Source organism: Rana temporaria, chromosome 13, assembly GCF_905171775.1.
Source record: "Rana temporaria chromosome 13, aRanTem1.1, whole genome shotgun sequence".
Lineage (NCBI taxonomy): Eukaryota > Metazoa > Chordata > Amphibia > Anura > Ranidae > Rana > Rana temporaria.
This window is the reverse complement of record NC_053501.1, coordinates 119,136,960-119,207,476: the sequence shown is the minus strand read 5'-3', so window position 1 is coordinate 119,207,476 and position 70,517 is coordinate 119,136,960. Positions and strand designations below refer to the sequence as shown.

Here is a 70,517-nt window from a genome sequence, read left to right as displayed (position 1 = left end):
CCTCCCCTCTATATATACACCCCTCCCCCACCTACCTCTGTATACCCCTCCCCTTGTCTGTGATGTGTAATCTCTGATCTCCCCCTCCCCCCTAGGAACCCCATGGTGACGGGAACCTCAGTGTTGGGGGTGAAGTATGACGGGGGGGTGATGATCGCGGCGGACATGTTGGGCTCCTACGGCTCTCTGGCGCGATTCCGGAACATCTCCAGGATCATGAAGGTGAATTCCTGCACCATGCTGGGGGCGTCCGGGGATTACGCCGACTACCAACACCTCAAACAGATCATGGAGCAGATGGTGTAAGTCTAACCCCTCCCCCTCCACACTGCCCTGTTCAGCTAAGGACCCTCCCCCTGACCCCCCCATGTGACGGCCCAAGGGCCCTCCCCCTGACACCCCCCATGTGTGACGGCCTAAGGGCCCTCCCCCTGACACCCCCCCATGTGTGACGGCCTAAGGGCCCTCCCCCTGACACCCCCCATGTGTGACGGCCTAAGGGCCCTCCCCCTGACACCCCCCCCCCCATGTGACGGCCTAAGGGCCCTCCCCCTGACACCCCCCCCCCATGTGTGACGGCCTAAGGGCCCTCCCCCTGACACCCCCCATGTGTGACGGCCTAAGGGCCCTCCCCCTGACACCCCCCATGTGTGACGGCCTAAGGGCCCTCCCCCTGACACCCCCCATGTGTGACGGCCTAAGGGCCCTCCCCCTGACCCCCCCATGTGTGACGGCCTAAGGGCCCTCCCCCTGACCCCCCCCATGTGTGACGGCCTAAGGGCCCTCCCCCTGACCCCCCCATGTGTGACGGCCTAAGGGCCCTCCCCCTGACCCCTCCATGTGTGACGGCCTAAGGGCCCTCCCCCTGACCCCCCCATGTGTGACGGCCTAAGGGCCCTCCCCCTGACCCCTCCATGTGTGACGGCCTAAGGGCCCTCCCCCTGACCCCTCCATGTGTGACGGCCTAAGGGCCCTCCCCCTGACCCCTCCATGTGTGACGGCCTAAGGGCCCTCCCCCTGACCCCTCCATGTGTGACGGCCTAAGGGCCCTCCCCCTGACCCCTCCATATGTGACAGCCTAAGGGCCCTCCCCCTGACCCCTCCCATATGTGACGGCCTAAGGGCCCTCCCCCTGACCCCCCCCCCCCATGTGTGACGGCCTAAGGGCCCTCCCCCTGACCCCCCCCCCATGTGTGACGGCCTAAGGGCCCTCCCCCTGACCCCCCCCATGTGTGACGGCCTAAGGGCCCTCCCCCTGACCCCCCCCCCATGTGTGACGGCCTAAGGGCCCTCCCCCTGACCCCCCCCCCCATGTGTGACGGCCTAAGGGCCCTCCCCCTGACCCCACCCCCCATGTGACGGCCTAAGGGCCCTCCCCCTGACCCCACCCCCCATGTGACGGCCTAAGGGCCCTCCCCCTGACCCCACCCCCCATGTGACGGCCTAAGGGCCCTCCCCCTGACCCCACCCCCCATGTGTGACGGCCTAAGGGCCCTCCCCCTGACCCCCCCATGTGTGACGGCCTAAGGGCCCTCCCCCTGACCCCCCCATGTGACGGCCTAAGGGCCCTCCCCCTGACCCCCCCATGTGTGACGGCCTAAGGACCCTCCCCCTGACCCCCCCATGTGTGACGGCCTAAGGACCCTCCCCCCTGACATCCCCCCCATATGTGACGGTCTAAGGATCTGACCCCCCATGTGATATTCTAAGGGCCCTCCCCCTGACCCCCCCATATGTGACGGTCCAAGGGCCCTCCCCCTGACCCCCCGCCCCATGTGACGGCCTAAGGATCTGACCCCCCATGTGATAGTCTAAGGACCGTCCCCCCTGACAACCCCCCCCCCCCCCATATTTGACGGTCTAAGGATCCCTCCCATTCCCCCCCCCCCCCAATATGTGACGGTCTAAGGATCTGATCCCCCCCCCCCCATATGTGACGGTCTAAGGATCTGACCCCCCATGTGATGGTCTAAGGGACCCTCCCCCGCTGACAACCCCCCCCCATATGTGACAGCCTAAGGATCCTGACCCGCCCCATATGTGACGGCCTAAGGATCCTGACCCCCCCCCATATGTGACGGCCTAAGGATCATGACCCCCCCCATATGTGACAGACTAAGGACCCTCCCCCTGACCCCCCATGTGACAGTGTCCACCCAATGAGTGATGTCTCCCCCCCCCCCCCCCAGGATTGATGAAGAGCTGGTTGGGGACGGACACAACTACAGCCCCAAAGCCCTCCACTCCTGGCTCACCCGCGTCATGTACAACCGCCGCAGCAAGATGAACCCGCTATGGAACACCGTGGTGCTGGCCGGATTCTACAACGGGGAAAGGTGAGTCTGCGGGGCCCCGCCCCCACCATTGGCTCCGCCCCCACCATTGGCTCCGCCCCCACCATTGGCTCCGCCCCCACCATTGGCTCCTTTACCTGGGAGACACTTTTCCTTGCTGCTCCGTATTTCCTCGCCTGCAAATCACAGGAAGGCCGAGAGATCCGCCCTCCAGGGGAACGGCAACCTGCTGAGAGAAAATCAGAGGAGACCAATCAGCATTGAGAGAGGGCGGGGCATGTAAATAACAAGGAAGCGGATGCTGCATATGATTGGCTGCCTGTAGATGTAATCACACATCAAAGATGTATAAGCCCCTCCCACCTGCCTCTGAGATTTATTGTTTTATCTATGAGACCGCCCTGTCGCTGGCCCCTCCCTCTATTAACATGTGGGAGCCAATCAGCGCAGTACATAATAAACTGTATAATTAATGATTGCGGATTTAAAGGGGGTTTCCCGCTGCTGACAATCTGAAGCCCCTCCCCCTCTGCTCTGTATGACCCCCCACATCTTCTCTTGCAGTTTCCTGGGCTATGTAGACAAACTGGGCGTGGCTTATGAGGCACCAACGATAGCCACCGGCTTTGGAGCGTACCTGGCACAGGTGAGTGTACCGGGACGGGGGATGGGATACAAATTCAAGGAGATTCCACCAATGTCCTTCCAACCGAGGTCTGATCTCGTATCTCTAACAAAATAGACCCCCCTATCAGAGGCCGAGTGGGCCCCCTCCTTAGATCGGGCGTCCCGAGTGCCCCCCCCTTTTAGTTCGGGCGTCCCGAGTGCCCCCCCCTTTTAGTTCGGGCGTCCCGAGTGCCCCCCCCTTAGATCGGGCGTCCCGAGTGCCCCCCCCTTAGATCGGGCGTCCCGAGTGCCCCCCCCTTAGATCGGGCGTCCCGAGTGCCCCCCCCTTAGATCGGGCGTCCCGAGTGCCCCCCCCTTAGATCGGGCGTCCCGAGTGCCCCCCCCTTAGATCGGGCGTCCCGAGTGCCCCCCCCTTAGATCGGGCGTCCCGAGTGCCCCCCCCCTTAGATCGGGCGTCCCGAGTGCCCCCCCCTTAGATCGGGCGTCCCGAGTGCCCCCCCTTAGATCGGGCGTCCCGAGTGCCCCCCCCCCTTAGATCGGGCGTCCCGAGTGCCCCCCCCCCCTTAGATCGGGCGTCCCGAGTGCCCCCCCCCCCTTAGATCGGGCGTCCCGAGTGCCCCCCCCCTTAGATCGGGCGTCCCGAGTGCCCCCCCCCCCTTAGATCGGGCGTCCCGAGTGCCCCCCCCCCTTAGATCGGGCGTCCCGAGTGCCCCCCCCCCTTAGATCGGGCGTCCCGAGTGCCCCCCCCCCCCTTAGATCGGGCGTCCCGAGTGCCCCCCCCTTAGATCGGGCGTCCCGAGTGCCCCCCCCTTAGATCGGGCGTCCCGAGTGCCCCCCCCTTAGATCGGGCGTCCCGAGTGCCCCCCCCCCCCTTAGATCGGGCGTCCCGAGTGCCCCCCCCCCCTTAGATCGGGCGTCCCGAGTGCCCCCCCCCCCTTAGATCGGGCGTCCCGAGTGCCCCCCCCCCCTTAGATCGGGCGTCCCGAGTGCCCCCCCCCCCTTAGATCGGGCGTCCCGAGTGCCCCCCCCCTTAGATCGGGCGTCCCGAGTGCCCCCCCCCCTTAGATCGGGCGTCCCGAGTGCCCCCGCCCCTTAGATCGGGCGTCCCGAGTGCCCCCCCTTTAGATCGGGCGTCCCGAGTGGCCCTCCCCCCCCCCCTTAGATCGGTGCGTCCCGAGTGGCCCTCCCCCCCTTACATCGGTGCGTCCCGAGTGGTCCCCCCCCCCCCCCTTTAGATCGGTGCGTCCCGAGTGGCCCTCCCCCCCCCCCCCCCCTTAGATTGGGCGTCCAGAGTCGCCCTCCCCCCCCTTAGATTGGGCGTCCAGAGTGGCCCCCCCTCAGATTGGGCGTCCCGAGTGGCCTTCCCCCCTTAGACCACATCGGAGTGGCCCCTTACATGATCGGGGGGGGGGGTTGGAAAGCGATCAATTGGCCCCTCCTTTATATAGGGATCAGACTTGTCTCGGGGGGGAGGGGGAGGAGTCAGTATGAGGGCGGCAGCCGTGGAACTTATAAGTCCGCTTGGCTCTTTCCGGAGTGAGAGGGGAGTGGCTACATATAAAGTGGGAGGGGCCTTTAATTTTTTATTCTTTTCCTGTCTGCAGCCGATGATGCGAGACGTCGTCGACAACAAACCCAACCTGACGCAGGAAGAGGCTCGGCGGCTGATCGAACGTTGTATGAAGGTCCTGTACTACAGAGATGCCCGATCCTACAACAGAGTAAGTCCTCGCCCGATAGGCCGGAGGTCATGTGATTCCCCCCTATGACTCCGCCCAGTTCTAACGTCTCTTCCCCCTTTCCTCCCTCAGTACGAAATCGCCACGGTCACCGCCAGCGGAGTGGAGATCGAGGGGCCGCTGTCCTCCGAGACCAACTGGGAGATCGCTCACCTCATCAAGTAAGGGGACCGCCAGACCGAGGACTGGAACTCCCCCCCCGGGGGCCCCGCTGGGGAGATTTCCATCCCACTTCCTGTCTGTGTGAGATATTTATACAAGGGTGTCACCAGGACAGGAAGTGAGGACATGACTACCAATAAAAACCTGACAGAGCCTCTGAATTATCCCCCCCCCCCCCCCCCCATTACATACAAAACTGGCTGCAGTTGGGCGCTTATTTTAATAAGACCTCCCCAGTACCGACCTTCAGCGGAGGTCACATGACCAGGCAGCAGGGTGACCACAGAGGGGGGGAAAAAACACAAATACCCCCCCCCCCAGGTGGAGTTCGGGTTTCTGGTAAAGCTGAATCATACAAATGTGTTGGGGGGGGGGCAACCTTGGTAATGGCCTTGGGGGGGCAATTTAATATAGGGGACTAACTCTGTATTAATGAGGGGGGGGCCTAACTCTGTATTAATGAGTGAGTGGGGGACAACAATATTAATGGGGGGGTGAACTTCATATTAATGGGGGGGGGGGGGGGGGCAACTCAATATTAATGGCAGGTTGTCTTTGATGATGTCACTTCCTGTACTCATCATTTTCTTTTTTCTCTTTCAGGGGCTTTGAATAAATACAGAAGACTCAGGCTCTGCCCCCCAAACATTCTCCTCCTCCTGTTGCTGATTTTTCTTTTTTTATATATGAAATAAATCTAATAAGTGATTTGTTGGAATTCCGCCTCTTTTATTTCTCATCGGTTTATCTCTGGAAATTAATATTACAGGCGGGGCTAATGATTTGGTGGGGGGGTACTCCTAAGCCACGCCCCCTTGTGTGAGCTGTAGGAGTCAGTTCTGTTCCAATGGTGGAAGGAGGAGGCGGGGGTCTGGAGTGTGTGGGTGGGGAGTGTTGGGGGTCTGGAGTGTGTGTGGGGGCTGTGGAGGAGGCGGGGGTCTGGAGTGGGGAAGTGGGGGTGGGTATGTCGTGTGGGGAGGAGGCAGGGTGTCTGGAGTAGGGAGGTGTAAGGGCTGGGGAGGAGGCGGAGTGTGGGGGCTGGGGAGGAGGTGGGGTGTCTGGCGTGTGGGGGGCTGGGGAGGAGGCGGAGTGGGGGGCTGGGGAGGAGGCGGAGTGGGGTGTCTGGCGTGTGCGGGGCTGGGGAGGAGGCGGAGTGGGGGGTCTGGCGTGTTGGGGCTGGGGAGGAGGCGGCGTGTCTGGCGTGTGGGGGCTGGGAAGGAGGCGGGGTGTGTGGAGTCTGGCTGGGGAGGAGGCGGAGTGGGGGGGTCTGGCGTGTGGGGAGGAGGCGGAGTGGGGGGGTCTGGCGTGTGGGGAGGAGGCGTGGTGTCTGGAGTGGGGAGGGTGTGGGGGCTGGGGGTGTCTGGAGTGGGGAGGAGGCCATAGAGACCGGTTATATGTGTGCCCTGGAGCGTATAGCTCACCGGCTACCCCTGGAGCAACGGGGCATGTCGTGGACGGCCCACCGCGTAGCTAAAGGCCGGCACACGCTCGATGGGGGGACTACAAGGATTGAGGATCCAGCCTGTCACCCAGTCGGCAGTTGATTGTAGATCCCAGGATCCAAAAATGCAGGAAAAAATAAAACAAAAGCGAAAAAAAATCCTCTAGAGCAGTGGTCTCCAAACTGCGGCCCAAGGGCCTGATGTGGCCCTTTGCTTGCCTTTATGCGGCCCTTGGAGCACTATCCCTCCCAATGATACGAGATGCTATTCTGCCATCTGACACCGACAATGGAGCACCATTTCTCTCACTGACGCCACTAATGGGGCACTATTCCTCCCTATGATTCCAGCAATGGGGCACTATTCCTCCCCCAATACCAGATTGTTTACTCCCACTGATGCCAGGAAAATTTTCACTCCCACTGGCCAAAGTGCGGCCCTCCAAGAGTCTGAAGGACAATAAACCGGCCCTTTGTTTAGAATGTTTGGAGACCCCTGCTCTAGAGCACATGGGACCAGAAGAGCCATGTCATCTCCTGTCACTAGGCAGAAAAAACTGGGGCTGCATGAGGCGGAGAGAGGGATGTACCCGGGGGATCCGCCCCCTGGGAGGTACTGTGCTGTGTGGAGGGTTTTAACACTTAAAAGTGCTGATTTCTGCCTAGTCAATCTCCTGAAAGGAAGGACGATACCCTAAAGTCAATTGCTGCTGTGTCCGTCCATGAACGGAAGAGAAAACAATCTCGCAGTTTTTGTATTAGAGATAGGAAGAACAAAACTCATTGGGATGGCTGGAGGCCAATTTTCCTGCTGGCGGGGGAGGGGGTGTGGAAAATATTACAAGCAATATGAATTTGTCCAAGGTTAAATTATAAGGGCCAGATTCTCGTAGAATCCGCGGCGGCGTAGCTTAAGCCATGTACACTACGCCGCCGCAAATTACTGGAGAAAGTGCCGTATTCTCCAAGCACTTGCTCCGTAATTTGCGGCGGCGTAGTGTAAATGGCCCAGCGTAAGGACGCGTAATTCAAAGGGGGCGGCTTGTATTTAAATTAAGCGTGCCCCCGCGCCGATCGAACTGCGCATGCGCCAGGCGGAAAAATAGCCCAGTGCACATGCTCCAGCTCACGACGGAAAACGTCAATGACGCCGACGTGAGCGTCATTGACGCAAAGTCGTATTCGCGGACGACTTAGGAAAACGACGGAAAAAGATGAGGCTGACCCGACGCCATACTTATCATGGCATATGACGGACCTTCGTAAACTTACCCCTCATATAGCAGGGGTAAGTTTACGCTTACGTAAATGTCGTAAATTCACTGCGTCGACCGCGCGTACGTTCGGGAATCTCGTATAAATAGCTAATTTGCATAGACGACGGGGAAAACGACGAGGTGACACCTAGCGGCGGGAAAAAAAAAATTGCATTTAAGATCTGACAGCGTAAGAGCCTTACGCCTGTCCGATCTAAGGGATATCTATGCGTAACTGATTCTAAGAATCAGTCGCATAGATACGACGGCCCAGATTAGGACTTACGACGGCGCAAATGGCGTTGCGCCGTCGTAAGCCCTTTGAGAATCTGGGCCACAGTCTTTAATAATTGTCCCTTTCCCGGTAAATGGGAGTTACGCTAGTAGCGTTTATTCCGGAGAAGAATAGAAAAGTTTTGCTTAACAGTGGTCAGCCAGCCTGGTCAGGGTCTTCAATTAGATGTTCCACTAACTTTCCTCAGAGATCCTAGTAAAGACATCTCCTCCCTTTTTTGGCTTTTGTACTTCAATACCCAGGCCAACTGCTTCCATGGAGAAGACTTCCCTCCTATTAGTTATCTGTGAGAGAAATTTGGATGAGAAATGGCTTAAGCTAGCCTTTGCGCCCAATTCCCAGGCCAACTCTTTCTATGGGGAAGACTACCCTATACCTTCCATTGTAATGTTCATCTTTGCGGGAACGTCTATGAGAAATGGCTTCACCTCGACTGCGTGTCCAATTCCTGGGCAACTCTTTCTATGGAGAAGACTACCTTATACCTTTCATCCTAACATTCATCTTTGGGTGGAAGTTATAAAGGTCAGCTCTTTCTACGAGGAAGACTACTTTATACCTTCCATTCATCTTTGGGTGGAATGTATATGAAAAATGGCTCAACCTAGACTTTGTGCCCATTTCCCAGGTCAACTTTTATCCTAATAGTCATCTTTGGAAAAAATGGATGAGAAACATCTCGACTTCGACCGAGTGCCAAATTCCCAGGTCATCTACAAGATATGGCTTAATCTCGACTGTGTCCCCATTTTCTTACGCCAACTCTTTCCCTGGAGGAGACTACCTTCTATCCTAATAGTAAAAAACAGTTGGCCTGCGAATTGGGCGCACAGTCTATGGTTAAGTCCCTTCTCCTATACATTTCGCCCCCCCCAAATGTGCGCCCAATTCGCAGGCCAACTGTTTTTATGGAGAAGACTACATTGTATCTATCATTGTAATGGTCATCTTTGCGGGAAAGTCCATGAGAAACGGCTTAACCTCGACTGCGAGTCCAATTCCCGGGAAACTCTTTCTATGGAGAAGACTACCTTATACCTTCCATCCTAACATTCATCTTTGGGTGGAAGGTATAAAGGTCAACTCTTTCTACGAGGAAGACTACCTTATACCTTCCGATTATCTTTGGGTGGAATGTATATGAAAAATAGCTTAACCTAGACTTTGTGCCCATTTGCCAGGTCAACTTTTATCCTAATAGTCATCTTTGGAAAAAATGGATGAGAAACATCTCGACTTCGACCGAGTGCCCAATTCCAAGGTCATCTACAAGATATGGCTTAATCTCGACTGTGTCCCCATTTTCTTACGTCAACTCTTTCCCTGGAGGAGACTACCTTATAGTCATATTTTTTGGGGAGGGGAACGTATAGGAGAAGGGACTTGACCTTAGACTGTGCGCCCAATTCGCAGGCCAACTGATCTTATGGAGACTACATTGTACCTTCCATTCTAATGGTCATCTTTGCGGGAACGTCTATGAGAAATGGCTTAACCTCCACTGTGTGTCTAATTCCTGCTCACCTCTTTCTATGGAGAAGACTACCTTATACCTTCCCTCCTAACATTCATCTTTGGGTGGAAGGTATAAAGGTCAACTCTTTCTACGAGGAAGACTACTTTATACCTTCCATCCGAATAGCCATCTTTTTGGGGAATGTTAATGAATAATGGCTTAACAAATTTTGGGTTGTCCCCAGAAAAGTAATAGAGGGAAAATCTTCCAATGGAGACACTAGTGCTGGTGACTCGGGGGCCCCTAAGGAATTCCCTTAATTTTTAGGGATTTCTCCCATTTCCTGTTTGGAGGGACAGGAATCAAAGGTAAATCTCCGCAACGGAACAGATGGTGATTTTTTTTTTTGACAGGGGTAATAACCCTCCCAACTCTATCCAAAATTAACAAAAAAAGTTCCGCCCATAGTTCTACTTTAACCTCAACTGTGAACCCAATTCCCGGGTCAACTGCTTCTATGGAGACTACCTTTTACCGTCCATCTAAATAATCATCTTTGAGGGAAATGTACTGTATGTGAGAAATATCTTAACCTCAACTGTGCACTTAATTCCCAGTCCAACACTATGGAGAGGACTACCTTGTACCTCCCATCCTAAGAAGTTATTTTTGGGGGAATTGTAGGAGAAACAGCATAGTCTAAACTCTGCTTCCAATTCCCAGACCAACTCTTTAATGAAGACTACCTCATACCTTCCGTCTAAATAGTAATTGGGAGAACTGTATATGAGAAGCAGCTTAAAGTGAGGGTACTAAGGGTACTGCAAAACTGACTGGCTATCTTTGATGTAGCCGAAAGTCCACGATCGTGTGGTCATTTTTTTTTCTGTTCCACAATTAACCCGACAGTTACGCTGTTGGAGAGTGGCCCCATAATGCGAGCCCAGCCAAAGCACTGAATGTAAGTATTGAACTCTTATTCGATAGGACATGTAGCTTAGTTATGATAAAGTTACTTCATTCTTCTTGGAGTTGAGAGGAAAGAGAACTCCATGAAATATCTCCAGACATGACTGGCTTGCACCCGTACTTATGAGCGTTCTGCTACCTGTCCCAGGAAAAGAGACTCAGGCACAAAGTGGGAGAGTGCAGAGAATAGACTGGTATAGGGTTGGACAGAGTGGGTTAGGGGTGTAGGAGTGTAGATGATATCTACAGAGGTGATGTGGTGTGGGCTTTCAGAAAAGTGGTGAGGGGGAAGCTGAGCAAGATTGGTTGCAGATCTGTTCTAAGTTACATCATTGGCTGGGAAAAGTAGCTTTCAGAAGATTATTTATTTATTACCAGTTTGGTTAAAGTTGGTAAATGTATACCATTTTCAGGGAAATCTCGTAGAGTAGCCATAGACTGTCGTCGACGTATCTAAAGTGAAGCCATCTGTTCTATTTTCAAATGAATCTTTCTCTTGTGTTCCCGCTGTACGCCAGGCAGGACCAAAAAGATCAACTACAACGTTCCTGCTTAACACCAACAAAAGGTATGGTGGTGGGGCCGATTTCAGAGAGGAACCAGGGCGACAAGAGGGCCGAATAAAACTGCAAAAATGTTCCTGAGTCCAAAAGAATTTTTGGATTCCACAAGCAACCAAAAAAGGCAGCCAATTTAATTCTGGGCCTAAAACAATCCCGTCATCTAGGTAAAAACTGAAGAGACCAAGGATGAAGGGGCATGGGACTCACACATGCACATCATACCCTCTTGGTATATGTGCTGGGGTGAAGGAAGTTCACTTTAGTCCCCCAAGAATTCTCTGGCTTGACAAGTGAGCATCACGCACTGGTTGTCATCCTCTGAACCCAAGCTGCCTAATGACACCACCTCTTGGTAACGACAACCCAATGTGTGGACAACACTGGATTGAAAGTGAGTGTTGCAGCAAAAGCTTCACTCTTTTCTAACTACTAATACGATTTGTTTTTAGAACTGCTACCCTCCCACCCTGCTGAGTGACTTACCCAGGGGCCCACAAGGAACTCTCTCCCAGCTGCCTCACCAGCCAATTACATCGCACCAGAGCTGTCCCATGTTCCTCCATGCCTTGAAGAACAAGTATACCATACAACGCCTCATCCAGGACATATTGGGGTGGGGGGGGGGGTGTCGAAGGGCAAAGCCTTTATTAAATCATAAAAGCTTGTTGTAGAGTCTAAAGCCCCCACCTTCCCTTAATCACGGCTTAAAACACCATACAGAAAAGTAGAAATAAATAAAAGTATCTACTAGTGAATGGAAAACTTGGTTCATGAGAACGTTTGTATCACTATTGCATTCAAGTAAACGTTTCTGTGTTCTATACCAGGGGGTCTCCAAACTGTGGCCCTTTGCTAGCCTTTATGGGGCCCTTGGGGCACTATTCCTTTCACTGACACCAACAAGGGGGCACTATTTCTTCTACTGATATCAATGATGGGATACTATTCCCCCTACTGATAGGAGCCCGACTCCTCCTCCTACTGACCACCAACCCTAAGGCCACATTTATTCTCACCGCTGCTGGACCCGGGACATTTTCTGCCCCCGCTGGCCACAATCCGGCCCTCCTAAAGTCTGAAGAACAATAAAGTGGCCCATTGTTTGAAAAAGTTTGGAGACCCCTGTTCTATACAATGTATAAAGCCGAGTTCCACCCAAAAATGGAACCTCTGCTTTTCAGAATCCCCCCCCCCACTGTCACCTTTAAGGGGGGTGAGGAGCAGATACCTGTCTAATACAGGTATTTTGCGCCCACTTCCGAGCATAGATCGCCACAGTATACGCGGATATCTATGCCACGTCCGGCGCCTCCTTTCCCCCCCCCCCCCGTCTTCTGGGAAACACACAGGTCCAGAAGACAGCAGTGACCATTCAGATCACGCAGCGTGACTCGCACATGCGCAGTAGGGAACCAGGAAGTGATGCCGCAATGCTCCACTTTGATCCCCTTACCGAAGATGGCGGTGGCAGAACCCGAGAGCCGAGGGACAGATCAGCTTTGGGTGCCGACGTCACGGCGCCCTAAAATAAATAAAAAAATTGAACCATTGGGTGGTGCTCTTATTTTCTGGACTCTGCTGCAGTTTGGAGACCAAGGATCCTCAAACTACAGCCCGCCATCTGTTGCGGAACCACACATCCCATGAGGCATTGTAAAACTGACATTCACAGACATGACTGGGCATGAGAGGAATTGTAGTTCCTGAACAAGTGGAGAGCCGTAGTTTGAAGACCCATGACTTAGACAGTTGATTACAAGATCATGGAAGAAGGTTTCCTTCTGGTGAACTGGAGAAATAGAAGAAGAACAAAACCCCGGTTGAGGTGAAAGGCAAGAAGAAAGTCCTGGGCCTCAACATCCCTATGCTAAACCAGGAAGGGTTCCATGTAGGATAAGACCATCAAGTTCATAAACTCGACTTGAAGCACTGTGACCTCATCTGTGTCCAGAACCATACCCAGATACTCCTACACCAAATCACAGTTGCAGTGATGGTTTCTGAAGGCTCAGGGTCCATCTGAATTGCTGGAATGTAAAGACCAGTGGTCTCCAAACTGCTGCCCAGATGTGGTCTTTTGCTTGCCCCTTATCTGGTCCTTTATGGGCCCCATTTTATTCATCCACCAATGATGGGGGACACTATTCCTCCCACCGAGGCCAACGGAGGGGGGGGGACACTATTCCTCCCACCAACGCGAGGGGGACACTATTCCTCCCACCAACGCGAGGGGGACACTATTCCTCCCACCAACGCGAGGGGGACACTATTCCTCCCACCAAGGCCAACGGAGGGGGGGGGGGGGGGGACACTATTCCTCCCACCGAGGCCAACGGAGGGGGGGGGGACACTATTCCTCCCACCGACACCAACGGGAGGGGGGGACACTATTCCTCCCACCGACACCAACGGAGGGGGACGGGACACTATTCCTCCCACCGACACCAACGGGAGGGGGGGGGGGGGACACTATTCCTCCCACCGACACCAACGGGAGGGGGGGGGGGGACACTATTCCTCCCACCGACACCAACGGGAGGGGGGGACACTATTCCTCCCACCGACACCAACGGAGGGGGACGGGACACTATTCCTCCCACCGACACCAACGGAGGGGGACGGGACACACTATTCCTCCCACCGACACGAGGGGGGGGGGGGGACACTATTCCTCCCACCGACACCAACGGAGGGGGACGGGACACTGTTCCTCCCACCGACACCAACGGAGGGGGGCGGGACACTATTCCTCCCACCGACACCAACGGACGGGACACTATTGCTCCCACCAAGAGGGGGACGACGACGGGGGACCATAATCCTTCTACCGACACCAACGGAGGGGGGACACTATTCCTCACACCAACGGAGAGGGACACTATTCCTCACACCAACGAGGAGGGACACTATTCCTCCCACCAACACCAACGGAGGGGGACGGGACACTATTCCTCCCACCGACACCAACGGAGGGACGGGTCACTATTCCTCCCACCGACACGAGGGGGAGGGGGGACGACACTATTCCTCCCACCGACACCAACGGAGGGGGACGGGACACTATTCCTCCCACCGACACGAGGGGGGGGGGACACTATTCCTCCCACCGACACCAACGGAGGGGGACGGGACACTGTTCCTCCCACCGACACCAACGGAGGGGGGCGGGACACTATTCCTCCCACCGACACCAACGGACGGGACACTATTGCTCCCACCAAGAGGGGGACGACGACAGGGGACCATAATCCTTCTACCGACACCAACGGAGGGGGACACTATTCCTCCCTTGAATACCAACGAGGGGGGACACTATTCCTCACACCAACGGAGAGGGACACTATTCCTCACACCGACACCAACAGGGGGGGGGGGGGAGGCGGTACACTATTCCTCCCACCAACACCAACGGGGGGACAATGACACTATTCCTCCCTTGAATACCAACAAGGGGGACACTATTCCTTCCACAGTTAGCCCCCCCCCCTTAAAGAGAGTAAACAGGACCTTTTAGAATTTATATTTTTTACGTTTCGATAATATTTCGTTTATATAATAAAAAGCCTGGTGGTGATAAATACCACTAAAAGAAAGCTCTTTTTGTGTGAATTTTTATTTTGGGTACACAGTGTTGGATGACCACACAATTGCCAGTTAAAGCAGCGCAGTGCCCTGGTCCTGAAGGTGTGTAAGGGACGGGGGGGGTAAAATCTTCCAGAGCTCATGTGGTTAAAAGGGCAATACAAAGGTTCTGTTTCGGCGATGGAGGTGCAACAAGTGAGGCAACACAAGAGACGTAATTTTATACTATTTTATTGGAAATAAAACGCATTTAAAAATCTAGATGTCCCATGCTTTTCTCCAATCAGTCTCACATTGTGGTGTCTAATTCTCTGTATTTTACATCATTACTCATCTTACATCAACTCTGTGCAGAATCCCCCCCCCCCCCCCCCAAAAACGAAGGCAGGCACGTCCGGGATCTCTCGCTGCTTCAGGGGGAACGAAGAGTCCCGGCACGAGGCACCAACGTTTCGTGGCAGCGGCAGAACCTGCTTCTAAAAATACAAAGTCCTTCAAAAATTGTTAAAAGGAAGGAGCCGCAGCCGGCTCTCGTGGGGGTCACAGTGCCACCTCTTGGGGGGAACGACAAGCCGTCAACTTGAGGATAGAGTCACGGTCCGATCTTAAAAACTGCACAAAACTGGGAGGGAGGAGGGAAAAAAAAATCTATTTTACAAAAAAATATCTTTTGTGAGGGCGACACATGATCAGGCAAGTGGGACAGGAACCTAAAAAAACAAAAATACAAAACAAAAAAACAACTAAAAATCCAAATTCATAGGTGTCCACATCTGTACAGGGCGCCATCACATGATCAATTAAAATGCATTTTTTTTTCTTTTTTTAAATCTCAGTACCTGACACTGTAAAAAGTGAAAAAACAAAATACAGTAGAGGGCAAATTGTAACAGAACACTTTATATAGATCGGAAAAAAAAAAAAAAAAAAAATTCACATCTTATTTCTAATAAAAACACAGACTCGCCTCGTGCCCGTCTTTATTCCGCAATTTCATTATTATGTACACGCTATATAACTTCATAAATTTACAGACTACGCCCTAGTAAAGTTCATGGGGTCACCAGGCCGCAACATACCATCTCTCAAGACAAAAAAAGGAGGATGAAGGAAGGAGAAAAAGAGAAAAAAAAAAAAAAAAAAAAAAAAAAAAAAAAAAAAGCTAAAAAAGGAAAAAAACCAAAAATAAATTGTTTTTTTTTGCAATATGTAGTGACAGAGCCGGCAGTGTCGGAAGCACTGTGGTCCTTTTTCTGAGCACGGGACACCCCCCCCAGCTATAAACAAGGCTCTCAAAAACAGAACCGTCAATGAAAACTGGATTGCACTATTGCCTGTATATTTTTTATTTTCCTTTGTAACCAAAATGTAAACCTTTCATTTTTTTTAGGTACTACAGTCAGTCAGTTAGCGTAACCCGTAGGCCACCCCCCCTTCACCAAAGTCTAAGTCCATCACAATCCAATCTGCAATCCAGGGTGAAGACTGGATGAGGAAATTTGGTTGGTTTTATTAAAACTAAATCCAGTTGATCTCGCTGTACAGGGGGTGGGGTGGGGGGAGGGGGAGGTAGCGGTTTTCTGTACAGGTCAAGGTTAAAACCTAAAAATTGTTGGGGTGGGGGGGGTGCTACGACAACAGTATCCCGAGTTCCTGAACCTCATCACAAGGTAGAATTGAGTTCCTGAACCTCATCGGAAGGTGGAATGTTAAGCCCGATACAAACCTTTGTGGTGGAGGGTTAGGGGGGGGAGGGGGGATGGGGAGAACAGCTGTGCGGTTCTATAGGTCTGTATCATCGAAGCCGTAGAAGGACTCAGTGTCGGTCTCTTCCGCGAACAGATGCTGGAGGGCCTCGGGGTCGGGGAACTCATCGGGCTGGCTGTCGTTGCAGCTGTCGGTGTCTTCGTCCTCGTTCAGCCTCAGCTCGCCCTCCAGAAGGTTGATGAGCTCCTCCTGCATCTTGGCGTTGCGTTTGCTGGAGTAGGTGGCCCCGTCGTGGCCGGGAAGGACGCTGGCCACCAAGAAGGACTGCTGGACCAGTTCTGGATTGTCGCTGATGACGCCCAGGACCTCCATCATCCAGCTGATGACCAGTCGTAGCACCGTCTCCGGGCTGCAGCTGGTTTTGGCTCGAGCCCGTTCCGCCCACTTCTTGTGAAGGAAGCTGGTGACGGCGCTCTTGATGCACACATGGAGTGGTTGGATCTTGGTGCTGCAACCGGCTGGGACCACCGCGGGTAGCGTGCAGGTGGAGCTCAGGAGGGCCAGGACTTCGTCAGACATGTGCGACCTGTGACAGTCTATCACCGCCATGCCTTTGTTGGGCAATTCTACGTGTTTCTGCCAAACCCGAGAGGACCAGAGTTCCATCACCTCATCTTCGCTCAGGCCATCTTCTCTAGCTTCATATATGATTGTTTCTGGAACGTCTACAGAGCACGTCGAGTTGCCCCGAAGGCACACCAACGTTGGCAGCAGGCTGCCGTCGGCCAAGATAGTAAGCACGATGTCGCACCAAGGCTCGCCAGCGCCCACAGTCTGCAGCGCGCACTCTCTAAGCTCTTCGCCCCTGAGGAGCTCCAGGTCAAGAAAGAGCGAGATTTCGTCAACGGCGGCGATCATGGACAACGGGAGGTCCTGGTTGTGGATCTGCTTTTGTACAAAGCTGATGAAAGTCTGGGCACTGTCCTCCAGTTCCCTGGGCAGGTGGTTTACTACGGCAGCCTTGGAGTGCGTGCTTAGCTTGTGCCGCAGCATGAACCCCACCGCCCATTCGTAGGAGATTTTAAAGCCTCCTTCGAGCGAGCGTCCGATCTTGGTGGCCTTCTGGAAGAGCGTCTCCTCGTTGACCGGCTGCTGTTGCTCTCGCTGGAGCAGGACCCATTCCGCAAGTCTGTCCTCGGCCTCAGTGCTCAAATACTTCTCTTCGGACGAGGCGTCCGGCTTCTCCTTCTGAAATTTCTGCAGCCACCACCGGATGCGACTCGGCGAGTTGTGGAAATGCTCGGCCGCCAGTTGGATGCCGCTACACAGAGCGTACAGCATCACTCGCAGCTTCTTGACGCTGATCTGCTCCTCCTTGCCGCTGTCCAGGTTTTCGTTTTCCGGCTCCTCTACTTCCTCTGGCTCCTCAGTCTCCATCTCCTCTAGCTCCTCCACATCCACAAACTCAGAGTTCTCAGAGGCCGGCAACACCACCTTGGGGTCCGGTTCCCGTTTATCTTCAGCCGGAGGATTGGCAGCGGTGGCTTTGTCCCGGACCCTGCGGGGGGAAAACACAGAACGTGTAAGTGCACCATATTGCACCCCTGGCAAGTCAGACCAGTGCCGGGACAACGACCTTAACCGGCCAAGGCTAAAAAGTGTGCCCTCCCCCTTTATGAGCTGTGAACTACCCTCAGCAGCATAGAACCCCCCCCAACTGCTGAAGTGCTCATGGCAGCCAACCCCTCAGCCTACCCACCTTACCTGGCGCCCCCCCCCCCCAACTGCTGAAGTGCTCATGGCAGCAGACTCTTGAACCTTGCCCCCCCAACTGAAGTGCTCATGGCAGCAGACTCCTGAACCTTGCCCCCCCCAACTGAAGTGCTCATGGCAGCCAACTCCTCAGTCTACCTACCTTACCTGGTGCCCCCCCCCCCCCAACTGCTGAAGTGCTCATGGCAGCAGACTCCTCTGCCTCCATCTGGTGCCCCCCCAGTTGCTGAAGTGCGCATGGCAGCCGACTTCTCAGCCTTCCCCCTCATCTGGTGTCCCCCCAGTTGCTAAAGTGCTCATGGCAGCCGACCCACCTTACCTGGCACCCCCCCCAACTGCTGAAGTGCTCATGGCAGCAGACTCCTCAACCTTGCCCCCTCAACTGAAGTGCTCATGGTAGCAGAATCCTCCGCCTCCATCTGGTTCCCCCCAGTTGCTGAAGTGCTCATGGCAGCCGACTCCTCATCCGCCCCCCTCATCTGCTGAAGTGCTCACGCCAGCTGACTCCTCAGTCTCCGACCCCCCAACTGCTAATGACAGCCAACTCCCCAGCTTTTTCTGGCACTCCCCCCCCCCCCCCCAAAGTGCTCTTGGCAGCTGACTCCCCAGCCTCCCCTCAGTTGCTGAAGTGTTCATGGCAGAAGACTCCTCAGCCTCCGCCCCCCCCCCCCATCTGGGACCCCCAACTGCTGAAGTGCCAACTCCCCAGCCTACCCCCCCTTGGCGGGTCCCTGCTGCAGGGGTTATGAAAAGGTCATTAAAGCTAATAAAATGTTAAGTAAAACTAACTACCAACACAAACTCTACAGAGAGGAGAAAGAATATAATTTACCATGAGATGTCTGGTGAGGTATCTGCAGAGAAAAACAGAAAAATCAACTCATTATAAATTTATATGGCTCCGACATATACCGCAGCGCTGTAGAGATCACCGAGTCAAATCACATCAGTCTCTGTACAGAGGAGCTTACACTCCAATGTCCCCCCCCCCCCACAGTCGCCCGGCACTCACTTGTAGGCATGACGGTGATGTAGCCGTGCAACGGGTTGAAGACCAGATGTTTCGCCATGGCGTCACCGATTCGCGTCACGAAGGGGCAGGTTGCGCACGCCATCACCAGCTCATCACTGGGAAAGGGAAGACATTTACCATTAGCGGCCCCCGTAGGTGACAGCAGTGGAGCGGCGGGTCGGCTGTAAAAGGTTTTACATACCTGGTTTTGAAACTTTTAAACAGTGAACGATACTTCGGACTTTTCCGGGGAACGTGGTTGCTGGAAAACAGGAGGAAGAGGCGGGTAAATATCTCCTAAACCAGTGAGGGTGGTACGTCTGCCCCTCTTCAAATAGAGCAAGAGATGAGATGGATTGCCCCCCTCGCCCACCACTTACTTGATCATGTGATTGGCGTAGGCGCGGGAGCAGCAGGTGGAGTAGCGGCAGAGAGAACAGTGTACGTAGGTGGGGAAGTGGTTGTGGAAATCGGGGACATCGAAGTTGCACTCCAGACAGGTTTGCTTCTCCTCCAAAACCCTGGAATAGGAATTGTACCCCAAAACATTAGTAACCCCCCCACCATTCAAATATCAAGCCAATACCTGCCCCCTCCCTCCTTACATGGCTCGCCACCCCTCTCCTGGGAAAGAGCTCACTGCCCCCCCCCCCACCCCCATCCTGGGAAAAGGCCAACTGCCCCCCCCCCCCATCCTGGAAAAAAGCAAACTGCCCCCTCCTGGGAAATGGCTTAATGGGCCCCCCCCCCCTCCTGGGAAAAGGCCAACTGCCCCCCCCATCCTGGGAAAAGGCCAACTGCCCCCCCCCCCCATCCTGGAAAACAAGCCAACTGCCCCCCCATCCTGGAAAAAAGCCAACTGCCCCCTCCTGGGAAAAGGCCAACTGCCCCCCCCCTTCCTGGGAAAAGGCCAACTGCCCCCCCCTTCCTGGGAAAAGGCCAACTGCCCCCCCCTTCCTGGGAAAAGGCCAACTGCCCCCCCATCCTGGAAAAAAAAGCCAACTGCCCACCCATCCTGGAAAAAAGCCAACTGCCCCCTCCTGGGAAAAGGCCAACTGCCCCCTCCTGGGAAAAGGCCAACTGCCCCCTCCTGGGAAAAGGCCAACTGCCCCCCACTCTTCCTGGGAAAAGGCCAACTGCCCCGCCATAAAAAAAAAAAAAAAAAAAAACTTACTGCCCCCATCCTGGCAAAGGGTTTACTGCCCCCCCTCCATTCAAGAATGTACCCCCCCCCCCACCAGAAAATTTCTCAATGCCCCCCCCATCCTGGAAAATGTCTCACTGCCCCCCTCCATTCAAAAATGTCTCACTGCCCCCTCATCCTGGAAAACGGCCCATGGATCACCCCAGAGCATTTTATTCTCGCGGAAAAGGGGCGAATGTCCGTTTTTATATTTTTTTGCGATCATTTTTTCCACAAGACAAATTCCTATACTGCAGAGGAGAACATTCACCGGTTTCTAGACACCGCAAGAGGCGTTTTGCTAGAGAGCGAACCAATAGCACGCGCCCGTTACAATCTAGGAGGAGGACGGGGAAATGGATCAGCCAGCAACTAACCGGTTGGGGAACGCTAAAGTTGGCAAGGTGTCCACAGGATGACGAATAGGCTGAGGCGACAATTCTGGCGGTGGCATCAGAATCGGGGGGTCTGGGGTGGTCATAGTATTCCTGGGGGGTCCTCGAGAGGCTCGGATGGTCACCTGCGGGAAAAATAGGGAGGGGAGCGATCAGCGCACGTTACATACCGCGAGGGACAAACGCCCGCCTGACGTCACCACGCCGCTCACCTTCGTCCCGGGCTTCAGCCCCTCCAGCTGACGCGGCTTGCGGAAGGTTTTGTGATGCTGCAGCTTATGTTCAATCTTGTCCTTCGCAAACAGGAACTGAAGGCGGCATTTGTTACAGTGATAGACGTTCTTCTGCTTGTGCCGTGTACAAGAAGGGAAGAGAAAAAATAAAGACACCCCAAAAAAGACATTAAAATCAATGCACAGGAAGACAGATGATGCAAGTGCTACACAAACTAGGGTTGTCCCGATACTTTTTTTTTTTTTTTTAAATGTGTCCCCAAATGCAGCCATGTTCCCCCATATATCCAGCCATGTTCCCCCATATATCCAGCCATGTCCCTCCACATATATCCAGCCATGTCCCCCCCCATATATCCAGCCATGTCCCCCCACATGTATCCAGCCATGTCCCCCCACATGTATCCAGCCATGTCCCCCCACATATATCCAGCCATGTCCCCCCACATGTATCCAGCCATGTCCCCCCACATATATGCAGCCATGCCATGTCCCCCATATATGCAGCCATGTCCCCCATACCTTGATGATGCCGCTGCCGCGTTAATCTGCGTGCGGGGAACATTACAGCTTTCGTTTGAATAGCTGTGTTCCCCGCCGCGCATAGACACTCCCCCTAGCTCAGGATTGGACAGATCACCCGTCCAATCCCGAGCAAGGGGGAGTGTCTATACGCGGCGGGGAACACAGCTATTCAAACGAAAGCTGTAATGTTCCCCGCACGCAGATTAACGCGGCGGAGGTGGCTTTGCAGTATGCAGCGGCGCGGGGGACAAGTATTCGGCCAGGCATCGGGGGCATTTGCGGTATCGGGACAACCCTAACACAAACCTTTCTTTCTCGCACCTCCGCTTTCCAGTCCTAACCCCCCCCCCCTCCCTTGTAATAGGGTCAGTGCCTTTTCCACAAGCTGTGTGTCCTGCTGCAGGGAAGCGGGCCACGTCCTTTCCTTGCATCTCCACTTTCCAGTCCTAATCCCTCCCCATGCTCTTGTAATAGGGTCAGTGCCCCTTTCACAAGGTTTATTGAAGCTTAGACTCAGCTGCGTGTCCTGCTGCAGGGAAGCTGGCCCGCGTCCTGCTGCAGGGAAGTGGGGTTGTGTCCTTTGCTTGCACCTCAACTTTCCAGCCCTAAAACCCCCATTGCTCTTGTAATAAGGTCAGTGCCTCTTCCACAAGATTTATTGAAGCTTAGACTCAGCTGTGTGTCCTGCTGCAGGGAAGCTGGCCCGTGTCCTGCTGCAGGGAAGCCGGCCCGCGTCCTGCTGCAGGGAAGCCGGCCCGCGTCCTGCTGCAGGGAAGCCGGCCCGCGTCCTGCTGCAGGGAAGCCGGCCCGCGTCCTGCTGCAGGGAAGCCGGCCCGTGTCCTTTGCTTGCACCTCCGCTTTCCAGTCCTAAAACCCCCCATTGCTCCTGCCATGGGGTCAGTGCCTCTTCCAGAAGATGTATTGAAGCTTAGACGCAACTGTGGCCATTTACTGCTGCAGGGAAGCGGCTTTTTCAGCATTAGAAGTGTAAATTTATAAAAAGCACCTTGGACATGATCAGCGTTGCATTTCCTAGTATGGCCGGGCCGAGTGGGAGGTCACTCTACAGCACCACACATTATTTCCTCTTCTTCCACGAGCAACAAAAGGAACTACACAACCCATCATGCTGGTGGTGGTCGTGAAAATTGTGGGCATTCATTGGGCAGGTCCACAAGTGAAATCAGATAATGCAGGGGGGGGGGGGGGGGGGGGGGATTTCTTAGCAACAAGCTCCGGCTTTATTGGAATAGTACCGCCCACTGTTCAATTTCAGTACAGACTGAAACATATGACGCTACGGGAGTGGGCGGAGCTTAGCAACGACAGGCGGGAAGTTCCTGTTCCAATAGTACCGCCCGCTGTTCCCTCCAAGTCGGAAATGGATTCTATGGCGCAAGGGGGTGGGCGGAGATTATAACAAGTTCCTGCTGTATTATAGTACCGCCCACTGTTCTGACAGCAGCTTGCCTGCAGCAGGAGACGGCCACTTCCCTGCAGAGACAGCCACGCCCCCTCATTTCTAGATTTTTTCCCTGAAGTGAGGCTTTAAATTAAAGATAGGTTGACAGTCTGGGAACAGATAAACGAGGAAAAGGAAGAAAGAAGAAGGGAGAAGGAAGAGGAAAGAAGAAGAAGGGAGAAGGAAGAGGAAAGAAGAAGAAGAAGGGAGAAGGAAGAGGAAAGAAGAAGGGAGAAGGGAAGAAGAAGGGAGAAGGGAGAAGGGAAGAAGAAGAAGGGAGAAGGAAGAGGAAAGAAGAAGAAGGGAGAAGGAAGAGGAAAGAAGAAGAAGGGAGAAGGAAGAGGAAAGAAGAAGAAGGGAGAAGGAAGAGGAAAGAAGAAGAAGGGAGAAGGAAGAGGAAAGAAGAAGAAGGGAGAAGGGAAGAAGAATGGAGAAGGAAGAAGGGAAGAAGAAGGGAGAAGGAAGAGGAAAGAAGAAGAAGAAGAAGGGAGAAGGAAGAGGAAAGAAGAAGAAGGGAGAAGGAAGAGGAAAGAAGAAGAAGGGAGAAGGAAGAGGAAAGAAGAAGAAGAAGGGAGAAGGAAGAGGAAAGAAGAAGAAGGGAGAAGGAAGAGGAAAGAAGAAGAAGGGAGAAGGAAGAGGAAAGAAGAAGAAGGGAGAAGGAAGAGGAAAGAAGAAGAAGGGAGAAGGAAGAGGAAAGAAGAAGAAGGGAGAAGGAAGAGGAAAGAAGAAGAAGGGAGAAGGAAGAGGAAAGAAGAAGGGAGAAGGGAAGAAGAATGGAGAAGGAAGAAGGGAAGAAGAAGGAAGAAGGGAGAAGGAAGAGGAAGAGGAAGAAGGAAGAGGGAAGAAGAAGGGAGAAGGAAGAGGGAAGAAGAAGGGAGAAGGAAGAGGGAAGAAGAAGGGAGAAGGAAGATGAAGAAGGAAGAAGGAAGAAGGAAGAGGAAGAGGAAGAGAAGAAGGTTCATAGTTGGAGGCTCTTACCTGATGGCGCATGAAGTGTTGCTGGAAGGCGTTGCCGTTTTTGAACACCTTCAGGCAGTAGACGCACAGGAGGTAGCGCGTATCTTCGTGGTTGAGCCGGAAGTGAGTGTCCACCTCGGCGTAGATGGAGGAGCGGTACGAACACACCTGGAAGACACGCGGAGAGGAACATACATGACGGGGAGATAGAAGAATGATCCGAATACAAACAATACCAGCGCGTCTTTACGTTCTATGGTCGGTGATATCCGTCATGTGGTTGGAAGATGGGCCGGACCAGTATTACGCCCCCCCCCCCTAGCAGCCAAGCCGGCCCCTTTACACGGCTTGTATGCGCCCTCTCCTTTTCTACCTGGAGCAGCTGAGCTTGCTCTTTATGTACCTCCCGCCCGATGTAGAAGGAAAGGGCGGCGGGCGGGATCCCCTCACGTTCTGGGGCGGAGTCATATGACATTGCCGTTCTTGCGTGTCCTAGGAACACGGCGCGACCCCCGATCTTGGTAAAGAGCCGATGATGCGGCTCTTTACCTATGTGATACACTGTGTCCAATCACAGCTGTTCACATGTAAATACGGAAGTCTCTCCTCGCCTCAGTGACAGAGTGTGAGGAGAGCCGATCATGCCGCTTCAGCTTCCCTGCTTGCCACGTATGCAGCCTCTGCTTCCCACATATGCAGCCTCAACTTCCCTGCTCGCCACGTATGCAGCCTCAACTTCCCTGCTTGCCATGTATGCAGCCTCAACTTCCCTGCTTGCCACGTATGCAGCCTCAACTTCCCTGCTTGCCACGTATGCAGCCTCAACTTCCCTGCTCATCATGTATGCAGCCTCCCTGCTCGCCACGTATGCAGCCTCAGCTTCCCTGCTCGCCACGTATGCAGCCTCAGCCTCCCTGTTCGCCACGTATGCAGCCTCAGCCTCCCATATATGCAGCCTCAACTTCCCTGCTCGCTACGTATGCAGCCTCAGCTTCCTCAATATGCAGCCTCAGCTTCCCTGCTCGCCACGTATGCAGCCTCAGCTTCCCTGCTCGCCACGTATGCAGCCTCAGCTTCCCTGCTCGCCACGTATGCAGCCTCAGCTTCCCTGCTCGCCACGTATGCAGCCTCAGCTTCCCTGCTCGCCACGTATGCAGCCTCAGCTTCCTACATATGCAGCCTCTGCTTCCCTGCTTCCCACATATGCAGCCTCAGCTTCCCACATATGCAGCCTCAGCTTCCCTGCTCGCTACATATGCAGCCTCAACTTCCCTGCTCGCTACATATAAAAAGGAAGGAAGGAAGGAAAAGCTACACAGTGGTCCAGCGTTGCCAATCCGTAAAGTAGAACTAGAGGCTAACCCCCCCCCCCCCCCCCAATTTTAGATAGAGTAAGGGAAGGTTATAACCTTGTCATATTTCCCCCCCCCCCCACCTGTGTCCCATTAGGCCGATATATCTTCACTTCCTGCCCCCACAGCCAAACAGGAAGTGAGAGAAAATCTCTGCAAATTAAAAGGGGTTTATTTTCTTTGGGGGACCCTCCCAGGTCACCAGAACTAGGTGTCTCCATTGGAAGATGACTTTTCTGGAGACAACCTAAAATTTGGGGGATTTCTTTTATGAACAAATGGTAAAAACGGGACAAATAGAGAGGAGGGCGATTCTTCTTAATGGGGGGCACAGGCAGAAATAAAAACCTGACCGGGGTTCCAATACCTCTTCACACAAATAAAAAGTTTTGCCTTTAGTTATACTTTAACTGTGTAAACCTTTGAAATTAAAAATGAACAAAGCATATCCTATGGTGGGTACTTGCCTCAATTCAAAGCACAGAGTGAGTTCTGTCTGCCCTTTCATTCCTATAAATCGGCACAAATCACTTCTCTGACTATCTATAACGACGTCAAGCAATCCCAGGAGAAGGCCAAGCCCCCCCCCCCCTCCATGCAAGCAGGAGATTGATAACCTCAGCTGTGCATGTTTCCCTATGAGAGTGTGTAGAAGAGGGAGTTTCCATTCCCTCCACTCAGATCTCAGAGTACACTCAGCTCCCCGTTTCATGCTATGCAGTGTGTGACATCAGATCCACCACCCCCACCCCCTGCCTTTCTGGGGCTCAGAGAAGCAGTGGGTAATGTGAGGTGTGCCCCGGGGGCACCAACTCCAGTATTCTCCTATAAAGCACGCAGACCAACCTGGCACACGTAGGGCATCTCTCCCGGTTTGTGGGTGTCCTTCATATGCTGTAAGAACAGAGGTTCGCTGTCAAAGGCCCATTCACAAATCTTGCACTTAGCTGTAAAAAAAAAAAAAGAAGATGATCAGCGACTCCACCGGCAGCAGGTGGTCTCGATCTGAGGTCAACGCCAAAAACAAGATGGCGCTGGTGACGGCGGGTTACTCACTGGTGGACTCGTAGGAGCTGTGGACGTTCTCCAGGTGGCACTGCAGCTGGAAGGGGGTGGAGAACTGGCGGTAGCAGTGCTGGCATGTGGTGTGCCCGTCCACCTCTCCGTTCTGCTGGTCCAGCTCCACGTGGTGCTTCATGTGATTCATAAACCTTCCAGGAAGACAAAAAGGAATCCAGGGTTATATACACATGCCACAAAATGCCCCGCCCCCGCTCTTCCGAGCCCCACCCCCGCTCTTCTCCAAATCAGAAAATCCCCAATAAAATAATCAATATATAATGCAGCGCTATCACTCAATTGCATGATCTCCAATTTTGATAAACATTGTGAAAGGTAGTAATAAATAAGAGAAAAAATAAATAAAAATAAAAGTGTGATAAGTTCATCAAAAACAGAAGTCCATAAATCATAAAAAAATATATATATATAAAAAAAAAAACACCATGAGAATTTTTTTTGCCATTTTCTTTTTATTCCCTTTCATGACCAGGTCCATTTTTTGAGATATGGCACTGCTTTACTTTAACCGACACAAACCAAAAAAGAAGTATGTCCATCAAATAAAAAACAAAACGCAGAAGTGATAAAATGCCACCAATAGAGCTTTCTTTTGGTGGCATTTTATCACTTCTGCGTTTTTGTTTTTTATTTGATGTTTTATAGCAGAAAGTAATAAATTGTCGGCCCCCCTCTTTTGTGTAAAAAAACAAAAATAAATAAAATTATGTCGTTTATCAGTTTAGCCCAATATGTATTCTGCTACATTTTTTTTGTTTTGGTTAACTAAAAAAAATTTTTATATATATATATATATATATATATATATATATATATATATATATATATATATATATATATATATATATATATATATAAAATATTTAAAATAAAAGTTATAGCGTCAAACGATGGGATATTTGCTGGAATTTTGCGATTTATACTGGAACGCTAGGGATTGCTCACAGTGATCACATGGTACAGGCAGGGCCAATCACAGCTCTTTAGAACAGTAAACACTGAATGAGTAGTTTTCATAAAAAAATAAATATAATAATCCATGCCTTACTATAAAATACCGCTCGGACTGTCTACTTTCCAAAAAGGGTTTAAAGAAAGCTAGCAAACTAGCAATGGGACTTGTGTCACTTAGTGTCTGATTTGTCCACTGCAATGTCGCAGTCCCCAAAAAAAAAAAGCCGATTGCTGCCATTACTGGTAAAAATAAAAATGCTATAAATCTATCCCATAGCTTGCAGATGCGATAACTTTTGCGCAAAATCAATATACAATTATTGGGATTTTTTTTCCCCAAATATGTAGCAGAATACATATTGGCGTAAACTGATGAAGAAATTTTAATTTTTTTTTTTGTTTTTTATTGGAAGGTTTTATAGCAGAACGTAAAACGTTTTCTTCTTTTTCCAAAGTGTCAGTTTTATTTTGTTTATAGCGCAAAAAAAAGAAAAAAATTTAACCGCAGAGGTGTTCAAATACCACCTTTTAAAAGAAAGCTCCATTTTTTTTTTTTTACAATGTCGCACGACCACACAATTGTCAGTTAAAGTGACGCAGTGCCGTATCACAAAAAAATGGCCTGGTCATTGGGGGAGGGGTAAATCCTTTCTGGGGCTGAATTGGTTAAGTTTGCCATCACTGGCTCAAGGGGGTGGGGTGCGATCACAGCTCTTACTGGGAAGAATCCCTTTCAAAACTTATGGTCAAACCAGTATATAAATAAAAAATTTTTTTTTTATATATAATATTAATAATCAAAAAAATATTTAATATAATAAAATATTTTTATTATAAAAAAAAAAAAAAAAAAAAACCCCCCCACACACACACACACACACACACATTCAAAGCCAAGTGTAAAACATGGCCGCCCACAGGGTCGCGGCATTTGCTGCACCCACCTGATGTTGTTCTTCAGCCTCTTGTTGCAGTGGGGACAGCGGAAGGTGGTGGCCATCTTGGCCCCGCCTTGCATCTGGTAAGTCTGCCCGACGTCCCGGCCGTAATAGAAGTCGTCCACCAACATGATGAGCTTGCCCTGCGAGGAGTCGTCGGCGGAGCTGTCCTGGGTCTTGCCGGATTGGGAGGCCATGCCCCCGGGGGTAGTGGCGGTGGCGGGCTTGTCTGGGCTGGTGGAGTTGGCCCCTTGCGGGATCATTTGAGACTCCAAGTTGCCCTTTTTGGAGAAGTCAACGAGGTCAGGACAGCAGTACTGCACAGAAGAGGGGAGGAGACAGAAGAAATCAACCAATCATTTCTCGCTATTAGATGTACATTCTATCAGAGCCAATAAAAGCTTCTCATGGCTGTGCGATTTATTGGGAGTGGGAGGAGCCACAACAGCGCTTGGCATCTTATTGGAGCAATACTATCCCGAAAAGGCTAAAAAAAGGAAGGTGGGCGGAGTTATGAAAATATCAAAAATGCCTTGATGGGTGGAGCCAGTCTTGAAGAATGGGCGTTCCCAAGCCAGACCTTTAGCATAGGCAACACCCACCTGCAATGCTGAGCCTCCGTGATCGAAAAAGTCCGGAAACCCAATGAACAAAAGGGGCGTGGCCAGCATCAATCCTCCCAATACAAATACTGCTCCACCCCCGGAACCAACGCATTTCGCTCTGTCCAGAGCTTGGCCGTAATCTACAGCCAAGCTCTTTGACTGTTGGATGCGCCAATACCAAGCATTTCGCCCCAAACGCTCCCGATACTCTGCCGTGCAATTTGCGCCAATGCAAAATATTGGGAGCAAACTGCAAAGAAATGCATGCGTGCCATAGGAGTACGACTAAGTTCTTGACAGAGCGAAACGCGTTGGGTGGTTAATGGGGAAGCACGTGCACACCAAAAGTATTGTGTTAGTAAAGCAGATGGAATGCTGCCACCCACTGGTCGGAGGACTGAAGGGGAGGAGTGCCTGCAGCACAGCACCCCCCACTGGTCAGAGGACTGAAGGGGAGGACTGCCTGCAGCACAGCACCCCCCACTGGTCAGAGGACTGAAGGGGAGTACTGCCAAAAGCATAGCACCCCCCACTGGTCAGAGGACTGAAGGGGAGGAGTGCCTGCAGCACAGCACCCCCCACTGGTCAGAGGACTGAAGGGGAGGACTGCATGCAGCACAGCACCCCCCACTGGTCAGAGGACTGAAGGGGAGTACTGCCAAAAGCATAGCACCCCCCACTGGTCAGAGGACTGCCTGCAGCACAGCACGCCCCCACTGGTCGGAGGACTGAAGGGGAATGACAGCCTGCAGGACAGCACCCCCCCCCCCCCACTGGTCGGAGGACTGAAGGGGAATGACAGCCCGCAGCACAGCACCCCCCCCCCCACTGGTCGGAGGACTGAAGGGGAATGACAGCCCGCAGCACAGCACCCCCCACTGGTCAGAGGACTGAAGGGGAGGACTGCCTGCAGCACAGCACCCCCCCTACTGGTCAGAAGACTGAAGGGGAATGACAGCCCGCAGCACAGCACCCCCCCCCCCACTGGTCGGAGGACTGAAGGGGAATGACAGCCCGCAGCACAGCACCCCCCACTGGTCAGAGGACTGAAGGGGAGGACTGCCTGCAGCACAGCACCCCCCCTACTGGTCAGAAGACTGAAGGGGAATGACAGCCTGCAGCACAGCACCCCCCCCCCCCCACTGCAGCAGAGCATAGTAGTCCTTTTACAAACGTTCTATGGATGGACTTACACACATATGTCCTCGAAGGGCTTCCACGACTCGGAAGGAAGTCTGACATCTGGGGCAGTGCTTTCTATCCAAATTGTCCTGCGGGGTCACAGATGGGGAGGATACTGTAAAAAAGAAATAAAATGTGTCATGGGTGTCCGGCTGGCCCGGGTTGGGACCCGAATCAAATGTCCTATTTTTGCTTAGAGACTTACCTGTTACCCCGATGGGCTCTAGCTGGATGCTCTTCTGCATGGTGCCCAAGCTGGGTCCGGTGCCGTTATTGCCGATGCTGCTGGAGAAGATGAGCTGGGTGGAATTCTGGGTGGTCGTCTGGCAGCCGCTCATGGCGTTGACAAACTTCACCACATCGTTGGTCCCCCCGGCGCCCTTCACCGACACAAAACTGGCAATACTCACTGCGAAGAACAAGGGGAGGGGGGGTCATTATGTGTGTGTCCAGTCAATGGGAAACCATTGGTGGCTTCTTCATACCCGGAAGTACTGCATCAGTCATGTGACACAAGAGATCAGAAATGATTGTGTTTGTTCTTTTCCTTACCTAGTTTGGTGTTGGTGCTGGAATTGTTCTGGTTCTGCGGAATGGTCAGCATCTGCATCGGCTGCTGCATCGTGATCTGCCGCATGGGCGACATCGTGGTCGACGTGCCGGAGATCGGCTTGCTGACCTGCGCCTGAGACTGCGGCACCGGGCTCCTTATCGTCAGGGTGGCCGGGATGACCGTGGTGAAAGTGTTGGTGTTGGGACGCACGGGGACGTTGGTATTCGGTCGGACTTGGGTCATTTGTGAGAAGACCTGGGGGACGCCCATTCCTTGCTTCATAAACTGAGTGCCCGGAGCTGACAAAAAAAAATAAATACATTTAGAAAGGGCCCGAGCCAAGGAGGACCAGCCCGAGCCAAGGAGGACCAGCCCCGGGAGAGCCAGAGCCAAGGAGGGCCAGCCCGAGCCAAGGAGGGCCAGCCCGGGGACAGCCCGAGCCAAGGAGGACCAGCCCGGGGACAGCCCGAGCCAAGGAGGACCAGCCCCGGGACAGCCCGAGCCAAGGAGGACCAGCCCCGGGACAGCCCGAGCCAAGGAGGACCAGCCCCGGGACAGCCCGAGCCAAGGAGGACCAGCCTATACATTATATTCTCACCTGGTACGATGGTGATAGGCCTGACCGTCTGCCCTTGCTGAACGTTCAGAACGATTCCTACTTGATTCATCGAGTTCATCGTGTTCTGCACCGGCCGGACGTTCCTAACCGGAAAACCCTGCAAGGAAAAACATTGGTGGAAACCGGTCACAACTCAAGTTACTGTTCTTCTGAGCAATGCAGGGAACCAATGAAGAAGTATTTTAGGTCTTCTTTATAGGAACATTGGTGTGCAAGGTGCACTTTAAGAGCCGCATTTATAGTCACCAAGTCAGAACCCAAGTTCGCGATAAAAGTCACCGTCTCCCCTCCCACCTGTGTTGTGATGAAGATGGGCTGTGCCGTCATCGAGTTGTTGGTGGAGTGGTTGGCGTTCTGCATGACTTGCATGGGCCGCAGCATGGGCTGGGTCATCATGGTGCCGATACCAGATGTGGTATTCTGGGTCAGGTAGAGAGGCTGGGAGCCGGAGTGCATGATTGGCGTGGAACCTGAAAAAAAAGATGAAGGTTAGAGGATGAGCTCCTCCTCTATCTCAGAGTCCATCCTATACAAGGATCGCAAGCAACAGTGCAAATTTCACTGCAGGCAACACGGGAGGGCCTGAAAGCACCTGCGTTGTCCTCAAATCCGTTTTTTTGCACTTGACTAGATAGAATCCCCCAGAGGTCAGAGACACTTGGACCCGTTATGATGCGTGGAATGGTTGTTGAGCTAGCATGGCCGACAGCGCTCCTCCCCTCTCGGGCCACGTTGCTTAGCAGAAGAATAAAGCCCAACAGTGCTCATCTGTGGCGGCAGGCATGTGCCATTTGCCACAGCGGAGGGGGGTGCACCGACGTAAAGGTGCATCTTTAGGTCTGTGCATGCTGACTGTAGCTCCTTCCCAGACTGAAGCCCGATTTATGAGCATCCAACAGTAGAGCCAGAGCACAGCACTGAACCCCCTTATACTCTCTTCCATTTTTACTGGTTGGAAACTTGTGGTGTGATCAGAGCTGACCCCTCCCCCCCCCTGCTGTCACCTGAATGATGCTGTAGAAGTGCGATTTGGAATGGAGATCAGGCCGCAGATAACAGTAAAGAACCTCTTTAGGTCTCACCGCTTTGTTAGAGAAAACTTGAAGTATCACTACATTGTGGAATCCTCCTGAGGATCAAGTTTATGTAGCACTTGCTTCCGTACTAATCCGTGGGTGTGTTGGGCAGTAAAAAATAAATATAATGTTTTATGTCAGTATGTGTTGAGTGTAGCCCTTCCCTAGGCTGAAGCCCTATTTGTGAGTGTCCTATAGGGGAGCCAGAGCACAGCAGCCCCTACTCCCGCTACTCTTTTTACTGGCTTGTGATCAGAGCTGACCCTTCCCACTGTTGCGACCTAAGAAGCTTGTAGCATCGCTCCAAGCAAGAAACCCCAACCCCCCCGATCCTCAGGTGTGAGGGGTGCTGGCATCTAAATGGACGCATCCAGTGGTATCAGTACAGGTACAAAATTAGGCAGCCTCAGACAGCTCTGCTAGCCACACTCCATGATGTGTTGCCCTGCCCACCGGCTTAATTATAGTGGCGGGGCAAAACACGTTGGGAATGGTTACCGGAGCAGAGCTGGATAAGGCTGGGAAAGCAGCATTCTTGATGCACCTTTACTGATACCACTGAACGAGTCATTTAGATGCCAGCACCTTTCCCACCTGAGGACCGGCAGGTGAAAGAGTGTCCTCTTATTTCAAGCTTTTCAGGTTACAGCAGTGAGAGGGGTTCAGTTCGGATCACAACACAAGTTCCTAGCAGGAAAAAAAAGAGCGGCTACAGTGCTGGATGCTCACAAATTGGGCTTCAGCCTGGGAAGGAGTCAGCACTTGCAGATACAAAGATAAAAAAATAAAAATAAAAATTATGGCACAACACAGCCACAGGTTTGGAGTGGGACCAAGTGCCACATGAACTTGGTCCTCAGGAGGATACCACAATGGTGATACCTCAGGTTTGCACAAATAAAGCGGCGAGACACAAAACAGTTCTTTATAGTTATCTGCAGCCTGATCTCCAATCCAAATCACTCTTCTACAGCATCCTTCAGCTTTGCACTTCAGGCAAACGGCCACCTCTGGGGGCTGGACCAGGACCGTGGCTGTACCAGGCACACCTGTCATCCTAAGTGACCCCCCCCCCCCTCATTTCACGGAGGTTTCCAGACGTCTACTCACCACTGCTATTGGCGATGAGAGTCAGCAACGTCTTCTTGGTGTTGTCTGTGTTCTGAGTGATGGTGTTGGTCACAGTGGCGGCCGTAGTGTATTGGGTGCCCATTGTCTGAGCGACAATTGGAAGGGTTGCTGTGACTGGCTGGATGTTGACGGACACTGAGGGGGAAAGAAAAAAAACAGCAGATTACACAGAGATAATGCAAAGAATCACATGCAAAGATCTCATGCTTGGGAGCCCATCTGACCAACTTCTAATCATCACACTTTAGATGAATCCACCCACTTCCCCACCTTTCTGTTATCACCTTTCTATAAGCCCTGTGAAATCGCCCCCCCACCCATCAGCTTGCCAGGGCAGCCATGTCCACCACCAGTCTGGAACGTGGCAACTCCGTATCCAGAAAGATCTTCCCAAAATGGACAACCCTAGAACAGCTCAGCACTACGAGATCCAAGATGGCGGGAGATACCTGTGCTTGTCTTGTCCATATAGCCATAATCCTCCACCACTGAGTCTTCAATCACATCACTGATCTTCTGCCATGGCTCCAGCTCCTCCTCCTCACACTCCATAAACAAATCCGTGTCCATCTTGCTAAAGGAAAAAATAAATAAAAAAGTTAAAAAAAGTGTGCAAACCAACAATTAACTTCTCTGATTTGCTGCCTTTTGGTCTGTTAATTAGAATAGTGAAAGGGCATTGCTGACCTTCCTCCTGTTGGTGACCGCTCTAGTGATATAAAGATCTATAAAGATCTATAGAGGAATCAGGACCTCCTGGTGAAGACCCCTCTAGTGATATCAAGATCTATATAGAGGAATCAGGACCTCCTTCCTCCTGATGAAGACCCCTCTAGTGATATAAAGATCTATATAGAGGAATCAGGACCTCCTTCCTCCTGCTGGTGACCCCTCTAGTGATATAAAGATCTATAGAGGAATCAGGACCCCCTTCCTCCTGATGAAACCCCTCTAGTGATATAAAGATCTATAGAGGAATCAGGACCTCCTGATGAAGACCCCTCTAGTGATATATGGATCTATATAGAGGAATCTGGACCTCCTTCCTCCTGATGAAGACCCCTTTAGTGATGCAAGTCAGCACGTAAAGCGATGTTAAGAATATATAGTAAACATAATACTGGTTTCATATCGTTTCCATGGAGACTGCAATTGCTCCTCATAGCAGTTCTCAGTTTTATTTGCACCTGGTTGTCCTTTTTCGAGTTTGAGGGACACAGAAGTCTCACACCTTTGGGTTATACTTCTGCTTACAGGAGCATTAGGCAATAAAAAATACCCAAGACCAGACCAGGATAACCCCTCCTACTCCCACGATGCCCCAGTTTTGTAGTAAAGCCGTACCGACGGTATGATCACAAACAGAAGGGTTGAGAACTTGTGTCCTTCAAATGGGACACAAAAAATACATTTTCAAAGTACAAAAATCCAAAAATTTCTTCCTCATTCCATTGAGGGACAAAAATCACCTCAGGAGTCACATAAAAGACTTTATGCCCCTGTGACGGTATCGGTATGATATCCCCGTCAACGTTCCCTTCTTCCCATAACGAAAATCACCCCAATATTCCACGAGGAGGGATATCCCTGGAATCGCCCAGAAAGCCACACATGAGACCAGCTTACTGCTTGAACAACACAGAGTTTAATGTTATAACACACAGCTTATATGTCATTTCCAAAACTGTTACAATGACAAATCTCCGCCCCCCTCACACTGGGGCTTCCATACAGATTATAGGCAGACACGACGGAGCCGATGCTGAAAACACATTTTCTTTAGACAATGACATCAATGACGCTGAGTACTGAATACATTAACTAGACAACTCGAACCCCTCATATAGAGAGATAATTACCACAATGAAGCAATCAGCATAATTAACATGAGCCACTTATCTAATCACAGTAACCAGTAAACACAGGGCTAGAACAATTAACATTTGAAACAGGACTGGCTGCAGAAGGGTAAATACCATTACAGCCTTAAACAAGCAGGGAGGATTAAACTGAAGCATATAGGTAAAAAGTCCATCACAGCCCCAAACTGGCATCACACGAAGCCTGAACCTCCATCTGGTAAAGCTTAGAGAACATGGGAATAGACCAGGTGGCAGCCAAATCTGGGAAACATTCCCTTTGATGCCAAAAACACAGAGGGGCGCTCACAGAATTAGTAGAGTGGCGCCTTGACACAAAAGGCCTTGAGACCATAACCTTGAATGGTGGTCTGTCTATGCCACCTAGGAATGGTAGAACAAGAAGTCAGTGCACCCTTACAGGGGACATCTGAAGTGCCTTCTTTCAGAAACAAGTGGTGGCCCGAGAGATTCTCACTGCCCAAACCACATTCAGACAATGACGGAAAATGTCCTTTTAGGTGAAATAAAGATAGACAGAGATGGAGGAATAATGTCCTGGTTGAAGTGACAGGAAGGAGATCCCGGACCTTATCAGCACCTTGTCCCTATGAAAACCCAGAAAGGATTCTTCACAATAGAAGTTCACACTCTAGACTCACAGAGGTGATGGTCACCAAGAAAGCCACCTTGTGATGCCAGATGTGGACCTCCAGGTTTAATAACAAAAACATTTAGACGTTTTCCTTCACGTAAAAAGACCCTCTTGCTACGGCTGGAGATACATTTGTGGGATCCGGATCTAGGTCTTCCTCATCTGTGTAGCAGGATCGAGTAGAAGGGCAATTTGGGGTTTTCCTTATTGCTCTGGATTGACCCAATGTGATCTGCCAACCTGGCAAGACTCCTGGTAGATGCACCGGGGCTCTATCAGATCACTTGGGTCTTCCATCTCAAAGGCCATCCTGCTTCACAGCCGCTGGCTTTAACATCATGGCTGTAGCCCAGGTCCTGAGATGGTGAGGCTACAATCTTAAAAGCTAGGATTTCTACTTCCTACAAGGTCCGTCGTTGGACACGGAAGGCATACCTCACCTGGTGTGAGCCTCGGGCCTCTGCTCCAGGGGTTTCTCCTTGGGAAGAATCCTGCAGCTGGGTTTGGACCAGTGTTTGGCTCCTGGTGCTATGAAAGTCAAGGTTTCTGCCATTTTTATTCCATTTCTGAGACCGCTGGCCTTCCAAAAATTGTCACAGGGAAAAATGAATCTCAAGGGAGTCATTCTCAGCTAGGGTTCCTCCAGAAGTTGCTATGAGTTCCTTGAGCGGTGACCTCCCATTTTATGGTGCCTCCATAATTCCAAGGCCAACTCCACTTGGCAGAGCCAGCTGCATGAACCCGATGATGTTTTTAGCTGTCTGTGAGTGTTGCATTCTGACCACCACTGTAAGGTGGTCACGATTTTCACTGGCCACCAATGTAAAGTCACGATTTTCACTGGCCACCAATGCAAGGGGTGTTTTTCCACCAACCTGCAATAAAGCAGGGGTTCCCCAAGATCTGAAATTTTTGCATCTTGGCGACCACCCAAGCTAAAAATTATTGGCCAAAGGCCAGGGCCACAAACTGGCAGTAGAGGGGGCCCCAACGCAAAAAAAAGAAAATCATGCACTGGGACGAGAAGGACATGAACGGAATCCAAGAAAAACAAGTCTTCTATTGAAGGAAGGCGCTTCCATGCATACAATTTCTGAACTGGAATGAAGACATTCAGAGCTTTGAGGTCCAAGATGGGCTTGATACACCATTGGGTTTGGGAACGGTAAAAAGGTTGGTGTAATATCTCTACAACAGTCTTGCCGTAGGAACTGGGGAAATTACACCAAAGACAAAGGAGACCCGAGAGGCCTCAATAGAGATCTGATAATCTTTAAAAAAGGGATGTTGACCAGTCACCCATATTCTGGTGAAGTCACAAAAATAAGGAACAGGCCCAGCAAGAACACGGTTCTAGAACTGGCTTACAACCGCTTATCGGTTGGGTCCTTAAATGCAGGTGCATCCTCTACAGCAGTGGTCTCCAAATGTGGAACTTTGCTTGCCACGATCTGGCCTTTGAAGCACTATTTCTCTTAATGATAGTAGTCACTATTCCCCCCACTGACACCAACAATGGGACACTATTCCTCCCACTGATATCAATGATTAGGGGGGGCGCTTTCTCCCATTGATACCCAAAGATGGGACACCATTCCTCCCACCGACACCAACGATGGGACACCATTCCTCCCACTGACACCAACGATGGGACACCATTCCTCCCACCGACACCATTCCTCCCACCGACACCAACGATGGGACACCATTCCTCCCACTGATACAAGGCGCTATTCCTCAGACTGACAACAGTGATTTGGCCTCTTACCCCAGACATGGGGTCCTATTGCTCTAACTGATACCAGCAATGGGGAACCCACTAATACCAACGATGGGACATTGGTTACATCCACTGCAACCAAACCATTTTCTACTCCCACTGGGCAAAGTCTGGGCCCCCCCCAGTGGACCTTTGCAAAAACTAAAGACCCCCCTGATCTACAGGAACGGTAGTTGCCTCGTTGGGCCACTTTTCTACAAAATCCTCTTCAAACAGATATAAAACTACGAAGGATCTGGGGGAGCAAACAACTTGTCAGGGTGTACCCAATCTTCATATAGGAGTGTGAAAGAGAAAGTTCTTTGCAGCCTTAGTTGCTCTAAAAGGACCGTAGACCAGAAACCGCACAGGTAGAAGAGACAGGCTGATCTACTTTCAGAGATGCGATCCAGAATGATAAAGAGATGAAACCCTCTTAGAATTTCGGAGTAGCCTCCTCCAGAGGTTGCCAGGGGTTTCTTGAGTCGTGGTCGATTGTCCTCCAATATGATGGCACCTGTATAGTTCCAGGGCCAACCACACTTGGCAAAGCCATCAGCATGGCACCATTAATCCATTTAGCGGTTTGTAAGGACGGCATCCCGACTACTACTGTAAGGGTTGCATTCTTCCTACTGATCAATGTAGAGGGCATTATCCCTGATTAATTGGTTTAAGTAGGGTTTCCCGGAGATCTGAAATAATTTTAGGGGTTCCTCTGGAGTAAAAAGGTTGAGAAAGGCTGTTTTGGAGTAACAGAAAACGTCTGACTCCTCCAGGAACATAGACATGGGGGGAGGGGAGGTTCAAGCACCGATCTCCCTGTATAGATTGCAATAAGGCCTCTGACAGACGCTTCTCCTCCTCTCCCTCCCGTGGCCGTCTGATGCTATTCAGGGAGATCGGTGCTTGTATCTACCCCCACCAATGCCGATTGTCCCCCCTGTCCATCCCCGGCTCCCCCTTGTGCTCCTCCTTCTGTCCGGGTCCCCTCTCCCGCTCCCACGTGTGCTCCTCCTGTCCGGGTCCCCTCTCCGGCTCCCCCGTGTGCTCCTCCTTCTGTCCGGGTCCCCTCTCCGGCTCCCACGTGTGCGCATCCTTCTGTCTGGGTCCCCTCTCCAGCTCCCCCGTGTGCTCCTCCTTCTGTCCGGGTCCCCTCTCCGGCTCCCCCGTGTGCTCCTCCTTCTGTCCGGGTCCCCTCTCCGGCTCCCACGTGTGCTCCTCCTTCTGTCTGGGTCCCCTCTCCAGCTCCCCCGTGTGCTCCTCCTTCTGTCCGGGTCCCCTCTCCGGCTCCCCCTTCTGTCCGGGTCCCCTCTCCAGCTCCCCCGTGTGCTCCTCCTTCTGTCCAGGTCCCCTCTCTGGCTCCCCCGTGTGCTCCTCCTGTCTGGGTCCCCTCTCCGGCTCCCCCGTGTGCTCCTCCTTCTGTCCGGGTCCCCTCTCCGGCTCCCCCGTGTGCTCCTCCTTCTGTCCGGGTCCCCTCTCCGGCTCCCCCGTGTGCTCCTCCTTCTGTCCGGGTCCCCTCTCCGGCTCCCCCGTGTGCTCCTCCTTCTGTTCGGGTCCCCTCTCCGGCTCCCACGTGTGCTCCTCCTTCTGCCTGGGTCCCCTCTCCAGCTCCCACGTGTGCTCCTCCTTCTGTTCGGGTCCCCTCTCCGGCTCCCCCGTGTGCTCCTCCTTCTGTCCGGGTGCCCTCTCCGGCTCCCACGTGTGCTCCTCCTTCTGTCCGGGTCCCCTCTCCGGCTCCCCCGTGTGCTCCTCCTTCTGTCCGGGTCCCCTCTCCGGCTCCCACGTGTGCTCCTCCTTCTGTCCGGGTCCCCTCTCCGGCTCCCCCGTGTGCTCCTCCTTCTGTCCGGGTCCCCTCTCCGGCTCCCACGTGTGCTCCTCCTTCTGTCTGGGTCCCCTCTCCAGCTCCCCCGTGTGCTCCTCCTTCTGTCCGGGTCCCCTCTCCGGCTCCCCCGTGTGCTCCTCCTTCTGTCCGGGTCCCCTCTCCGGCTCCCCCTTCTGTCCGGGTCCCCTCTCCGGCTCCCCCGTGTGCTCCTCCTTCTGTCCAGGTCCCCTCTCTGGCTCCCCCGTGTGCTCCTCCTTCTGTCCGGGTCCCCTCTCCGGCTCCCACGTGTGTGCCTCCTTCTGTCCGGGTCCCCTCTCCGGCTCCCACGTGTGCTCCTCCTTCTGTTCGGGTCCCCTCTCCGGCTCCCCCGTGTGCTCCTCCTTCTGTCCGGGTCCCCTCTCCGGCTCCCACGTGTGTGCCTCCTTCTGTCCGGGTCCCCTCTCCGGCTCCCACGTGTGCTCCTCCTTCTGTCCGGGTCCCCTCTCCGGCTCCCACGTGTGCTCCTCCTTCTGTTCGGGTCCCCTCTCCGGCTCCCACGTGTGCTCCTCCTTCTGCCTGGGTCCCCTCTCCAGCTCCCACGTGTGCTCCTCCTTCTGTCCGGGTCCCCTCTCCGGCTCCCCCGTGTGCTCCTCCTTCTGCCTGGGTCCCCTCTCCGGCTCCCACGTGTGCTCCTCCTTCTGTCCGGGTCCCCTCTCCGGCTCCCACGTGTGCTCCTCCTTCTGTCTGGGTCCCCTCTCCGGCTCCCACGTGTGCTCCTCCTTCTGTCTGGGTCCCCTCTCCGGCTCCCCCATGTGCTTTAGTTTATGAATGTGGGCGGAGCTTCTGTCTACTACCCAATCATCTTCAGTGCTGCCGAGGTTGCAATTGAGACCTGGCGCCCGGATTTTGTCGAACCCTGCACTTAAGGACCGCCTCCTGCACATATACGTTGGCAGAATGGCCACGGCTGGGCACATGCACGTACAGGTACGTCCTCCTTAAGTGCCCAGCCGTGGGTCGCGGGCGCGCGCCCACGACCCGGTCCGAAGCTCCGTGGCCCGATCGCCGATGGAGTCCCGCGATCGCTCCCTGGAGCTGATGAACGGGGAGAGCTGTGTGTAAACACAGCTTCCACATTCTTCACAGTGGCGCCGTCATCGATCGTGTGATCCCTTATGTAGGGAACCACAATCAATGACGTCACACCTACAGCCACACCCCCCACAGTTAGAAACACAGATGAGGTCACACTTAACCCCTTCAGCGCCCCCTTGTGGTTAACTCCCAAACTGCAATTGTCATTTTCACAGTAATCAGTGCAATTTAAATGCATTTTTTGCTGTGAAAATGACAATGGCCCCAAAAATGTGTCAAAATTGTCCGAAGTGTCCGCCATAATGTCGCAGTCACGAAAAAAATTGCTGATCGCCGCCATTACTAGTAAAAAAAAAAAAAAAAAAAAAAAAAATTTTAATAAAAATGCAATAAAACTATCCCCTATTTTGTAAACGCTATAAATTTTGCGCAAACCAACCGATAAACGCTTATCGCGATTTTATTTACCAAAAATAGGTAGAGGAATACGTATCGGCCTAAACTGAGGGGAAAAAAAAGGTTTTTTTATATATTTTTGGGGGATATTTATTATAGCAAAAAGTAAAAAATGTTGTATTCTTTTCAAAATTGTCGCTCTATTTTTGTTTATAGCGCAAAAAATAAAAACCGCAGAGGTGATCAAATACCACCAAAAGAAAGCTCTATTTGTGAAAAAAAAAAAAAAAAAAAAAAAAAAAAAAAAAAAAGACGCCAATTTTGTTTGGGAGCCACGTCGCACGACCGCGCAATTGTCAGTTAAAGCCACGCAGTGCCGAATCGCAAAAACTGTCCGGGTCCTTTAGCTGCCTAAAGGTCTGGGTCTTAAGTGGTTAAAAAAAAAAAAAAAAAGAAAAAAAGAAGAATGTAATAAAAACAAACGCTGTCGGTATAGAAGGGGTTAATAGCATAAAAGGAAAACAAACAGTGAACACATGGACTGATAAGAAGGGTGGGGGTTGGGTACGTTACCTTTTTTTTTGGGCTCCCCGCCGCTGTTCAGCTGCAATAAATTTTCAAAACGACTCGTCAGACCTGGAGGGGGAGAATTAATATAAACTTTAGAAAATAGAAAAACAATAAAAAAATAAAAAAACACATAATTTTGTGCAGGAGGCGGAGCCGCGCTTGTCCTGCCAGCAGGTGGCGGCGGAGATCCCCAAATACATTTTAACGCAGAACTAAACCCTCCTCCCCTTTACAACCAAAAGAAGCCGCCATCTTGGCCTTTGGACGGATCCGCCGCGGCGCTTCACGTGTGATCGGCTATGACACCAGCTGTTTGAGGGCCTGACGGTTCAGCGGAGAGCACAAGCAACTGTGGGGGGTTAAAATTCATGGAATGCCTGGAACCAAATAGTTCCGGGAAAAAATAAAAAAATAAATAAAAATGAGTTGGGTGAAGTTCCACTTTAACTCCCAGGAGGCTCCGCAACGTATAAAGAGGACCCGTCACCGGATGACCTCAGGAAACCAGTCATTACATTGTATCACCGCTGGGGAGGGGGGGGGGGGGAGGGCAGATACAGTGTATCACCTCTGGGGAGGGGCAGATACATTGCATCACCTCTGGGGAGGGGGGAGGGCAGATACACTGTATCACCTCTGGGGAGGGGGGAGGGCAGATACATTGTATCACCGCTGGGGAGGGGGGAGGGCAGATACATTGCATCACCTCTGGGGAGGGCAGATACATTGCATCACCTCTGGGGAGGGCAGATACATTGCATCACCGCTGGGGAGGGGGGAGGGCAGATACATTGTATCACTGATGGGGAGGGCAGATACATTGCATCACCGCTGGGGAGGGCAGATACATTGCATCACCGCTGGGGAGGGGGGAGGGCAGATACACTGTATCACCTCTGGGGAGGGGGGAGGGCAGATACATTGCATCACCTCTGGGGAGGGCAGATACATTGTATCACCTCTGGGGAGGGGGGGGCAGATACATTGTATCACCTCTGGGGAGGGGGGGGGCAGATACATTGTATCACCTCTGGGGAGGGGGGGGGGCAGATACACTGTATCACCTCTGGGGAGGGGGGAGGGCAGATACATTGCATCACCTCTGGGGAGGGCAGATACATTGCATCACCTCTGGGGAGGGCAGATACATTGCATCACCTCTGGGGAGGGGGGAGGGCAGATACATTGCATCACCTCTGGGGAGGGCAGATACATTGTATCACCTCTGGGGAGGGGGGGGCAGATACATTGTATCACCTCTGGGGAGGGGGGGGGCAGATACATTGTATCACCTCTGGGGAGGGGGGGGGGCAGATACACTGTATCACCTCTGGGGAGGGGGGAGGGCAGATACATTGCATCACCTCTGGGGAGGGCAGATACATTGCATCACCTCTGGGGAGGGCAGATACATTGCATCACCTCTGGGGAGGGCAGATACATTGCATCACCTCTGGGGAGGGCAGATACATTGCATCACCTCTGGGGAGGGCAGATACATTGCATCACCTCTGGGGAGGGCAGATACATTGCATCACCTCTGGGGAGGGCAGATACATTGCATCACCTCTGGGGAGGGCAGATACATTGCATCACCTCTGGGGAGGGCAGATACATTGCATCACCTCTGGGGAGGGCAGATACATTGCATCACCTCTGGGGAGGGCAGATACATTGCATCACCTCTGGGGAGGGCAGATACATTGCATCACCTCTGGGGAGGGCAGATACATTGCATCACCTCTGGGGAGGGCAGATACATTGCATCACCTCTGGGGAGGGCAGATACATTGCATCACCTCTGGGGAGGGGGGAGGGCAGATACATTGTATCACTGATGGGGAGGGCAGATACATTGCATCACCGCTGGGGAGGGCAGATACATTGCATCACCGCTGGGGAGGGGGGAGGGCAGATACATTGTATCACTGATGGGGAGGGCAGATACATTGCATCACCGCTGGGGAGGGCAGATACATTGCATCACCTCTGGGGAGGGCAGAGGGCAGATACATTGTATCACCTCTGGGGAGGGGGGAGGGCAGATACACTGTATCACCTCTGGGGAGGGGGGAGGGCAGATACACTGTATCACCTCTGGGGAGGGGGGGGCAGATACACTGTATCACCTCTGGGGAGGGGGGAGGGCAGATACACTGTATCACCTCTGGGGAGGGGGGAGGGCAGATACACTGCATCACCTCTGGGGAGGGGGGAGGGCAGATACATTGTATCACCGCTGGGGAGGGGGGAGGGCAGATACATTGCATCACCTCTGGGGAGGGCAGATACATTGCATCACCTCTGGGGAGGGCAGATACATTGCATCACCGCTGGGGAGGGGGGAGGGCAGATACATTGTATCACTGATGGGGAGGGCAGATACATTGCATCACCGCTGGGGAGGGCAGATACATTGCATCACCTCTGGGGAGGGCAGATACATTGCATCACCGCTGGGGAGGGGGGAGGGCAGATACATTGTATCACTGATGGGGAGGGCAGATACATTGCATCACCGCTGGGGAGGGCAGATACATTGCATCACCGCTGGGGAGGGCAGATACATTGCATCACCGCTGGGGAGGGCAGATACATTGCATCACCTCTGGGGAGGGCAGATACATTGTATCACCTCTGGGGAGGGGGGGGGGGCAGATACATTGTATCACCTCTGGGGAGGGGGGGGGGCAGATACATTGTATCACCTCTGGGGAGGGGGGGGGCAGATACATTGTATCACCTCTGGGGAGGGGGGGGGCAGATACACTGTATCACCTCTGGGGAGGGGGGGGGCAGATACACTGTATCACCTCGGGGGGGGGGGGGGGGTAAGTGATGCCCCCAAAATTTTATTAAGGAAAATGGACCCCACCCCCCCGAATCTATGACTGAATTATATTACTAAAGGGGAGGAGTTACCAGAGACCTGTAATGGGGAGACGCCCATTATTGTATATTAGGGGAGGAGCTTCCAGTAGTATTTAACCCATTGCTTGCCGACCGTCTGCCGCATAATTACTGCGGCAGGTCGGCTCTATTGCACGTCATTTCATGCAATAGCCACCGGGGGGCTCCCGCTGCCGAAGGAGCGATCGCGTGCCGATTGGGGATGCCAATCAGCGAGTCCGGGGGACCCGATTGTCCGCTGGCCACCCGCGATCGTTCTCTGAGAGAGGCAGAACGATGATCTGTTTATGTAATCAAAGCCGATCGCCGTTCTGTCAGGAGGGGGAAGATGGAGATCTTGTGTTCCTGCTAAGAAAGAACACGGATCTCTGTCCCCCCCCCCCAATTCAGAGCCCCTCCCCCACACATGGTTAGAAAGCACCCCCTAGGACACATTTAAACCATTTGATCTTCCCTGATTTTAACCACTTCCCGACCGCCCACTGTATATACACGGCCTATTTTTAAAGATGGATATCTCGGTAACGGTAGCAGCTGCTGCCACAACCGAGGTATCCATCTTTTCAGTGGGCGGCCGTGTAAACGATAACGGGAGAGGGCCCCCCCCCTCCCGCGCCCTCCGCCGCTTACCGTAGCCGTCGGTAGCGGCGGAGGAGATCGGGTGCTGCCTGGTGTGTGAGGACTCGAGTGAGGGCAAGATGGCCCCCACCCGTCCCCATAGCGCTGCTGGGCGGAAGTGACGTCAAAACGTCAGTCCCGCCCAGCCTCTTAAAAGAGACAATTTTTTTGTTGTCATTTTTTTTAATTTAAAATTTAAATTTTTATTTTTTTGCATTCAAGTCTAAATATGAGATGTGACGTCTTTTTGGCCCCCAGATCTCATATATAAGAGGACCTGTCACGCTTTTTTCTATTACAAGGGATGTTTACATTCCTTGTAATAGGAATAAAAGTGATCAATTTTTTTTATTTTTATTATTTCAGTGTAAAAAAATTATAAAAATCAATAATAATAAATAAGAAAACAAGAAAAAAAATTTAAAGCGCCCCGTCCCGACGAGCTTGCGCGCAGAAGCGAACGCACACGCGAGTAGCGCCGCATATGAAAACGGTATTCAAACCACACAAGTGAGGTATCGCCGCGATCGTTGTAGCTCAAAAAATGCAACCTGTAGAATTTTTTAAACGTCGCCTATCGAGATTTTTATGGGTAAAAGTTTGACGCCATTCCACGAGCGGGCGCAATTTTGAAGCGTGACATGTTGGGTATCATTTTACTCGGCGTAACATTATCTTTCACAATATATAAAAAAATTGGGATAATTTTACTGTTGTCTTGTTTTTTAATTCAGAAAAGTGAATTTTTTCCAAAAAAAAGTGCGCTTGTAAGACCGCTGCGCAAATACGGTGTGACAAAAAGTATCGCAATGACCGCCATTATATTCTCTAGGGTGTTAGAAAAAATATATATATAATTTTTGGGGGTTTTAAGTAATTTTATAGCAAAAAAAAACTGTTTTAGTCTTGTAAACGCCAAATCTGAAAAACACCTGTTAAGTGGTTAACCTCTTCCCAGCCATATTGTCATTAGTACAGTGACAGTGCATATTTTTAGCACTGATCTCTGTATTGTGTCACTGGTCACCTAAAAAAAAAGTCAAAAATGTCAGTTAGGTGTCCAATTTGTCTGTTGCAATGTCGCAGTCCCGCAAAAAAAAAACAAAAAAAAAAAAACATAAATCCATTCCATAGTTTGGAGACACGATTTTTACCATGTTGGAGTAAAATTGATGAAGAAATTAAATTTTTTTTTTTATTGGATGTTTTATAGCAGAAAGAAAAAAAAGTTTGTTTTTTTTACACAACTTTTGGCTTTTTTTTTATAGCGCAAAAAAAATAAAAAACGCAATCAAATACCGCCAATAAAAAGTTACATTTGTGGGTCGCGTTTTCATTTGTGTAGGCGTCGCACGACCGCGCAATTGTCAGTTAAAATAACAGCGCCGTACCGCCCAAAAATAAATTATCTTCCGGGGCTGGAGTGGTTAATAAATAGGAGGGGTCTCCATTTTTTCCCTATAAGAAGGGGAGGAGTCTCCAGTATGGGCCCTTTGAGGGGCCAATGTGAAGAGGCAGGGTCAATAGGCCCAAGATCTATATTGCAGGGGAGGGGCTGAAGTGGACACCCCCATCGTTTTATATCAAAGGGGAGGAGCCTCCAATATGGGTATTTTGAAGAGTAGCTTTTAGAAAGGGGAGGGGCCTCCTGGTGTAATGAATACCCCCCCCCCAGTGGTGTGACCTATGAGAGAGCTCTTGGGGGGGGGGCGCTTAAAGGGAAGGAACCTCTGTTTGCCTACAAAAAGGGGAGGTGCCTCCTGGTGTATTAAATATTTAGACGCCCTATGGGAGATCCCACCTAGAGTTATATATTCAGGGCCCAGGAGTGTGTAAAGTGGGAGGGGCCTCTATTGACCTACACAAAGGGGAGGGGCCCATGGAGAGAATTATATAATCAGGGCACAGGGGTGTATATAGTGGGAGGGGTCTCTATTGGCCTACAAAAGGGGGAGGGGCCAACCCAGTAAAATATATATTCAGGGCCCAGAGGTGTATATAGTGGGAGGGGCCTCTAGTGACCTACAAAAAAGGGGAGGGGCCCATTAAATTATATAATCAGGGCGAAGGGGTGTATATAGTGGGAGGGTCTTCTATTGGCCTACAAAAAAGGGGAGGTGCCCACCTAGGGAGTTATATAGTCAGGGCCCAGGAGTGTATATAATGGGAGGGGCCTCTATTGCCTACAAAATGGGGAGGGGCCCCATCTAGTGAGTTATATATTCAGGGGCCCCCAGTGGTGTGACCCACAGACAGGCCCCAGGATGTATATACTGGGAGGAGCAATCATTGTCTTACATACAGTGGAGGTGTGGCCTAGCATGTTATATATTCAGGGGCCCCCCACCAGTGTAACCCTTAAAAGGGGCAGATCCAGGGGTGTATATAGTGGGAGGGGCCTCTATTGGCCTACATAAAATGGAAGTCATTGGAGATTATGGGAGGAGCCTAAAAAGGATCCTATAAATGGGAGGGGCCTCCTATATTACATAATTCCCCCCCAATGGTGTGGCCTCTAAAGGAGACAGGCCGTACATTGTAAACGATGGGAGGAGCCTCTATTGCCTGTACAAAGGGGAGGGGCGCACAGCATGTATTATAGGAGGAGCCTCCATTGGCCTAAATAAGAGGGAGGGGCCTTCTAGTGGGGAATATTATGGGAGGGGCCTCTGGTGGTGTGACCTTTAAAGGGCCAGGCCTGAGGATGTGTATAGTGGGAGGAGCCTCTATGGGTCTACATAAAAGGGAGGAACCTCTATAGATGAGAGGGGTCCTTAAAGGGCCAGGCCTGGGGGTTTAGTGGGAGGAGCCTGTAGGTCTACATAAAGGAGAGGGACGCACAGCATATTTTATGGGAGAAGCCTTATAAAGGGGAGGGTGCTGTGTATATTATCAGAGGAGCCTCCTGTGATGGGAGGGGCCTCCATAAAGGGGAGGGTGCAGTGTATATTATCGGAGGAGCCTCCTGTGATGGGAGGGGCTTCTATAAAGGAGAGGGGTGCAATGTATATTATCGGAGGAGCCTCCTGTGATGGGAGGGGCCTCTATAAAGGGGAGGGTGCAATGTATATTATCGGAGGAGCCTCCTGTGATGGGAGGGGCCTCTATAAAGGGGAGGGTGCAGTGTATATTATCGGAGAAGCCTCCTGTGATGGGAGGGGCCTCTATAAAGGGGAGGGTGCAGTGTATATTATCGGAGGAGCCTCCTGTGATGGGAGGGGCCTCTATAAAGGGGAGGGTGCTGTATATATTGTGGGAGGAGCCTATGTTGATCTACATAAAGGGGAGGGGCATACAGCATTTATTACGGGAGGGGCCTCTATAAAGGGGAGGGTGCAATGTATATTATCGGAGGAGCCTCCTGTGATGGATGGGAGGGGCCTCTATAAAGGGGAGGGTGCAGTGTATATTATCAGAGGAGCCTCCTGTGATGGATGGGAGGGGCCTCTATAAAGGGGAGGGTGCAGTGTATATTATCGGAGGAGCCTCCTGTGATGGGAGGGGCCTCTATAAAGGGGAGGGTGCAGTGTATATTATCGGAGGAGCCTCCTGTGATAGGAGGGGCCTCTATAAAGGGGAGGGTGCAGTGTATATTATCGGAGGAGCCTCCTGTGATGGGAGGGGCCTCTATAAAGGGGAGGGTGCAATGTATATTATCGGAGGAGCCTCCTGTGATGGGAGGGGCCTCTATAAAGGGGAGGGTGCAATGTATATTATCGGAGGAGCCTCCTGTGATGGGAGGGGCCTCTATAAAGGGGAGGGTGCAATGTATATTATCGGAGGAGCCTCCTGTGATGGGAGGGGCCTCTATAAAGGGGAGGGTGCAGTGTATATTATCGGAGGAGCCTCCTGTGATGGGAGGGGCCTCTATAAAGGGGAGGGTGCAGTGTATATTATCGGAGGAGCCTCCTGTGATAGGAGGGGCCTTTATAAAGGGGAAGGTGCAGTGTATATTATCGGGAGGAGCCTCCTGTGATGGGAGGGGCCTCTATAAAGGGGAGGGTGCAATGTATATTATCGGAGGAGCCTCCTGTGATGGGAGGGGCCTCTATAAAGGGGAGGGTGCAGTGTGTATATTAATCGGAGGAGCCTCCTGTGATGGGAGGGGCCTCTATAAAGGGGAGGGTGCTGTGTATATTATCGGAGGAGCCTCCTGTGATGGGAGGGGCCTCTATAAAGGGGAGGGTGCAGTGTGTATATTAATCGGAGGAGCCTCCTGTGATGGGAGGGTGCAGTGTATATTAATCGGAGGAGCCTCCTGTGATGGGAGGGGCCTCTATAAAGGGGAGGGTGCTGTGTATATTAATCGGAGGAGCCTCCTGTGATGGGAGGGGCCTCTATAAAGGGGAGGGTGCAGTGTATATTATCGGAAGAGCCTCCTGTGATGGATGGGAGGGGCCTCTATAAAGGGGAGGGTGCAGTGTATATTATCGGAGGAACCTCCTGTGATGGGAGGGGCCTCTATAAAGGGGAGGGTGCAGTGTATATTATATTATCGGAGGAGCCTCCTGTGATGGGAGGGGCCTCTATAAAGGGGAGGGTGCTGTGTATATTATCGGAGGAGCCTCCTGTGATGGGAGGGGCCTCTATAAAGGGGAGGGTGCAGTGTATATTATCGGAGGAGCCTCCTGTGATGGGAGGGGCCTCTATAAAGGGGAGGGTGCAGTGTATATTATCGGAGGAACCTCCTGTGATGGGAGGGGCCTCTATAAAGGAGAGGGTGCAGTGTGTATTATCGGAGGAGCCTCCTGTGATGGATGGGAGGGGCCTCTATAAAGGGGAGGGTGCTGTGTATATTATCGGAGGAGCCTCCTGTGATGGGAGGGGCCTCTATAAAGGGGAGGGTGCAGTGTATATTATCGGAGGAGCCTCCTGTGATGGGAGGGGCCTCTATAAAGGGGAGGGTGCAGTGTATATTATCGGAGGCGCCTCCTGTGATGGGAGGGGCCTCTATAAAGGGGAGGGTGCTGTGTATATTATCGGAGGAGCCTCCTGTGATGGGAGGGGCCTCCAGTGGTGTGACCCTTAAAGGTGCAGGCCCTGGGGTGCATTGTGGGAGAAGCTTCTATAATGGGGGGAGGGGTGCAGTGTATATTGTGGGAGGAGCCTATGTTGATCTACATAAAGGGGAGGAGCATGCAGCATTTATTATGGGAGGAGCCTCTATAAAGGAGAGGGGTGAAGTGTATATTATGTGAGGAGCCTCCTGTGGGGAATATTATGGGAGGATCCTATAGATGGGAGGGGCCTCTAGTGGTATGACCCTTAAAGAGCCAGGCCCAGGGGTGTGTATATAGTGGGAGGAGTCTATGTCAGTCTACATAGAGAAAGACACACAGCATATATTATGGGAGGGGCTTCTATAATGGGGGAGGGATGCAGTGTATATTGTGGGAGAGGCCTCTATTGGTCTACATAAAGGGGAGGAGCATGCAGCATTTATTAGGGGAGGAGCCTCCATTAAGGAGGGGTGCAGTGTATATTATGGGAGGAGCCTGTAGTGGTGTGAGGCCCTGGGAGGAGCCTCTATTGGCCTATCTGAAGGGGAGGGGTCTCCTATAGATGGGTGGAGCCTCCTGAGGCCCTCAGATATTCTCTATTTTAGGGCCCCCCCCAGTGTTGTGCAATGAGAAGCTCTCTAGGGGCCCCTGCTCCAGGTCCCAGGCCTCTGAGGGGCCCCTGGCGGCCATTGTTCCCCATGATCTGGGCCCCCCCCAGGCCTCCATCCTCCAGCCATGAGGATATAGTGCGGAGGATGAAGATGGCGCGGTCGGTGTGGCCCCTCCCCCTCCGGGGCTCTCACCTGCTCCTGGTCCGGCCTCCGGTGCTCGCTCTCCGCCCGGATCTCACCGCCACACAGCGCGCCACAAAGAGCACCGAGCGGAGGAACACGGCGCCTCACCGCGGAGGGATACCGCCTACGTCACTTCCTCAGCGCGCTCCCATTGGCTCCAAACGGCGCTGGGGGGGCGGCGCTCTGACGTCAGCGGACCCGCCCTCGGTGCAGGAGCAGAGTTCAGGCGGCGCGTGCGTCCCGCCGCCTCCCCTTCCCCCTCCCACCGAGGGCGGGGCCTGGCGAAAATAATCCCGCACTGAGGGGATGGAGAGGGGGCTGGACCACGTGACTGGGTGTGCAGAGCAACCCCCTCCCCAGGAGGAGAGGGGCGGGGTCACCTGACCACGTGGGGAAGGGCACCCTAAAAATTCTTCAGGTCACATGATAGGGAGGGGCTGAGTCACATGACCAGGTGGGGAGAGCACCCCAAAATCTGATGGAGAAGGCTGAATCACGTGATTCTGTATGGAGGGCACCCTCAAAATATAGGGGAGGGGCTAGATCACATGACCAGGTGGTGAGGGCACCCCCAAAATATAGGGGAGGGGCTAGATCACATGACCAGGTGGAGAGGGCACCCCCAAAATATAGGGGAGGGGCTAGATCACATGACCAGGTGGAGAGGGCACCCCCAAAATATAGGGGAGGGGCTAGATCACATGACCAGGTGGAGAGGGCACCCCCAAAATATAGGGGAGGGGCTAGATCACATGACCAGGTGGAGAGGGCACCCCCAAAATATAGGGGAGGGGCTAGATCACATGACCAGGTAGGGAGGGCACCCCCAAAATATAGGGGAGGGGATAGGCCAAATGAACAGGTGGAGAGGGCACCCCCAAAATATAGGGGAGGGGCTAGATCACATGACCAGGTGGAGAGGGCACCCCCAAAATATAGGGGAGGGGCTAGATTACATGACCAGGTAGGGAGGGCACCCCCAAAATATAGGGGAGGGGATAGGCCAAATGAACAGGTGGAGAGGGCACCCCCAAAATATAGGGGAGGGGCTAGATCACATGACCAGATAGGGAGGGTACCCCCAAAATATAGGGTGGGGATAGGCCACATGAGCAGGTGGGGAGGGCACCCCAAATTATTAGGGAGGGGCTGAGTCACAGGACGAGGCGGGGAGAGCACCCCAAAAATATTAGGGAGAGGCTGAGTCACATGATTGTGGAGAGCACCCCAAAAATACTAGGGAGAGGTGGAGTCATATGACCAGGTCTGGAGGGTACCCCCTAAACAAGAAAGAGGGGTGAGTCACATGACAATGTGTGGGGAGCACCCCAAAACCAGAGAGAGGGGATGAGTTAGATGAGTGAATCCTGCCTGCACCCCCACATCTCAGGGAACCCCTACACACAACCGAAATTAAAAAATCACATAGTGCTGTGGGGGAGGGGGAGAGTCTGGGTCTACTGCCAGAATTTGGGGTTCACCGCCCACCCCAATCACATAGTGCTGTGGGGGAGGGGGAGAGTCTGGGTCTACTGCCAGAATTTGGGGGTTCACCCCAATCACATAGTGCTGTGGGGAGGGGAGAGTCTGGGTCTACTGCCAAAATTTGGGGTTCACCCCCCACCCCAATCACATAGAGCTGTGGGGGAGGGGAACTCTCTACCCCCCCCCCCCCCCAAAGGTAATTTCTGCTCAGATTTGGTGGCGGGGGCCTTTTTCTGGACACACCCATTTTAAAGACCGCACCCCCAAAATATCACCAATCCCTTCCTATTGTGATTATTATTTACAGCAGCATTGGGGGGGTTCTCCGCCTACAAATGTGGGGCACCAGTAACACCCTAATCTGAGATCACTGGGGTGCGTCCAATTCAGAATCCGCCCCCCCCCCCCTGGCGCGGTTCGCAGATCCCCGATTCGCTACCAAAAATTTATGGAGCGAACCAACGCCCACAGAAGAAGGGGGGGGGTCTTTGTTCCAATGAAAAAAGACCCCCCCCCCCAAATTGGAAGCCGATGGCCTTGAATATCAGGGTACAGTGCCAACTACTCCATTATTAGGAATTGATGTCTCATATTTCGGGGGCCCCGTACGCAGCAAGCAGAGGGCCCCTCCCCCCCCCCATAGAGATGACATTGTTTCTTTTTGAAACGAATCAGAACTGTGGATGGATACAATAATGATACAAAGTATGGGGCTGTGCGGAGGTCATGTGAGCGGCTGGCTGCGGCGGATTGGTCGGGGCGCACGGTAATGATTGATACATTGTTGATGGTTAATGAAGATGGTGGATACGTCGTGTGAACAGGAGGGGAGGAGAGACAAAGAAGGAACGAGCGTCGCTCTGCCCCCGGTGGAGCGCTCGGGGATTACACCCGGCCTGTGTTTACTGCGAAGACAAAGTAGGCCCGAGCCAAGAGAGAGTAGATATCAACCTGGTTGGATGAGGAGGAGGATTTCTGCTCCTGTCCAATCAAATTCTAGCGTAGGGGGCGGCGACCGTGCGCTCTGTCATGGCGTACATAAGAATAAAACTTCTGTTTTTAGGGATTTTGTATCTGAAGGGTCGGGATCTGCGCCTGAAATTATCAGAAGGTCTGGAGAACAGCCGGAAAATTTGGCATTTTACCGGGAAGCGCGTTTTTGTTTTTTTAGGTGCTCAATGTTTTTTTCCTTTTTCTTTGTTCATTGGAGGACACGGCTTCTGCTTTAGATTGATGTTTCTCAACCGCAGTACCATCTGGGTTCTCTAGGGGGAGCCACAAGCACAGGACCCAGTTTGCCCTGGATCAGCGTCATTAGTTGCCCTAGTGTGGGTGGGCCTGATGTGAAGGGGGGCTCAGATGTAACGAGGAGACCTCAGATGTGATGAGGAGACCTCTGATGTATGGGGGAGACCTCTGATGTAATGGGGGACCTCTGATATCATGGGGAGACCTCAGATGTGATGAGGGGACCTCTGATGTAATGGGGGACCTCTGATGTCACGGGGGACCTTTGATGTAATTGGGGACCTCTGATGTCATGTGGAGACCTCAGATATGATGAGGGGACCTCTGATGTCATGGGGGACCAGTGACGTATGGGGGCGCCTATGATGTAATGGGGGACCTCTGATGTCACGGGAGACCTTTGATGTAATTGGGGACCTCTGATATGGGTAGACCTCAGATATGATGAGGGGACCTCTGATGTCATGGGGGACCAGTGACGTATGGGGGCGCCTCTGATGTAATGGGGGACCTCTGATGTCACGGGGGACCTTTGATGTAATTGGGGACCTCTGATATCATGGGGAGACCTCAGATATGTTGAGGAGACCTCAGATATGATGAGGGGGACCTCTGATATCATGGGGAGACCTCAGATATGATGAGGAGGACCTTTGATGTAATTAGGGACCTCTGATATCATGGGGAGACCTCAGATATGATGAGGGGACCTCAGATATGATGAGGGGGATCTTTGATGTAATTGGGGACCTCTGATATCATGGGGAGACCTCAGATATGATGAAGGGACCTCATATGTGACGGGAAGACATCTGATGTGTTGGGGAGATGTCTTATGTGATGGGGGACCTTTGATATAATGGGCAGATCCCTGATGTGAAGAGGTGACTCTGATGTGAAGGTGGGGATCTAGCGTGATGGGGATTGTGGTCTAATGTGATGGGGAGACCTCTGATGTAATGAGAGACTTCTGATGTCATGGGGAAACCTCTGATGTAATGAGGAGACCTCTGATGTAATGGGGAGACCTTTGAGGTGATGGGGTACCTCTGATGTGAAGGAGGGGCTCTGGTGTAATGGGGGAGGCTCTGATGTGAAGAAGTCAACCCTGATGTTAAGGAGGGGCTCTGGTGCAATCGGGGGCCTGTGATGTAATGGAGGACTTCTGATGTCATGAGGGACCTTTGATTAAATGAGGAGACCTCGGATGTGATGAGGGGACCTCTAAAGTCATGGAAGACCTCTAATGTCATGGGGAGACATCTGATGTGTTGGGGAGACCTATAATGTAATGGGGAACCTCTGATATAATGGGTAGACCCCTGATGTGAAGAGGTGACTCTGATCTGAAGGTGGAGCTTTGGTGTGATGGGAGAGGGTGGCGGTCTGATATAATGGGGGACTTCTGATGTCATGAGGGACCTTTGATTAAATGAGGAGACCTCTGATGTAATGGGGTACCTCTGATGTAATGAGGAGACCTTTGAGGTGATGGGGGTACCTGTGATGTAATGAGGAGACCTTTGAGGTGATGGGGGTACCTGTGATGTAATGAGGAGACCTTTGAGGTGATGGGGGTACCTGTTATGTAATGAGGAGACCTCTGATGTAATGGGGTACCTGTTATGTAATGAGGAGACCTTTGAGGTGATGGGGAGACCTCTGATGTAATGAGGAGACCTTTGAAGTGATGGGGAGACCTTTGAGGTGATGGGGTACCTGTGATGTAATGAGGAGACCTTTGAGGTGATGAGGAGACCTCTGATCTAATGAGGAGACCTTTGAGGTGATGAGGAGACCTTTGAGGTGATGGGGGTACCTGTGATGTAATGAGGAGACCTTTGAGGTGATGGGGGTACCTGTGATGTAATGAGGAGACCTTTGAGGTGATGGGGGTACCTGTGATGTAATGAGGAGACCTTTGAGGTGATGGGGGTACCAGTGATGTAATGAGGAGACCTTTGAGGTGATGGGGAGACCTTTGTGGTGATGGGGTACCTCTGATGTAATAGGGGGAAAACTTTGAGGTGATGGGGTACCTCTGATGTAATAGGGGGAAAACTTTGATGTGATGGGGAGACCTTTGTGGTGATGGGGAGACCTTTGAGGTGATGGGGTACCTCTGATGTAATAGGGGGAAAACTTTGATGTGATGGGGTACCTCTGATGTAATAGGGGGAGACCTTTGTGGTGATGGGGAGACCTTTGTGGTCATGGGGAGACCTTTGTGGTGATGGGGAGACCTTTGTGGTGATGGGGTACCTCTGATGTAATAAGGGGAAAACTTTGATGTGATGGGGAAAACTTTGAGGTGATGGGGTACCTCTGATGTAATGGGGAGACATCTGATAATAAGGAGGGGCTCTGGTGCAATAGGGGGTCTCTGATGTGATGGGGGGCTTCTGATATAAGGTTAATTTTATTAAGGTGGTTGTGTGCATCATCTCAGACTCAATACAATACAATAACTGGATACAATAATGATACAAAGTATGGGGCTGTGCGGGGGTCATGTGAGCGGCTGGCTGCGGCGGATTGGTCGGGGCGCACGGTAATGATTGATACATTGTTGATGGTTAATGAAGATGGTGGATACGTTGTGTGAACAGGAGGGGAGGAGAGACAAAGAAGGAACGAGCGTCGGTCTGCCTCCGGTGGAGCGCTCAGGGATTACACCCGGCCTGTGTTTACTGCAAAGTAGGCCCGAGCCAAGAGAGAGTAGATATCAATCTGGTTGGATGAGGAGGAGGATTTCTGCTCCTGTCCAATCAAATTCTAGCATAGGGCGCGGTGACCGTGCGCTCTGTCATGGCGTACATAAGAATAAAACTTCTGTTAAAGGATTTTTCTGTTTTTAGGGATTTTGTATCTGAAGGGTCGGGATCTGCGTCTGAAATTTTAAAGGGTCTGCAGAACATTTTTCTTTTTATTAGAATGTTTTTTTCTTTTTATTTGTTCATTCAATGACACAGCTTCTGCTTTAGATTGCAGCTTCTCAACTGCAGTACCATCTGGGTTCTCTAGGGGGTGCCACAAGCACAGGATCTAGTTTGCCCTGGATCAGCATCATTAGTTGCCATGGTAGGGATGGGCATGATGTGAAGGGGAGCTCAGATGTAATGGGGGTCCTGTGATGTGATGAGGGACCTCTGATGTCATGGGGAGACCTCTGATATAATGGGGCACCTATGATGTGATGGGAAACCCCTGATGTGAAGAGGTGACTCTGATGTGAAGGAGGGTCTGTGGTGTGATGGGGGGTGGGCTCTAATGTGATGGGGAGACCTCTGATGTAATGGGGGACTTCTGATGTCATGAGGGACCTTTGATGAAATGAGGAGACCTCTGATGTCATTGGAAAACCTCAGATGTGATGAGGGGACCTCTGATGTGATGGGGGACCTCTGATACGATGGGGGACCTCTGATGTGATGAGGGGACCTCTGATGTAATGGGGGACCTCTGACATCATGAGGGACCTCTGATGAAATGGGGAGACCTCTGATGTAATGGGAGACTTCTGATGTCATGAGGGACCTCTGATGAAATAGGGAAACCTCTGATGTCATGGGGGGACCTCTGATGTGAAGGAGGGGCTCTGGTGTGATGGGGAGACCTCTGATGTGAAGGAGGGGCTCTGGTGTGATGGGGGGGGGGGGGCTTTTGATGTGAAGTTAATTTTATCAAGGTGGTTGTGTGCATCATCCCAGACTCAGGTTTCCCATTGAAAATTAACATTTACTTTTTTGACTGGGGGGGCTTGCCGAATTTTCATTCTTCTAAAGGGAGCCTCAACTGAAAAAAGGTTGAGAAACACTGATTTAGCTCATCACCTGTTGGGTATAGTGCCACCCGCAGGAAGAAGATGCTAGGTACAATTAAAAGATGAAAGACAGGCCCCTGCTGATGGCCAAGCCCCCCCCCCCCTTCCCCCAACACACAGTTTGATGGCCCTGGATTGTCCCTTTGGCTATGGTATGTGGATCTCCTTCGCCTGGTAGTGGAAGCTCCTTGATGTTTCCACTTTGAGAAGATCTGTTATCTCAAGGGCCCATTTATTACCCTTCTTTACAGCTGCTGGGGGAAAGAGAGTTATCAGATGAGGTCACCCATACCATGCCTAACACTTGCAAATGTTTATAATCAGACTTTAAGGAACATATTTTGTGTGGTTGGGTCTCTAGTGGGTACACATTTGTTCCAACTCTGTTCAGCTTCTTCTGGCATCAATGCCGCTTGTCTGCACCATTATTCAGGGTGTTACCCATGTTGCCCGATCAGTCAGGCCACTGCTGTCGCAATGGATATTATCAGAGTTACGAAAACCACCTATTTCCAGGTTATTGTTGAGGTCCTCTTCCAGAAAGTGGCATTCCTAGTAGCCATTACTTCAGCACTTAGAGTCTGTGAACTAGCAGTGTGGTTTTCCAAGCCTCCATGTTTGGCCCTTCATTAGGTCATCCTTCATACATGACTCCATTTCCTGTCTAAGGTGATATCAGCCTTCCATGTGAATGAAGACATTGTGCGTCCATCACCTTGTCCCATGCCTGAAGAAGTTGTCTTACATTCTTTGGCTGTAGTCAGGGCCATTATGGGTATTTGAAGACCACATCTAGGTTTCAAAGGTTGGATTCCCTGTTTGGGTTGGGTTCTCTAAAGGTCCCATCTGGGTTTCATAGGTTGACTCCCTATTGGGTTGGGTTCCCTGAAGGCCACATCTTTGTTATTTAGATTGCATTCCCTTTTTGGGTTGGGTTCTCTGAAGACCACATCTTTGTTTTTTTAGATTGGATTGCCTTTTTGGGTTGGGTTCACTAAAGGCCACATCTGGGTTTCGAAGTTTGGATTCCCTGTTTGGGTTGGGTTGGGTTCCTTGAAGGCCACATCTGGGTTTTTTAGGTTGGATTCCCTGTTTGGGTTGGCTTTCCTGAAGGCCACATATGGATTTTGTAGGTTGGATTCCCTGTTTGGGCTGAGTTGGGTTCGCTGAAGGTCAAATCTGGGTTTCATAGGTTGAATTCCCTGTTTGGGTTGGGTTTGGTTTACTGAAGGCCACATCTTGGTTTTCGTAGGTTGGATTCCCTATTTGGATTGGTTTGGGTTCCCTGAAGGTCATATCTGGGTTTTGTAGGTTGGATTCCCTGTTTTTGTTGGGTTCCCTGAAGGCCATATCTGTATTTTCGTAGGTTGGATTCCCAGTTTGGATTGGGTTGGCTTCCCTGAAAGCCACATCTGGGTTTCGTAGGTTGGATTCCCTGTTTGGGTTGGGTCCACTGAAGGCCACATGTGGGTTTTCGTAGGTTGGATTCCCTGTTTCGGTTGTGTTTAGTTCACTGAAGGCCACATCTTGCTTTTCGTAGGTTGGATTCCCTATTTGGGTTGGGTTCCCTAAAGGCCATATCTGGGTTTTGTAGGTTGGATTCCCTGTTTTTGCTGGGTTCCCTGAAGGCCATATCTGGATTTTGTAGGTTGAATTCCCTGTTTGGCTTTAGTTGGGTTCCCTGAATGCCAGATCTGGATTTTATAAGTTGGATTCCTTGTTTGGGTTCACCGAGGGCCACATCTGGATTTTCGTAGGTTGGATTCCCTGTTTGGATTGGGTTGGGTTCCCTGAAGCCCATATCTGGGTTTTGAAGGTTGGATTCCCTTTTTTTGTTGGGTTCCCTAAAGGCCAAATGCAGGTTTCGTAGTTTGTATTTCTTTTTTGGGTTGGGTCCCCTGAAGGCCAAATGCAGGTTTCGTAGGTTGGAATTCATGTTTGTGGTTGTAGAGAGCCCATGTAAGGACCTTGCAGTATCAACTGTTACTACACCTCATGATGGATCTGGCCAACCATTGTCCAAGTTGTATGCTATGAAGCCCAGAGAGCCACCATTTATGGTTACAGAGTTTGGTATGTGTATCCTGAACCTTCTGCCATCAACCATTGATTTCTCAAGGTGGCCAGTTGGTCTTCAGGTCATGCATTCACCACGTTTTACAAGGTAGATAGATGTGGCCACATCGGTTGATCAGGCGTAAGGTTTTGCAGTCTGAAAGGTCTGTTACTTTATCTTTTAAGACAAAAAGTCTATTTCTGTGTTTAATTGTTTGTTTTCGGGAATGTCCCAGTAGGTGATGACCTAGAGCAGAAGTTGTGTCCTCCAACGAATGTAGAGATGAGGATTTTACGATGTGTACAAAAAAATCGGCACGTGTTGTGTTGTCCCAAGTAATATTTTTCTTTTGGTGGTGTTTATTTACCGCTGGTTTTATTTTTTCTTAATTTTTTTGCTTAATAGACGAAAAAAGACCCCACATTTTAGTGCCACCAGCAGGTGATCCGGGTCCTAACACATACATACCTGCTAAACAAAAAAATGCCTTGTGGGGAAGTATAAAGCAGGGTTAGGTTTATAAAAAAATCTCCCAAGCTTTGAAGATCTCACGGAGCTTCTGTTCAATCCATCATCGGAAAATGGAAAGAGGCACAACCGCAAACCTATCAAGACATGGCCGTCCACCTAAACTGACCGGGCCGGGCAAGGAGAGCATTCATCAGAGAAGCAGCCAAGAGGCCCCATGGGAACTCTGGAGGAGCTGCAGAGATCCACAGCTCAGGGGGGAGAATCTGTCCACAGGACAACTATTAGTGGTCTCTCCACAAATCTGCCCTTTATGGAAGAGTGACAAGAAGAAAGACATTGGGGAAAGAAAGACATTGGGGAAAGAAAGACATAAGAAGTCCTGTTTGCAGTTTGTGAGAAGCCATGTGGGGGAGGGGACACAGCAAACATGTGGGGGAGGGGACACAGCAAACATGTGGGGGAGGGGGACACAGCAAACATGTGGAAGAAGGTGCTCTGGTCACATGACACCAAAATTCAACTTTTTGGCCGCTAGGTGTGGGGGAAACTAACACTGCACATCACCCTGAACACACCATCCCCACCGTGAAACATGGTGGTGGCAGCATCATGTGGTGGGGATGCTTTTCTTCAGCAGGGACAGGAAAGCTGGGCAGAGTTGATGGGAAGATGGATGAAGACAAATACAGGACAATCTTAGAAGAAAAGCTGCAAAAGACTTGAGACCGGAGGGGGGGGTTCACCTTCCAGCAGGACAACGGCCCTACAGCCAGAGCTACAATGGAATGGTTTAGATCAAAGCCTATTCATGTGTTAGAATGGTCCAGTCACAGTCCAGACCTAAATCCCATCGAGAATCTGTGGACAAGACTTGAAAATTGCTGATCACAGACGCTCTCCATCCAATCTGACAGAACTTGAGATATTTTACAGAGAAGAAGAATGGAGGAGAAATGTCCCTCTCTAGATGTGCAAAGCTGGTAGAGACACCCCCAAAAAGACTTGTAGAGAAAGGGGGGTCCTACAAAGTATTGACTCCGGGGGGCGCCATACAAATGCCCCTCCCCCCCACACTTTTCACATATTTATTTGTATCATTTTCCTTCCACTTCACAATTATGTGACACTTTGTGTTGCTCTCACTGTGTCCACTAGGTGGAGACACAACCCACCATACAGAATACGCGTCTATGTGGATTCAATGCAGTTTCTGTGGCAGGAATGTCCATAAGTGGGAAAAATACCGACCGTCTCCTCTGCAGATTGTTACATAGAAGTGAAGGGTCTATAATTTTTCTCATAGGTGTATTTTATATGATAGAGACACTCCAGAGAGATCACATGATACAAATGTTATAAATGGAGGAAAAAAAGTATTTGATCCTCCGACCAACCAACAATAATTCTCCCCCCACAGTCTGGCTACAGGGGGCGCTCATGTGGTCCACAGATCAGTCCTGTCAATGTAAGAAGGTTCTCCTAATGACAACTCGTTATTTGCCCAACTACTAAGGAACCTCCCCCAACTACTAAGGAACCTCCCCCAACTACTAGGGACCCTCCCCCAACTACTAAGGAACCTCCCCCAACTACTAAGGGACCTCCCCCAACTACTAGGGACCCTCCCCCAACTACAAGGAACTAAGGGGGTCAAATACTTATCTATACATTTATTATTTGTCCCTCTCCTCTTCTCTCCCGCTTCTCCTTTCCTCTTACATCCTTTTCTCTTTTTGTTATTTTTCCCTTTTTTTTTTATATCCTCTTTCCTAATATCCTTTCCTTACTACTTTCTCCCTCTAAATTCTCCTCTCACTCTCCAAACTCTCCTCTCCCTTTCTAAATTCTATTCTCTTTCCTTCTCTCTCTCTCTAAATTCTCCTCTTGTTAAATTCTCATTTCCTTGCATCTCCTCTCCTCTCATTTCCTCTCCCTCTCTAACTTCTCTCACTGTCCAAATTCTCCTCTCTCTCTCTAAATTCTCTTCTCCTGCCTTCTCTCTCTCTCTCTAAATTCTCTTCTCCTGCCTTCTCGCTCTCTCTCTAAATTCTCTTCTCCTGCCTTCTCTCTCTCTCTAAATTCTCTTCTCCTGCCTTCTCTCTCTCTCTAAATTCTCTTCTCCTGCCTTCTCTCTCTCTCTCTAAATTCTCTTCTCCTGCCTTCTCGCTCTCTCTCTAAATTCTCTTCTCCTGCCTTCTCGCTCTCTCTCTAAATTCTCTTCTCCTGCCTTCTCGCTCTCTCTCTAAATTCTCTTCTCCTGCCTTCTCGCTCTCTCTCTAAATTCTCTTCTCCTGCCTTCTCGCTCTCTCTCTAAATTCTCTTCTCCTGCCTTCTCGCTCTCTCTCTAAATTCTCTTCTCCTGCCTTCTCTCTCTCTCTAAATTCTCTTCTCCTGCCTTCTCGCTCTCTCTCTAAATTCTCTTCTCCTGCCTTCTCTCTCTCTCTAAATTCTCTTCTCCTGCCTTCTCGCTCTCTCTCTAAATTCTCTTCTCCTGCCTTCTCTCTCTCTCTAAATTCTCTTCTCCTGCCTTCTCGCTCTCTCTCTAAATTCTCTTCTCCTGCCTTCTCGCTCTCTCTCTAAATTCTCTTCTCCTGCCTTCTCTCTCTCTCTAAATTCTCTTCTCCTGCCTTCTCGCTCTCTCTCTAAATTCTCTTCTCCTGCCTTCTCACTCTCTCTCTAAATTCTCTTCTCCTGCCTTCTCGCTCTCTCTCTAAATTCTCTTCTCCTGCCTTCTCGCTCTCTCTCTAAATTCTCTTCTCCTGCCTTCTCGCTCTCTCTCTAAATTCTCTTCTCCTGCCTTCTCGCTCTCTCTCTAAATTCTCTTCTCCTGCCTTCTCGCTCTCTCTCTAAATTCTCTTCTCCTGCCTTCTCGCTCTCTCTCTAAATTCTCTTCTCCTGCCTTCTCGCTCTCTCTCTAAATTCTCTTCTCCTGCCTTCTCTCTCTCTCTCTAAATTCTCTTCTCCTGCCTTCTCGCTCTCTCTCTAAATTCTCTTCTCCTGCCTTCTCGCTCTCTCTCTAAATTCTCTTCTCCTGCCTTCTCGCTCTCTCTCTAAATTCTCTTCTCCTGCCTTCTCGCTCTCTCTCTAAATTCTCTTCTCCTGCCTTCTCTCTCTCTCTCTAAATTCTCTTCTCCTGCCTTCTCTCTCTCTCTAAATTCCTCTCATCTCTCCCTCTCTAAACTTTCCTTTTTTTCTATATTCTCATTTCCTCTCCTCTCCACTCTTTTCCTTTTCTTTCCCTCTCTAATGCCCCGTACACACGATCAGAAAAAGTCCGATGTGAGCTTTTTGGTTGGAAATTCCGAACCGTGTGTAGGCTCCATCTGACTTTTCCTGTCGCAAATTTCCGCCAGCAAAAGATTGAGAGCCGTTTCTCAAATTTTCCGGAAAATCCGAAAGTCTGTAGCAATTCCAACGTGCAAAAATTTTGACGCATGCTCGGAAGCATTGAACTTAATTTTTTTTTCGGCTCGTCGTCGTGTTGTACGTCACCGGCGTTCTTGACGGTCGAAAGTCCAAAGAACTTTTGTGTGACCCGTGTGTGTGCAAGACAAGCTTGAGCGGAATTCCGTCAGAAAAACCATCCAAAAAAAAACAATTCGTGTGTACGGGGCATTAGTTCACCTCTCATTTCTCCCTCTAAATTCTCCTCCCCACTCCCCTCTCCCTTTCTAAATTCTCTACTCCAGCCTTCTCTCTCTCGCTAATTTCTCCTCTCCTCACCTCGCCTTTCCCTCTCTAAGCTCGTCTATCCTCCTAAATTCAAATTTCCTCTCCTATCCTCTACTTTCCTTTTATCTCTCTTTCTAAATTCTCCTCTCCTTTCTAATATGTTTCCATTCTACTGTCTTCTCTCTCTCTCTAAATTCTCCTCTTTTCCTCTCTTATCTAAATTCTCATCTCTTCTCGTTTCTAACTCCTCCTATTGCCTCTCCTCTTCTTCTCTCTCCTCTTCCCTCATCTCTGCTATCCCCTCTCATCTTGTAGATTCTCCTCTCCTTTTGTATGTTCTCTCCCCTCTTGTACATTCTCATTTCATCTTCTCCTCTCCCCCTCCTTCTCTCCTTTTTTCCCCACCTCTTCTCTTTTTTGCTCTCCTCTCTCATCGCTCCTCTACCTGCCTCTCCTGTAAACTCTCCTCTTCTCTACTGTCCCTTCTAATATTGTACAAATTATCCTCGTCCCTTCCCTCTTGTAAATTCCCCTCTCCTCTTGTAAGTTCTCCTTTCCTATTCTCTCCCCTTGTGTACATTTTCCTCTCCTTCTCTTCCCTCACCCCTTTATCTCTTCCCCTCTCCTCATCCCTCCTCTCCCCTCATCTTATCTCCTCTTGTAAACTATCCTCCCCCCCACACCTTATTCGATCCTCTACTTTCTTCTCCTCTCCCCTCATCTCTTCCTATCTCTTTATAAACTATTCTCTCCCCTCTGTTCTTCTCTCCTTTTCCCTCCTCTTGTAAACTCTCCTCTCCTTTCTTTTCCCCTCTTCAACCCCCCCCCCCCTCTCTTCTTATCTCCTATAGTAAACTATTCTCTTCCCCCTATTCTCTCCTGGCCTTTTTTCACCCCTTGTAAACTCTCCTCTCCCCTCCACTTCTTCCCGACTCTCCCTCATGTCTTCTTATCTCCTCTTGTAAACACTCTTCTCCCCCCTCCTTATTCCTTCCTCTTCTTTCTTCTCCTATTCTCTCCTCTCCCACCATCTTTTCATATCTCCTTTTGTAAATTCTTCTTTACCCTCCTCTCTTCTTCCCTCTTCTCCTTTTCCCATCCCTTGTAAACTCTTCAATACCCTCCACTTCTTTCCCTCATCTGCCGTCCTGTCTCCTCTCCATTCTCTCCCCCCTTCATCCCTCCTCTCCCCCCATCTCTTCTTATCTTCTCTTGTAAACTATTCTCTCCCCACTAGTCTCCCCCCCCCCATTCCTCCCTTTTCTCTCCTCTTCTAAACTCTCCTCTCCACCTCGCTTCTTTCCCTCCTCTCTATCCTCTCCCCCCATCTCTTCTTATCTTCTCTTGTAAACTATTCTCTCCCCACTAGTCTCCCCCCCCCCATTCCTCCCTTTTCTCTCCTCTTGTAAACTCTCTTCTCCACCTCACTTCTTTCCCTCCTCTCTCCCATCTCTTCTTATCTCCTCTTGTAAACTATTCTGCCCCCCCCCTTATTCCTCCCTCTTCTTTCTTCTCCTATTTTCTCTTTTCCTCTCCTCTCCCCTCATCTGTTCTTATCTCCTCTTGTAAACTATTCTCTCCCTGCTATTCTTCACTCCTCTTCTTTCCTTTTCTTTCCTCTTGTAAACGCTCCTCTCCACTTCTTTCCCTCCTCTCTCCTCCCCATCTTCATCCCTCCTCTCTTCTTATCTCCTCTTGTAAACTATTCTCTCCCCCCCTTATTCCTTCCTCTTCTTTCTTCTCCTAGTCTCTCCTCTTCTTTCCTTTCCTCTCCCTTCATCTCTTCTTATCTACTCTTGTAAACTAATCTCTCCCCCCTGTTCTCTCCTCTCCTCTTCTTTCTTTGCTTCTCATCTCCTTTTCCCATCCCTTGTAAACTCTTTAATCCCCATTACTTCTTTCCCTCCTCTGCTGTCTCCTCTCTATTCTCTTCCCTCTTTATGCCTCCTCTCCCCTCATCTTCTCTTGTATATTATCCCCCCCTCCCCTCTTAATCCTTCCTCTTCTTTCCTATTCTCTCCTTTCCTCTCCCCTCATCTCTTATCTCCTCTTGTAAACTATTCTCTCCCCGCTATTCTTCTCTCCACGTCTTCCCTTTCCCCTCCTCTTGTAAACTCTCCTCTTCACTTCTTTCTCTCTTCTCCCCTCTTCATCAATCACCTCACCTTATCTCCTCTTGTAAACTATTCTCCCCCCCCCCCCTTATTCCTTCCTCTTTTTTCGTCTCCTCTCCCCTCATCTCTTCTTATCTCCTGTAAACTATTCTCTCCCCCCCCCCTTTCTCTTCTCTCCTCTCCCGTCCACTTCTATCCTCTCCTCTACCCTCATCCCTTCTCATCTCCTCTTGTAAACTATTCTCTCCCCCCCCCTTTCTCTTCTCTCCTCTCCCCTCATCCCTTCTTATCTCCTGTAAACTATTCTCTCCCCCCCCTTTCTCTTCTCTCCTCTCCCCTCATCCCTTCTTATCTCCTGTAAACTATTCTCTCCCCCCCCTTTCTCTTCTCTCCTCTCCCCTCATCCCTTCTTATCTCCTGTAAACTATTCTCTCCCCCCCCTTTCTCTTCTCTCCTCTCCCCTCATCCCTTCTTATCTCCTGTAAACTATTCTCCCCCCCCCCCCTTTCTCTTCTCTCCTCTCATCCCTTCTTATCTCCTGTAAACTATTCTCTCCCCCCCCCCTTTCTCTTCTCTCCTGTCCACTTCTCTCCTCTCCCCTCATCCCTTCTCATCTCCTCTTGTAAACTCTTCTCTCCCCTCCACTTCTTTCGTTTCTTCTCATCTCCTTTTCCCATCCCTTGTAAACTCTTCAGTCCCCTCCACTTCTTTTCCTCCTCTGCCCTCCTGTCTCCTCTCCATCCCTCATCTGTGTAGTATGTAGGGGAGCAGTCTCTTCCTCCGGCGGCGTGTCGGAATACGGTAGTAACTTTGGCAGCTCGGCAGTGACAGTAAAAATCTCATTATACGGGATGATCTCATCTCCTCTAATAGGAGCCTCTTGTTGCCTAATTGCTCGGCATGATGTTCTCTGTAGACGATACAATTGTATTCCAATGAGGCGGAATTGGGGCTTTGCGGACACACCTGGCTCATCGGATTTACAAGGTCGCGGGAATGACACCAGATCCTCCTCACCCTGATACTCAGGATTGCCGGGAGATGAGTAATAAAATGTTACCGCAGGATCCGCGCGTTTATGGGGGACCGCCAGATATTACGCACTTCATTACATCTCCGTCCCAAAACCAAATACATCTTTATGAGACCAATAAATAAGAAACTATTTGTAAAAAAATATTTTACCTTCAGTGTCATCTCCATACCTTCTGGGGTCTCCTCAGTGTCATCTCCATACCTTCTGGGGTCTCCTCAGTGTCCTCTCCATACCTTCTGAGGTCCCCTCAGTGTCCTCCCCATACCTTCTCGGGTCTCCTCAGTGTCCTCCCCATACCTTCTGAGGTCCCCTCAGTGTCCTCTTCATACCTTCTGAGGTCCCCTCAGTGTCCTCCTCATACCTTCTGGGGTCTCCTCAGTGTCCTCTCCATACCTTCTGAGGTCTCCTCAGTGTCCTCTCCATACCTTCTGAGGTCTCCTCAGTGTCCTCCCCATACCTTCTGAGGTCACCTTAGTGTGCTCCCCATACCTTCTGGGGTCTCCTCAGTGTCATCTCCATACCTTCTGAGGTCCCCTCAGTATCCTCTCCATACCTTCTGGGGTCTCCTCAGTGTCCTCTCCATACCTTCTGGGGTCTCCTCAGTGTCATCTCCATACCTTCTGGGGTCTCCTCAGTGTCATCTCCATACCTTCTGAGGTCACCTCAGTGTCCTCCCCATACCTTCTGAGGTCTCCTCAGTGTCCTCTCGATACCTTCTGAGGTCTCCTCAGTGTCATCTCCATACCTTCTGGGGTCTCCTCAGTGTCATCTCCATACCTTCTGAGGTCACCTCAGTGTCATCTCCATACCTTCTGGGGTCTCCTCAGTGTCATCTCCATACCTTCTGAGGTCACCTCAGTGTCATCTCCATACCTTCTGGGGTCTCCTCAGTGTCATCTCCATACCTTCTGAGGTCCCCTCAGTGTCCTCCCCATACCTTCTGGGGTCCCCTCAGTGTTATCTCCATACCTTCTGGGGTCTCCTCAGTGTCCTCCCCATACCTTCTGAGGTCACCTCAGTGTCATCTCCATACCTTCTGAGGTCTCCTCAGTGTCCTCCTCATACCTTCTGGGGTCACCTCAGTGTCATCTCCATACCTTCTGGGGTCCCCTCAGTGTCCACCCCATACCTTCTGAGGTCTCCTCAGTGTCCTCCCCATACCTTCTGGGGTCTCCTCAGTGTCATCTCCATACCTTCTGGGGTCTCCTCAGTGTCCTCCCCATACCTTCTGAGGTCCCCTCAGTGTCCTCCCCATACCTACTGGGATCTCCTTAGTGTCCTCCCCATACCTTCTGGGGTCTCCTCAGTGTCCTCCCCATACCTTCTGAGGTCCCCTCAGTGTCCTCCCCATACCTTCTGAGGTCCCCTCAGTGTCCTCCCCATACCTTCTGAGGTCCCCTCAGTGTCCTCCCCATACCTTCTGGGGTCTCCTTAGTGTCCTCCCCATACCTTCTGGGGTCTCCTCAGTGTCCTCCCCATACCCTCTGAGGTCCCCTCAGTGTCATCTCCATACCTTCTGGGGTCTCCTTAGTGTCATCTCCATACCTTCTGAGGTCCCCTCAGTGTCATCTCCATACCTTCTGAGGTCTCCTCAGTGTCATCTCCATACCTTCTGAGGTCCCCTCAGTGTCCTCCCCATAACTTCTGGGGTCACCTCAGTGTCCTCCCCATATCTTCTGGGGTCTCCTCAGTGTCCTCCTCATACCTTCTGGGGTCTCCTCAGTGTCCTCTCCATACCTTCTGAGGTCTCCTCAGTGTCCTCTCCATACCTTCTGAGGTCTCCTCAGTGTCCTCCCCATACCTTCTGAGGTCACCTTAGTGTGCTCCCCATACCTTCGGGGGTCACCTCAGTGTCCTCCTCATACTTCTGGAGTCACCTCAGTGTCCTCTCCATACATTCTGGGGTCTCCTCAGTGTCCTCCCCATACCTTCTGAGGTCACCTCAGTGTCCTCCCCATACCTTCTGAGGTCACCTCGGTGTCCGTCTGAGGTCTCCTCAGTGTCCTCCTCATACCTTCTGAGGTCTCCTCAGTGTCCTCCTCATACCTTCTGGGGTCCCCTCAGTGTCCTCCCCATACCTTCTGAGGTCACCTCAGTGTCCTCTCCATACCTTCTGGGGTCTCATCAGTGTCCTCCCCATACCTTCTGAGGTCACCTTAGTGTCCTCCCCATACCTTCTGAGGTCTCCTCAGTGTCCTCCTCATACCTTCTGGGGTCTCCTCTCCATATCTTCTGGGGTCTCATCAGTGTCCTCCTCATACCTTCTGAGGTCACCTCAGTGTCCTCCCCATACCTTCTGAGGTCTCCTCAGTGTCCTCCTCATACCTTCTGAGGTCTCCTCAGTGTCCTCCCCATACCTTCTGAGGTCACCTCAGTGTCCTCTCCATACCTTCTGGGGTCTCATCAGTGTCCTCCTCATACCTTCTGAGGTCTCCTCAGTGTCCTCCCCATACCTTCTGAGGTCTCCTCAGTGTCCTCTCCATACCTTCTGGGGTCCCCTCAGTATCCTCTCCATACCTTCTGGGGTCTCCTCAGTGTCCTCTCCATACCTTCTGAGGTCACCTCAGTGTCCTCCCCATACCTTCTGAGGTGACCTCAGTGTCCTCCTCATACCTTCTGAGGTCTCCTCAGTGATCTCCTCATACCTTCTGAGGTCTCCTCATTATCCTCCCCATACCTTCTGAGGTGACCTCAGTGTCCTCCTCATACCTTCTGAGGTCTCCTCAGTGTCCTCCCCATATCTTCGGAGGTCACCTCAGTGTCCTCCTCATACCTTCTGAGGTCTCCTCAGTGTTCTCCTCATACCTTCTGGGGTCTCCTTAGTGTCATCTCCATACCTTCTGGGGTCTCCTCAGTGTCCTCCCCATAGCTTCTGGGGTCACCTCAGTGTCCTCTCCATACCTTCTGAGGTCTCCTCAGTGTCCTCCCCATACCCTCTGAGGTCTCCTCAGTGTCCTCTCCATACCTTCTGAGGTCCCCTTAGTGTCCTCCCCATACCTTCTGAGGTCTCCTCAGTGTCCTCTCTATACCTTCTGAGGTCACCTCAGTGTCTTTCCCATACCTTCTGGGGTCTCCTCAGTGTCCCCTCCATACCTTCTGGGGTCTCCTCAGTGTCCTCCCCATACCTTCTGAGGTCCCCTCAGTGTCCTCCACATACCTTCTGAGGTCCCCTCAGTGTCCTCCCCATACCTTCTGAGGTCCCCTCAGTGTCCTCCTCATACCTTCTGAGGTCTTCTCAGTGTCCTCCCCATACCTTCTGAGGTCCCCTCAGTGTCCTCCCCATACCTTCTGAGGTCCCCTCAGTGTCCTCCCCATACCTTCTGAGGTCCCCTCAGTGTCCTCCCCATACCTTCTGAGGTCCCCTCAGTGTCCTCCCCATACCTTCTGAGGTCTCCTCAGTGTCCTCCCCATATCTTCGGAGGTCACCTCAGTGTCCTCCTCATACCTTCTGAGGTCTCCTCATACCTTCTGGGGTCTCCTTAGTGTCCTCCCCATACCTTCTGGGGTCACCTCAGTGTCCTCTCCATACCTTCTGAGGTCTCCTCAGTGTCCTCCCCATACCCTCTGAGGTCTCCTCAGTGTCCTCTCCATACCTTCTGAGGTCCCCTTAGTGTCCTCCCCATACCTTCTGAGGTCTCCTCAGTGTCCTCTCCATACCTTCTGAGGTCACCTCAGTGTCTTTCCCATACCTTCTGGGGTCTCCTCAGTGTCCTCTCCATACCTTCTGGGGTCTCCTCAGTGTCCTCCCCATACCTTCTGAGGTCCCCTCAGTGTCCTCCCCATACCTTCTGAGGTCCCCTCAGTGTCCTCCCCATACCTTCTGAGGTCCCCTCAGTGTCCTCCTCATACCTTCTGAGGTCTTCTCAGTGTCCTCCCCATACCTTCTGAGGTCCCCTCAGTGTCCTCCCCATACCTTCTGAGGTCCCCTCAGTGTCCTCCCCATACCTTCTGAGGTCCCCTCAGTGTCCTCCCCATACCTTCTGAGGTCCCCTCAGTGTCCTCCCCATACCTTCTGAGGTCCCCTCAGTGTC

At 51.5% G+C, this 70,517-nt stretch overlaps 2 protein-coding genes across 3 annotated transcripts in view; one reads left to right on the top strand and one right to left on the bottom strand.

The window, feature by feature from the left end:
• The window catches only part of PSMB4 (proteasome 20S subunit beta 4), a 7,382-nt gene extending 1,842 nt beyond the window's left edge, over window positions 1-5,540 (top strand). Inside the window, exons 2-7 of the mRNA XM_040332391.1 lie at window positions 96-302; window positions 2,190-2,336; window positions 2,859-2,940; window positions 4,526-4,642; window positions 4,733-4,821; window positions 5,426-5,540. Of these exons, the coding sequence (XP_040188325.1) occupies window positions 96-302; window positions 2,190-2,336; window positions 2,859-2,940; window positions 4,526-4,642; window positions 4,733-4,821; window positions 5,426-5,438 (655 nt within the window). The 3' untranslated portion in view covers window positions 5,439-5,540. The remainder of the gene's footprint in view (window positions 1-95; window positions 303-2,189; window positions 2,337-2,858; window positions 2,941-4,525; window positions 4,643-4,732; window positions 4,822-5,425) is intronic.
• A 9,061-nt stretch (window positions 5,541-14,601) lies between these two features.
• On the bottom strand, window positions 14,602-50,727 carry POGZ (pogo transposable element derived with ZNF domain). 2 transcript variants are annotated; one of them, XM_040332441.1, is made up of 20 exons: window positions 50,591-50,727; window positions 41,263-41,325; window positions 33,571-33,695; window positions 33,101-33,256; window positions 31,209-31,384; window positions 30,894-31,011; window positions 30,295-30,594; window positions 29,948-30,151; window positions 29,754-29,857; window positions 27,962-28,272; window positions 26,040-26,194; window positions 25,830-25,930; window positions 23,653-23,799; window positions 20,667-20,801; window positions 20,437-20,579; window positions 19,257-19,397; window positions 19,079-19,138; window positions 18,877-18,992; window positions 18,697-18,718; window positions 14,602-17,649 (listed from the first exon to the last, which is right to left on the bottom strand). In XM_040332441.1, the coding sequence occupies exons 3-20, from the start codon at window positions 33,689-33,691 to the stop codon at window positions 16,167-16,169; spliced, it is 3,993 nt and encodes a 1,330-aa protein (XP_040188375.1). In that variant the 5' UTR covers window positions 33,692-33,695; window positions 41,263-41,325; window positions 50,591-50,727; the 3' UTR covers window positions 14,602-16,166. The 2 variants fall into 2 exon arrangements, with proteins under 2 accessions (XP_040188375.1, XP_040188376.1); XM_040332442.1 differs by having other exon boundaries at window positions 20,667-20,798.
• Between the last annotated feature and the right edge of the window lie 19,790 nt (window positions 50,728-70,517).

Bases quoted from the DNA above. Each gene is read 5' to 3' on its own strand.
- POGZ (XM_040332441.1), bottom strand. From the start codon at position 33,691: ATGGACACGGATTTGTTTATGGAGTGTGAGGAGGAGGAGCTGGAGCCA. The intron at 31,385-33,100 runs GTGAGTAGACGT...CTTTTTTTTCAG, and splicing joins TCTCATCGCCAATAGCAGTG to GTTCCACGCCAATCATGCAC. The intron at 19,139-19,256 runs GTAAGTGGTGGG...CCTGTTTTCCAG, and splicing joins TACGCCAATCACATGATCAA to CAACCACGTTCCCCGGAAAA.